Here is a 72,089-nt window from a genome sequence, read left to right as displayed (position 1 = left end):
CAACCCCCTGCCGTGTTTCACTGTAATGAGATCTCAGAGAGGTATAGCTTTGTCCACACACAAAAGAGCACCCAGCAGAAGTTAAGAACATACCCTTTCAGGCTTAGAGTGCCACAAATTGTGCAGAAAAAAATAAAGAAGCAGGGAAACTCTGGGCAGTTCAAGCTTAGGTGGAGAGCAGTTCTTTTATATGGTGCACCCTACAACACCACTGCCACTAAGGGGGAGATTTACTAAGCTTTTCCGCTGTGTTTGCGTTACAAAAGTGACGCAAAATCTTTTTTTTGCAATTTACTTTACAGCGCAAAACTTGTTTAGCGCTGGAAATAACCTAAAAGTAATGCGAAGCAGGGCATTATGCTGCTTCACGTTACTTTTTGCCATGGGGGCGTACCAAGGGTGGTGCATGGGCATTCCCATGCAACCACCCAAGGTTTCTCACTCTAAACCCAATTTACTAAAAACAGTGGTTTCGGTTTAGCGCGTAAAACTGTGCCCTTTTCAACTAGGCGCAAGGAAGGAGAAATGCTTTCATTTCTCCTTCCTTTTCCGACTTTGCATGCGTGCTGCACTGTGCAGCACGCATACAAAGTGGGAAAAGCTTTCCCTTGTGTCGAGCATAGTATTTTGTACAGGAAGGGTACCCTTCTTGTACAAATTCTATGCTGGACTCATGCGCACACACTAGCGCTGCGGCGCTAAGGTGTGTGCATGGCGCACAGCAGCTGTAATCAGCGCCGGCGCAAGGGAAAGGGGAGGAGATATCTTTGAAGATATGGCGCTCTCCTGCTCCCTCCCTGTCGTGTAACGCAGTGCAGGCTCGCGGGGGGCTGCGCTGCGTCACTTTTTTGTAAATCTCCCCCCAAATGTCGTGTGAAATATAGTTCTACCTAAAGAGTTTTGAAGAACACAGTTATCTGCTGTTTTAAGGGCATGCAGCCCAGTTTTACAGGCTCGATGTTGATTTTTCAAGCTGCTAAAACTGAATTTTAAACTGACCAGCAAAATAATTTACGCTGGAGGTCTATGTGCATATTTCTGTGCTGTACCTGGACTATCTGAACACCCTGCAGAGGGACCAGATTGCATCCCAGTTAGGGTCCGCCACCCTAATACACCTTTGCATTCCTCCAGTAAATGTTTGGTGTCTACATTATACAAAAGACGTGTTCAAAGTTTCACAAAACATAACTAGCAAATGGTCAGAGGTCACTTATCACACCCTATGCCAGGGCCAGCTTTGTATCCAAAATCATATTGCCTGTTAGACATCATCAGTCCATAAAATGTTAAAAGTGAAACTACAAGTACCAGAATACTGTGTGTTCAGTTCAAGCCAGGGTAGACTCAATGTGTTATACTTTTATGTGGACTCACACGATGCTGTGAAAAAAGAACAAAAATACCCCTATTGGCTACTTCCCAGATGGCTCATACAAGAGCAAATGATAATTAGGTCTATAGTAGAAACTAGCTGTAGATTCCTCACCTTTTGAATATTCCCCACTGGTCAGACTGGATTTAGACTTTTCTGTAGTACCGTGCATGCCGGTAAGTGGCGCATTTCCACTCTGGAAATGACATGCAGGCCTCTGTAGGCACCACTCCCATGAGCAGACATCAGTTGATTTCTAGAGTGTCTGCTCCCCAGATACAGATCCCCCAAAAGTAAATTGATGTGACCAGTGCAGAGAGTCTTAGACTTGGGAAGTTCAGTCAGGAATCAGTCACATGATGGGAGTAGAGTGTAAGGGCAAGGCGTGTCCCCTGCATGACCCACCTGTCTGAGGTAATGGCTTGTCAACCCGGGAAGAGTTGATGGATCTTGCCTTCTACTAAGTGGCTATGCTCCACTAAGAGGATGCTAAAGAGGTTTTGCAGGGTGGGCAGTGGAGAGTGGCCTGGACCATGGGAGCAATGGGCACCACAGCCCTGAACATAAAAGTACTCAGTCCCAGACGGAGGTTGGCTATACCAGCCACATGAAACTGTCCTTCCAAAGATGCAAAAGGATCGGTATGGTTGGTGCAGCTGGCAGGGCGGATAATCCTAGAGAACGTACTGTGGTGCTGCTTTATTGGAATGGAATCAGCATTGCTCCCAAACAGACGAGCACTATCAAAAGGCATGTTCATAAGGGAGAACTGGACATTACCCGAGAACCCAGTTGATCGCAGTCACGCCTGGCGGCGGATGGCATCACTGGTGCCAGTGGTTTCCCTGATGGAATTGGTGGAGTCCAAGCCACAACAAATTGTGAACTTGGCTGCATCACAACCATCTTGAATGGCCTGTGCAAGAACAGGTCCTATATCTTCAGTGACACCAGGAAGGCCTTGAGCTACTGAGTCACAAAGGGTGTTGAAGTAGTGTCCATGGGGACAGCTGGACTTTACTGAACGGAGAGCCAGGTTGGTGAAAGAGAAAACCCATTTGGACTCCCTATCGCAGGGAGTGGTCGTGAAAGTATTTGGCCCATGGATGCTTGTACCAGTAAACTGTCAAGAGAAGGGTGCTGAGACTGTTATGCAGGGTCACCTGAGGCATGGAGATGGAGCCTCACGATTTGTTGGTGTCATGGGCAGAGCAGGGTTTGGCCTATGCTCCCAACAAGCGGTCGGTTAATTCCTCATTGAATGGCAGAAGGGGCTCAGATATTTACCCTGGCTGGAGGACTTCTATCACCGCATTAGTTTTAACCTCCACAGTGGAGAGCTGGAGGTGCAGTACTTCAGCTGCCCTATGCATGATCATGGTGTAGGAAGCAAATTCTGTGGTTGCCTTGCCTCCTGCAAAACGTACACATGTTGGGCTGAGCAAACTAGTCACATGCTTCATAATCATTTTCCAAGTCGGAAAGATAGTGTAATGTGTGTGTTCTCTATTGTGGAGGCCACAATCCCGAACACACAGTTGGGTGGTGGACTCAACATAATTTGGGCATAGCTTCTATCTAGGCAGTCTTTTTCATGTGACTACTCATTGTTTAGATCTTGCCTGAGACAGCACTTAAGCCTAAAAGGGACATAGAACCCGCCCATTTCTTCCCATTGGTTGGGTTCATCTTCACTTATTTCCTTGCTTCTCATTGGTCAGCATGAGCCAGCTTCTCTTCTTCATGCGTTTGTCCCTTCCCTGGAGCATGGACGAAGTACTGCTTCCTTTTCCCACTCCTTCTCTTGAAGGCACTCCTGTGAAAGATCGTCTTCTTTTGCAATCATCAGGCAAGTCAAATTTCAAAAAGAAAACCAAGAAAAACCATGATTCTTGTCCATGAGCGGTCAAGGTGCCTTTTGGTCTCGATTTCTTACGAGACACAGGCTCTCCAATTTATCCTGATGACGCTTGAATTTCCTGGTCCATCGACATCACAGCAGATCAAGGCTTTTAAACGGGCTGTAATGTGGATCTGCAACACCCTTCCAGCTCCCTCTAGTGCACCTTCAGGCCCCTATGGATCCGAGAAGGCCTGCAGTCAGATTACTGGTAATGGAGACACCCCTTACACAGTCTGTGCATCAACTACACTGCAGGGTGTGCCCCCAGCTATGAGGCAGACACCCATTCCGACTTTAAACAGCACCACGAGCCATGCTGATTTATGCCACGTCACCAGACCTGATGCAAGAGGAAGAACAGATTGTTTTATCAGACTCCAAACCGAATTCAACCCGGTCTGCGTTGCGTCATGTGTCATGCCCTATGCAACTGGTCCAACCGCATTCGAATTCAGATAGGACCCTGTCCATCCTGGGAAGTCACCCACAAGTTCTCCAAAACTTTTTTGGATTAGACTGATCAAAGCCAACTTAACGGAGATGATGCCAAATGAACAAGTTACTTACCTTCGGCAACGATGTATCTGTAAGAAACATTAGTTAGTTAGATTCCTCACCTTAGAATATCCCCAGGCGTCAGACTGGATCCGGAAGATTTTTCGACAGCAATACCCCTTGCGCGTCGCTAGGCGTCGTCTGCGGCTCCGCGTCCGTCGTCGGCGTCGTGCGCCGGAATGACGTCGTCGGAGTACTTAGACGCCGCCCTCGCGCGCTGACGTCAGTTCTTGTACATAGCTTTCCGCGCCAGGAACGCAGAGCCATGCAAAGACCGACACAGGTGCCAAAATTAAAATCTAGGGGCCTGAAAAGGATAACCTTAACCCTAGATGTCAGTTCGCAGAACGGGGAGGATGGGTGGGTCGGTGAGGAATCTAACTAACTAATGTTTCTTACAGATACATCGTTACCGAAGGTAAGTAACTTGTTCATCTGAAAGAAACACGTTAGTTAGATTCCTCACCTTAGAATAGATACCCAAGCAATACCATCCCAGGTGGTCGGTCTGCGAACCAAGATCACACCAGAAAGTCCTGGAGGACAGAACGGCCAAAGAAGCCATCCCTCCGGACTTGGCTGTCAAGGCAATAATGCCTGGCAAACGTGTGTAGCGAAGCCCACGTCGCCGCCTGACAGATGTCCTGCAAAGGGACACCCCGTCCCAAAGCAGTAGTAGCCGCTGTGGCCCGAGTAGAATGGGCGCGCAGCCCAACAGGAGGGTCCTTTTTTGCCAAGGAATAACAAATTTTGATGCACAAAACGACCCACCGAGAGATGGTCCGTTTGTGCACAGCTTTCCCCTTCTTAGCACCCACGTATCCAACGAAAAGTTGGTCGTCCACCCGGAACTGCTTTGTGGGGTCCAAATAAAAGGAGAGCGCACGTTTTGGGTCCAGACGGTGGAGCCTCTCTTCCTCTTTGGAAGGATGCGGAGGCGGAAAGAAGTTGGGCAAGGTGACAGACTGCCCAAGATGAAATGGAGTCACCACTTTCGGAAGAAAGGAGGGACAAGGCCAAAGGACAACCTTGTCCGGATGAACAGAGAGAAAAGGAGGCTTTGATGATAAAGCCTGGAGCTCACTCACCCGTCTAGCCGAGGTGATGGCTACCAGAAAAGCAGTCTTAAGCGTCAGCAGACGAAGAGGACAATTATGAAGAGGCTCAAAGGGAGCGCACATTAGAAATGTGAGAACAAGATTCAAGTCCCACTGAGGCATTACAAAAGGGACAGGAGGGAACGTGTGAGTAATGCCTTTTAGAAAGCGTGTAACTACAGGGGACTTGAAAAGAGAAGGCTGATCAGGAAGCCGCAAGAAGGCAGAGATGGCAGCAAGATAACCTTTCAGGGTGCCCAGGGCAGAGCCCTGCCGGGCCAAAGAAAGAAGAAACAGTAGAACCTCAGAAAGAGGAGCGGAAAGGGGATCCACAGCCTTTGCTGTGCACCATGCCACAAATTTGTTCCACCGGCAGGCGTATACCGTCTTTGTGGAGGGACGCCTGGCTGCCAGAATGATATCACAGACTTCAGGAGGCAAGTCAAATGGCATCAACTGCCGCCGCTCAATCTCCACGCATGGAGGTGGAGGCTGGACAGGTTCGGGTGGAGGACCGTCCCCTGCTGCTGCGACAGAAGATCCTCCCGAAGGGGCAGACGTATCGGAGGATCGGTCAACATACTGAGTAGCTCGGGATACCAGTACCTTCGTGCCCAATCCGGAGCCACCAAGATGACTTGGGCCCGGTCGTGCCTGATCTTCTTCAGCACTCTGGGCAGAAGTGGTATAGGCGGAAAGGCGTACAACAGACCGCAACTCCACTCGTGACGAAAAGCGTCGCCGAGCGAGTGCCGCCTTGGAAATTCCAACGCGCAGAACTGCTGACATTGCGCATTCTCTTCGGTGGCGAATAGATCTAACCAAGGCTCTCCTCACTGCTGAAAGAGACCTTGCACCACTTCGGAGTTCAGACGCCATTCGTGATCCATCATGCACCGGCGGCTGAGTTCGTCTGCTCTGGCGTTCAGAGAGCCCGCCAGATGTTGAACCACTAGGGTGACGCCCTGGTGTTCCAGCCATGTCCAGAGGCGCAGAGCCTCCTGACAAAGGGTCCACGACCCCACCCCGCCCTGTTTGTTGCAATACCACATGGCGGTGGTGTTGTCCGTGAACACCTGCACGACACTTCCCCTGACAGAGGGAAGGAAGGCTTTCAGTGCAAGTCGGATCGCTCTCAACTTCAACAGGTTGATGTGGAGACGAGACTCCGCCGGAGACCAGAGGCCTCTGATCTCCGCCTCTCCCATATGGCCACCCCATCCCAGGAGGGACGCATCCGTCACTACGACATGCTCCGGTTGGGGAAGGGAGAGGCTCTTGCCCTTGACCCAATCGCGGTCCGTGAGCCACCACTGCAACTGCTGTGCAGTGCCCTCCGAGATCAAGACATGGTCGGACAGGTTGCCGTGATGCTGGGCCCACTGAAACTTCAGGTCCCACTGCAGAGCCCGCATGCGCCGCCTGGCGTGATGCACTAGTAGGATGCAGGAGGCCATCAGCCCCAGAAGCCGCAACACTAGCCTGACCGAAACCCAGGATAGAGGCCGAAAGATGGGAATCAGGGCCTGTATATCCCGGACCCGCTGTTCCCGTGGATGGACCCGGAACTGCGCCGAATCGAGAACCGCTCCGATGAAGAGGAGCTTCTGAGAGGGACTCAGGTGTGACTTCGGCACGTTGATGGAAAATCCCAGCAAATGCAGGAGATCCGCCGTAGTCTGGAGGTGGGAGACGACTGTCTGGGGCAAGCCCGCCTTCAACAACCAGTCGTCGAGATAGGGGAAGACTGGAACCCCTGATCTGCGCAGATGAGCTGCGACCACCGCCATCACTTTCGTGAACACCCGAGGGGCACTGGTGAGGCCGAAGGGGAGCACGGTAAACTGAAAGTGCTCTTGGCCCACCGTGAACCGCAGGTAACGCCGGTGGGCCGGCAGGACGGGGATGTGGAAATATGCGTCCTGCAAGTCCAACGCTACCATCCAGTCTCCGGGGTCTAGGGCAGCTAGAACCTGAGCCAAAGTTAACATCTTGAACCTTTCCTTCCGGAGGAAGGCATTGACGTTCCGGAGGTCCAAGATAGGGCGTAGGCCCCCTTTGCCCTTCTTGGGAACCAGAAAGTAGTGGGAATAACAACCACGACCTACTTCTGGGCTCGGAACGCGCTCGACGGCCCCCTTGGCTAAGAGGGCCGAAACTTCCTTGTGGAGAAGATTCAAATGATCCCCCGAGATACGGTGGTGCTGCGGTGGCATGGCTGGAGGGGTCGTCTCGAAGGGGAGGGAGTAGCCCCTTCGGACGATTTGCAGCACCCACCTGTCCGATGTGATGGACAGCCAGTGGAGCAGGTGATGGCGAACTCTGCCGCCCACTGGCGTGGAATGGGCCTGAAAGCTCGGACTAGGAAGGCTTTGAGGCAGATGCTGCCGGGGTGGATGTGGGCTGACCTCGTCGTCCTCCAGAACCACCTCGGCGGAAACCACGTCCGCGCGCAGGTTGGTTCTGCGGCTGGTGGCTAGGCGCACGTGAGGAGGCACCCCTTCCTTGGCCACGAAAGGGGCGAAAGGCGGAAGTGTGCGACCGCGGGGCCGAGAGGCCCAAGGACTTGGCCGTAGCCCGGGAGTCCTTAAAGCAATTCAGCGCACTGTCCGCTTTCTCGCCAAAAAGGCGAGTGCCATCAAAGGGCATGTCCATGAGAGTGCTCTGGACATCGCCCGAAAATGACGTGGACCGCAGCCAGGCGTGACGTCTAAGCGCCACTGTGGTAGAAATGGCCCTACCCAGCGAGTCCGTAGTGTCAAGCCCACATCGGATAGCATGTCGCGCTGCATCCCTCCCATCGGCCAGAGCCTGGGTAAGTCGTGTCCGGACCTCCTCCGGACACAGGGGCAGCACGTCCTCCACCGCATCCCACAGAGAGTGGGAATAACGGTCCAAGAGACAGGCGGTGTTCAAAGACCGCAGGCCCAAACTAAGGGAGGAGAACCGCTTCTTGCCAAACTGTTCCAGTCTCTTGGAATCCCGGTCCGGCGGGGCGGTCGGGAAGGAGGATTGGGAGGTAGAGGCCTGGATAACCAGGCTCTCAGGGGTAGGGTGTTGGGACAGAAAACTGGGGTCGCCCGGAGCAGGGCGGTGGCGCCTGGCGACGTTCCTGTCCACAGGAGGAACTGTGGAGGGCTTGGACCAGGTGCCCTGCAGAACGTCAATGAGGGCCTCATTGAATTGCAGCAGAGGCTCAGTGGAGCTTGCTGCAGACTGAAGCACCTCAGTAAGGACGTTAGTCCTCACAGCTACGGCAGGCAGCTCGAGCCCAAGGGCTGCGGCCGCCTTGCGCAGCACCACAGAGAAAGCAGCGCCCTCCTCCGAAGCCACAGTCGGAGGAGAGACGAATCCAGTGTCCGGAGAGGTATCCAGGCCACTGGCCCTCCCCCAGTTCATCTGCCCAGTCCTGTGACATTTGAGCCTGAAGGGCCATAGGATCCTCGGATCCCTCCCAGTTGTCCCCATCATCCGATTCCTGGTATACAGGAGGAAGGAACGGAGCCGGGCGATAGACATAATGTGTCTCCAGCGGCGCCGAACGCGGCGTCCATCGACGCCGGGCCCGGAGTGGGGCTGAACTGGGGCTCGACGTCGAGCGGAGTCGACGTCGGGGGTGGTACCGGTGTCGACGCCGGCAGAGGAGGCGTTACGAGGTCGACCGGCGTCGGCGGGGACTCGGGAACGGGTCCCTCGGGCGCTTGCGGCGTCGAGGCCGGAGCCGGCAACGGCGCCGGAACCGCCGGCAGGCAAGGCAGCCCAGTCGGGTCCGCGGGGCCCGAAGGCGCGCAGCGGGCGTCGACGGCGGAGCCAGGCTCCTCATGGTCGAGAGGAAGGCACTGACTTCCGCCGGCGTCGCGTCAGTCCCAGGGACCGGTGGGTATGGGGACTTGCGCGGCGCCTGCGGCTCCACCGGAGCCGCGGGGGTGGAACCACCCTGACCCTCGGCCGAGTCGCGCGACCGGCAAGGGGAGTCCGAAGAGCGGTGTCGCCTCTTGGACTTCTTGGAATGCTTCGACTTACCCGAAGACTTGGATCCCGACGACCGATGGTGACGTCGGCTGCGGCTCCGCGACCGATCCTTGGACCTCCTCCTGGACCGGGATGGAGAGGCGCGCGGAGCCGAGTGGCGAATCTCAAGAAGCTTACGGGACCGCTCCAGTCTAGCCTTCGAGGTCAGGGCCTTGCAGTCCGAACACGACTCCGCGTCGTGGTCGAGGCCCAAGCAGTAAAGGCACCGGCGGTGATGGTCCGTAACCGACATCAAGCGGCTACAGTCAGCACAGGCTTTAAAACCAGGCATCCTACCGGCACCGGAGTCGAGACAAGATCAAAAAGGATCAAAAAAGTTAGTCTAAAGGGGTAGCTCTCCCGGATCTGCGCTTACTGGCGCGGAAAAAAGAAGAACTGACGTCAGCGCGCGAGGGCGGCGCCTAAGTACTCCGACGACGTCATTCCGGCGCACGCCGCCGCCGACGGACACGGAGCCGCAGACGACGCCTAGCGACACGCAAGGGGTATTGCTGACGAAAAATCTTCCGGATCCAGTCTGACGCCTGGGGATATTCTAAGGTGAGGAATCTAACTAACGTGTTTCTTTCAGATATCACAGTCTATACATGGATTCATAGGTTAGTGGCTTGGACACCTCATCTGACACTAGGTTGAGATTGCACCCAGTCCCTCAACAGAATAATCAGGATCTTTGGTTGAGGTTTTGCAGCTGAAGCTTTGGACTTACATCTGAAGTCAAGACTAATGTGGTCACAGAAGTTCTGCAACCTGGGCAGGCATCTACGGAACAGCTTCTTTCTTTCAAAGAAGCTCCCAGACATGTCATTGGGCAACTGTGCCAAACCGTGCTCCTGCCTGCTGCTAAGCAGGCCAGTGGTTAAACCCCCCCAGACGACCCTGCTCTCTATACTCAGCATCCTACACCTGAAAGCCTGGTTGCCTAGGAGTCTACAAGCAGGTTAAACCCAAACTAATTTTCGACAACTCTCCTGTACCGGGCAATTCAGAAGTATGGAGGCATTTAGAAAACAAATATCTTTGCAGCGTGAATCTTTTCAGTCTTCACGTGCTGGGGATTATTCTGACATCTAGTGGTTGGGTCTGGAATTTTCCACTCTTGCAGTCCTTCCTTTTTAGGTCGAGCCTGGAGCCAGCACACTTTCTCTGCTGTTAGTAGGGAATAGAAGCCCCGCCCACATTTGCCATTGGCTTGGGTCATTGTCCATCCTAAATGCTGGCTTTTGATTCTTCAATAGGCTTGATAGTCCCTCCTTAGTACCGCCTCCTCTTCATTTGTCACCTCCCATGGCGACTGGCCCCTTTACTTCTGTTGTTCCATGGTACGTGTTATTTAGACTGAGCACTATTTTCTATAATGAGGTTCTATTGCAGGCACGATATACTTTGGGGGCCCTCCGTTGTGCCTTCCTTACACCCCTTGCCCTCCCTCCCGTTGACCTTGCCTTCCCCCCACCCGTTCGTGCCTTCAAGCATCCCCCCCGTTGTCCGTATGCCTACCTATTGCATTGCAACTGCTTGTTTGGTTGTAAGACTCACCTAGGCAGGTCATGCACTGTCCCTTCAAGATAGGGGCTTCAAACAACACCCATCTTTTTCATTGGTTCCTCTTGCTGTATTTTAGATATGCTGGTAGTCCCTCTTTTTGGAATTTTGTATCTTCCCATGAAGACTACCCGCTGCATGCGTTCTTACTCTTCAGGTCATTTATACATTGAGAGCACTCTTTTTGGTTGGCATTCCTCTTTGCTCATTAAGTATTCTGTTTACTTGTGCAATGAAACTTCGGTCCGTTTCATTTGCTTGCCATCCTTTAATCTCCCACAACACTGCTCGCAGGCCCGCTCGTTTTTTGTCATTTGCAGTGGCCTCATTTGAACTATATTTGCCATATTTCTCTAACCATGCTGCAGTACCTTATGAAGCCAAAAGAGGCCCCAAAAACACTTAGTGACAACCTGTGGTACTGCACCCTTTCACTGCTCTGTGCACAGTAGAACAGTAAATGTTACTGTATCCACCATAATGTGCTACATAGTTTTATGGTCCCAGAGGCGAGACAGATTGCATTGCAAAGGCTGTGGGTGTGTTTTTTTTTTTTTTTTGGTTGGTCGTTAAAAGTCCCCTCCCCAATTTGGTGTCCCTTGTGAATATGCATCATTGCAAGTTTATGTAATGTATGGCTCAGTAGGTATAATTTTTTGATTGCAGGTCAATAACTAGAGAATTCTTGGTGTGAATGTGCCATTCCTGAATGGGATTCAGGCCAACACGCACATTAAGAAGATATTGAGTAGAAGCCATAGCACTACTGAAATAGAATATATATAGATCTGCAATTGTGTAAAGTAGAAGGATAACAAATAAAAAACACAGATTGATAAATTGTCTTGTAAAATGCAAATGACAAGTTGTGGTCCAAACTAATTGATTTACTGAATAGTGGTTAAATGAAAAGAGTTTACAAAAGATATGAAAGTACACAAGACCAAGTAGGAGAAACATTCTGATTTGTACTAATCAGTTTTAAATTCAAGATATGGGTGTGCATGCAGTATGAATGATGGTATGCAAGATAAGGAGAATGGGGTTGCAATTGAACACATTTTTTTATATTTTTGTGATATGCAACGATGTACAGGATATTGCCTATGCGTAGTGAAATGGTGGCATTTCTATTTGTTAATAAAAAAAAAGCAATTGTTTTCCTCTCTGGGACATACATTTTCTAAATATGCACATGTACGTGTGAATAGAGATTGAAGTTTCTGGGGTTATTTTTTCACAATTTGCCTTTTTCCCTGCCCAAGGAATTGCATTTAAGCAGGCCTCTCTTTAGAGATATCTACCCTCAGCTAGTCCGTGCGCGACGTTTGGATGTAGGAAGGTGCAGAAGAAATCGAGCTCGGAGTCCCATCACAGTTTACAGATTACAGTTTTAAAACACATGGTTTTTTTTGTTGTTTTTTTAGTGCCTGTTCTGGCACTGTGGTATAACAGTCATGGAGATGTGTACGTTTTTTGGGTTACCAAAGGAAATGGACGGAGTGTTGAACATTGCAAGCACTCACCCCCAGTCAACTGATCTGGGTTTAATCCATCACCGTTCTTTAGCCCACTCTGCCACCCCAGTTCAGACATGGCCATGTGCAAATCAGTCTGACCCTGTGCCTCATGGGAACAGTCCAGCTCGAACTGCCAAGCCATGTCTTCCCTGGACCGGAAACAAGCTTCCTAGGACCGGTTTCTGGCATTTCAGCCGTCTTCAGCCAGGCTTGCTTGAATCCAGTGGCAAAGTGAGCAAGGGACTCACGTCTGAGCATACCCTGCCAACTTATGGCGAACAAAGCAAAACCAAAGGAAATGATGGACGGAGTGTTGAACATTGCAAGCACTCACCCCCAGTCAACTGATCTGGGTTTAATCCATCACCGTTCTTTAGCCCACTCTGCCACCCCAGTTCAGACATGGCCATATGCAAATCAGTCTGACCCTGTGCCTCATGGGAACAGTCCAGCCCGAACTGCCAAGCCATGTCTTCCCTGGACCGTAAACAAGCTTCCTAGGACCGGTTTCTGGCATTTCAGCCGTCTTCAGCCAGGCTTGCTTGAATCCAGTGGCAAAGTGAGCAAGGGACTCACGTCTGAGCATACCCTGCCAACTTATGGCGAACAAAGCAAAACCAAAAGAAATGATGGACGGAGTGTTGAACATTGCAAGCACTCACCCCCAGTCAACTGATCTGGGTTTAATCCATCACCGTTCTTTAGCCCACTCTGCCACCCCATTTTTTGGGTTCACAGATGAGGAATATGCAAATCTGGTAGGGGACCAAACCAATTTTGACCACCAACCTAACATCTCTCTTCGAATGAATTAAACAAATTTCTATTTTAAAAAAAAAAGCTCAAGATTAGAATCACGCAGTGGAGTTTATGCTTCAATAGCTACAAGCAGGCACCATACCACAGGGTTCGAGAGCAAGCAAGGTCTGTGACTATATTTCTAAAAATCTGCATGCTGGACGCTTATAGCACTCAGATGCTCCAGACATTGGAGGATGCTAATTGTGGAAACAGCTACTGAACTAATCCTGAATTTAGTTAATGAAATGTTAGAGTCAGAAGAGACACTAAGAAAGAAAAAAAATGCACTGGAGAAGGCAAAAAGCACTAAAGTGGAGAGTAAACTTACGTCTTTCACAGATTTTCTAATAAAGATACTTTACGAACGAAAAGTCATATCCTTAACTTTCAGGGACAAATTACTACAACCAAGGACAACAACAAGATGATCTGGACAAAGCTGAAATGCTAAAAAAGTAATCACATTCTCAAATACCCTAGACTGGCAACGAAGGAAGCTCTCAATTTGATGAGTAAGGCAGAAGGCTGACGTGAGCAAGGAAGAGGCGTGCATTTTTCAGCCAGACTAGGAGAACGGAGAGGCCCACGGAGGCCATGAATCCAACTGAGATACTGAGGAGGGTATCATGCCAACAACAATGGACGCCAATATCAGGAAACCAGCAACAGTCAGTACTGGAGACAGTAAATCAGATCCAGATTTTAGCCTCTCCCAGACTACAATGGACCCTGCCACAAATTACATATTGACCAAAGGCCTGTCATTTGTTCCCCATGCCAATGTAAATAAATTTCAAGATGTGTTTTCTTTTTTCAGAAAGAAAAAATTCAAAGTTATTTACAGCCAGCGAGCTACCAGATACTAGACAAGTCAACACATCGGTCCTATCTCCTCCTTCCACATTCACCCCCTCATTGGAACTAGGCCCAGAGGTTGCGAGAAGGTGGTCCTCAAATAATTAAAGGAAGCAATTCCTGGGAGCAAGGATCAAATCAATACAGGGAAAGGTATTTCCAAACGAAGAGAGAACACAATCTTAGACAGAAACTCCTCTTTAGCAGGAGGGGCAAGCTCCGACAGGGAGAACTGTGGGGAAATTATTAGGGAAGATGGCAGCATGCATCCCTTTAACCCCATATGCAAGACTTCGAGACCAATACAGGAATGGCTACAGAACCAAAGGTCACAAGCAACATAGTGGGGAAGGTTTAGTGGCTGTCACGTAAAACGTACAAAAGGAGATAGCATGGTGGAACAGGTTTCACAACACAGGGAAGGACATTTGCACAACCAACTCCAACTGTGACAACCACGGGAGCGCACACGGGCTCAAAGTATGTGGAGTTCAGAAGGAACAGGATGGAGTATAACATAACATCCTGGAAATAAAGAGTTTTCCTAGCCTGAAGAGCGTTACAAACGGAGTGATTAGGAAGAATATTAATACAAACAGACAATACAACTACAATGTTTTACATCAACAGACAAGGAGGGACTCAATCCCTGCCCTTATCAAAACTAGCACAAGAACTCTGGAAGTGGATAATACAGAGGAAGATGGAAATCCAAGCAATCCATCTACTGGGGAAAGAATACTGAGGTGGACAGAACGTGCAGACAACTGAACCCCCCCCCCCCCCCCCCGATACCACTGTTACACAGGGTAACCAGCAAATGCAGAATGATACCAATTGCCCTGCAGTGGGCGAGACAAACCTGGTTCTCAGAGCTAATGGGATTAGCACAAGGGAAACTAACAAAACAGCATCTGTTAATGGAAAGGGTACTACACCCAGAACCAGAGGCTTTAAGCCCAGCAGCACGGCTCCTGAGGAGAGTTCAGACATTTAAAGCTGCCATAAAACTCAATGGCTGTTCTAAAATGAGCAAGACAGCCAACAAGAAAGTGTTACATGGCAAAGTGGAAGAGATACTCACTATGGAGTTTTAAAAACGAACTGAAGAAAAAGACATGAGTGCTAAAATACCCAACACTTCATCTAGAATGCAAACCAATGGATCTTTAAAAGCACATTTAGCTGCAATAGTGGCTTACATGAGGTGCCATATTGGAAGAAGCTTTCACATCACCAGTAATAAAGAGGTTCTTGGAAGGAACTGAAAATCCCACCACCAAGAAAGGTACCTGCACCCAAATGGGATCTAAATGTGGTGCTCAGTTAATGAAAACACAGTTCAAGCCTTTACATAAGGCTCATACCGATGCTCACCTTAAAGACGGCATTCCTGGTAGCGATAACTTTCCTACACAGAGCGAGTTGCAAGCAGTCAAGCTACAAGAACCATAATTTCAAGTTCAGAAAGACAGGATTGTCATGACAGACCCACAGATTCTGCCAAATGTAATGTTTGACATGAAGAACAGCATCCAAAATGAGTTTTTAGGTCTCGCCTAGGCAGCGCGCATGCACTACCCTAGGAGGGCCTTTAGCCATTGGTCTTCACTTTTTCAAGCACTGCATTTGTGCTTGCGGCGGCATCCACCTTGCAGGAGCGAGCGGCAGCGCGGCCACATTAATTACAAACATTGCCGCTGCTCGCTCCCGCAAGGTGGATGCCGCCACAAACGCAGTGCTTGAAGTGATGCGGGAGCGCGCAGGTAAACGTCTACAGGCGCAGGGGCCATGTTTTCAGGTCGCCTTGGGCTGTACAAGCAGTGAGTACTCCTCCGGCTGTAGGGCAGTAAGGTGTTTTCCATTAAGCTACAACCATTGTCTTAAACATGGAGACGCTGATCTTCAAACTAAACTGAATTTAACGGAATAAAACGTAATGAGACATGTGCTTACATCCTTTTTTTGCCCTTTGCCACGGCGCACATATAGAAAATTATTGCCTGCAGGGAACTTTTGAATGAAACTACACACAGGGCTGTAGTGTTATCGCCTGCAAGGAGGGACAGTGTTGTCACAATTGTTGGGATACGCGTAGTCACTTTCGCGTCTGGGATATGCTTTTGGGGGGGTAAACACACACGCTGTTTACATGCAGACCCTGTGCTTGTATTTACTTAACTAAAGCACATGCTATATTTCCACCCACACACAGTGCTGCTGTTCACACACATTTTACTAAGCACTTCACCAGTTACAAGCACGCACTTAACCAGGTTCACGCTCCTGGCTTCAGTTTACTCATACCCTGTACATGTATAAAGTTTTAACTAAGCACTAAGAAATTTTATAAGGCAGGACTGTTAGGACTGCATGCATGCTCCTTCGCCGCTATGCTTTTAATACACCTTTGTCGTCATTTACTTATAATGTTTATGCATCAGCACGCAGGGGGCATTTATTTTGTATTTTACTAATTAGCATGGACAGGCTTCTCTTCCACGCAATCGGTCCTCCCGTTTTGCAGGCCATAGTTGCAATAAAACTTATTCTCCTGGCCCTAAAGTCACAATTGTTACCGATGCGCATCTTATCCGCTAACAGGGGAAAGGCTCACTATATGTAACAGCAGTGGGCTGTATAAGCAGTGACTGCAGTGTGTGCTCCTCCGGTTGTATGGTAATAGTGTTTTCAATTTAGCTACAACCACAGTCAAACACCAGAACGCTCATCTTCAAACTCAACTAAATTTAAAAGCATAAAACAGAATGGAACACTTTGTGGTTAAATCCTTCTCTGCCCCCTGCCAATCGTGGTTTAGAAAAACCTGTGAATGAGCGAGCTCCTAGCAGAAATCTTGCGTGACTGACCATGGGTCTGATACTTTGACAGGAAAAAGGGCTGAGGTGACATTTCACTTCTTGTTCCAGGCAGTAAATGGAACACACTGTTCCGAAGTAGCTGCATGCTTAGCACGGATTGTAAACTTCACAGAAAAGAATGTTAATACACCTCTGCTGTGAACAGTCATCGCTCCACAATGGACAGCTCTGAATCACAGTTGGGATGTATCGGCCTTTCATCCTTGAGGTGCGGTTACCAGGGAACTTGATGTCACCAGGGACACAATTTTCCAGTTCTCGTCTTTCCCTTAATAACGTTATGCATTTTGGGAGGTGTAGTCCTTGTGTCATCAACCCATCTGAACAGAATGGTTTCTTTTGTAGGAAAAGCCCAAGCCTGTAACCTAGTGTTCATGATGACATGGACACTTCCCGCCGTGTTCACCATGCTCCCGCATCCCCCTCCCGTTGTCTGCATTTCCTTTCCTCTATCAGCCATCCCACACCGTGACTGATGGCTATTTCTGCAGAGCACCCAGGATATTGTGCAGCATGACTAATCACTTATACAGTCCCAAAGGAGAAACCTATTGGCTATGCCAATGCTTTTTACAAAGACGCAGAAAGAATGTTGCACACATTAGACGTGCCATAATGTACTACATTGAAGAGACAAAAACCAAACAAAGACTATACTATTTCATTAATTTGCAAATAGTTTCCTGGAAAACCAGAAACTAAAAACAAGCACAAGATGGATAGCGCAAACAATTCATTTGTGCCACACATACTGAAGAAAAATGGAGTGCATCACTTTGACCATATGCTACAGGAAAGCAAACCTGGTCTTTCTGGAAAACACACTATTGCAGGAAATCTGTACGGCAGAAACGTGGTTCTGTTCACAAAACTACTGTATTGACAAAAAAAAGCACATGTAGGACAAAAAGGTTTTACATCGGTTTACCAATCAGTGCTCATCTTCAACCCAGCTGCCACAAGATTAAGAAACCACTACTAAACCAATGCACAGCAACATTAATCTTTCCTTGATTCCCATGCAAAATGTATAGTTAGCTTGTATATGTAGTTTTGCAGCTTGAAGAATTTCCTGGATTCCCAAGCGACTGACCCACCTCCACCAAGATGAAGGAAAGAAACACCCCCCCCAAAAAAGAAATCTCAAGATGTCGACCAAACGTGGGATCTTCCAGGGGGAGCAGTAGGACATCACAAGGACACCAAATGGGAGTCTGACACCCACCAACAAAATAAAATGAAGGGCTACAAAAGAGTGGAGAACTCAGTAGATGTTAAGAGTTCACAGCATGTGAATTTAAATAAAAATTCTTCAAACAGCAAAACCATACCTACAGATAGGAAACTATACGTTTGCTCTGCCAGTCTCCTTTTGTACGGTGAGACTGGCAGGTACGGATAAACAAACACCTTGTTCTTTCTTAGGTGTGCTGCCACCACCGCCATGCACTTTGAAAAAGTCCTGGGAGCAGACTTCAGGCCGAACGGAAGTACTGTATATTGATAGTGGTTGGTGCCGACCAGGAAACGCAGGAACTTCCAATGCTTCTGGGCAATGGGGACATGGAAGGACGAGTCCTGCAGATCTATGGCACAGAGCCAGTCTCCTCGATGCAGCGGAGGATAAATCTGGTGCAGGGACAGCATACAGAACTTTTTGCCGCAAATCCAGAATGGGCCTCAACTAGTTTGTCCTTTTTCCGCACAAGAAAAAACCTGGAGTATAGACCCGTTCCTCTTTGAGATGGAGGAACAGGCTTTATCGCCGCTTGGAGTTCGCACAGCAGGTATTGTGCGTGAACTCGTGGAATCGCTGGAGGAGGGCTGCTAAAGCGTAGACTGTATCCATTGCAAACAATATTCAGCACCCACTTCTTCAGAGTAATTTTTCTCCACTCTGCCAGGTAGTTCTGAATGCTTCCCCCCCACCGGAGTGGGTAAAAAAAAGGGGGTGGGGGGGTGGGGGAGTAATCCCCCAGGGTTTAGACGAGCCGGGCCCTTGTTCCCTGATGTGGACTGTTGGTTGCCTCTGCCCCTTTGACGTCTCCGAAAAAGCTGCTGCGGTCCAGCCTGACAACCCTGCCTGTGTTGGCGCTGGGAAGAATAGCATCGTTGGTAGGGGCAGAAAAACGTACGTTGTTCCTTGGGCTTCTCCAAGCCAGCCTTAAGTGTCTCAACTTCTGCCTTCATGCAAGCCATTTCCTCGTCTGCATGGGCACCAAAGAGCGTAGAATCCGAAAAGGGCAGATTAGCAATTTGCTGCTGTGCCTCTGGTTTCAGGGAGGTAAGCCGCAACCAGGCGTGTCGTCTCAAAGTCACACCATGACCGTATTCATGGGCTGCCAGGAGAGAGGTGTCTGCAGCCACACTGATTTGGTTTGACACCATCATGCCCTCATTAAGAATTTCCTGAAAGTCCTCACGCTTGTCCCTAGGGAGGAGTTCAAGAAATATGCTGGAGAGACTCCCATAAGGAGCAGTCATAGCAGCCCAAGAGGGCACTGGCTGCTGTACTGCAGACCTTCCTCCCTGCCAAATCCAGTCCGGGGCTTTTTGTCCGGTGGTACAGTGGACGATGGAGCTGTAGAGTGCTGCTTCTTAGCCGCCACCACTATAACCAAATCCGGAGGAGGATCCGTTCGCAGGAAAGCGGGGTCAGAGTCCAGGGGCCTGTACTTCATTTGAAGCCGTGACGGAGAAGACTTCAGAGGCAGGCATCAGGAATAGCTCCATAGTCTGTTCCTCCAAACCGGGCACTAGAGGAAGCAGAGGACGAGAGAGTTGCTTCTGTTGTAGCGTCTCGAAGAGGACAGGTGGACGGGGCAGGCACAGCCAGTGCGAACCCTTGCTTAGCCGCGCTCCCCTCAACAGCACGTCTTGAAACGTGGCGATGTCATTGACCGGTGGCACCCTCGTAGGAGGAGTCCGACAAGGTCGGAGTGTATCTTCCACCACTAGAAGAGTCTGTGTGTACCTGGAACGTGACCGCTCACAGCGGTGACTATGTCGAGACCTGGTAGATCTGTGCCGCTACTAGAGCGATGTCCCGTCCTGGATCGATATCTCGGCCTTCTGGGCACAGCCGTAATCACCGGCACAGGTGGCTGAGGTGTGTGGAGGAGGCTGAGCCAGAGGAGGTCGTGGAGGCGACAGACTAGAGACCACAGGCTGAGCTGTTTCCAGAGACCTAGATGGTGAATAGGTCCTGGAGTATTCAGAGTCGGAGGTACAAATCACGCTCCTCTTACGGGCAGGTCTTGAAGAGGGTGCTCTGGAGGCAGTATCCCCCGATGGAGAACGCCAGTGCCGCCTTGACCTAGGACTGTCAGATGTGGAGATGCGAACCACCGTGTGACAGGCTCCTCGAAGACTACTTCCTCCTAGACGTCGACTTTACTCGACGTAGACTTCCGTGACGTCGACCTTTCCCTCGACTTGCTTCTCGATGGCGACCTGCACGTCAACGGCAAGCGCCGATGCCTTCGGGACTCAGACGATGTGTTGACGTAGTCTGATGTCCTCGTCCGAGATCTCGATGTCCATCCCCTAGACGCCAAACGTCATTTATACCCAGAGCCCTGGGTCGACGGGGAACATATCGTCGTAGCCATCGACTGGTGCAGTTTCTGGGCCTTCTTGTGGCTGGGGAGCCCTCCAGAGGCCAAAGGCACGTGAAGTGGAAGAGGAAAGGTTCCCTCCATGCCCCAAGGTCCCACCTGCATCCGGATGTCTTCTCTGCTCCAGGCCTTGAAGACGAATCTTCTCCTGGTCATGCAGGGTCCTCCTGGAGAAGGACTTGCAGAGGACACAGGAGTCAGGAACATAAGAGGGAAGACAGAATATGCAAACCCTGTGAGTCTGACTTTGCCTTCTTCCTGCCACACTCTGGGCACTTGTCAAATAAAGTTGGCATTTTGACATAAAGGAAGTGGCTTAACGGGCCAAAAGGACAGCAAATGGAAGATAAAGGCCCCAGACGTCAAATGAAACACAAACTTTCAAAAAAGCTCCAAAAATTGAAGAAATACCAATAAAGGTAGAGCTCAATGCTCCAGGGTCCTGCTAGCAGGAGCCGGAAAAAAGAACTGCAAGTAACTTGCCTTTGGCTGTTCATCACCGAGGGTCTCCAGAGGGTTCCTTAAAGGCACGGTATCCCTTTTCCAGACACAGACAGACAAGCCCCATAGGCTGGCATTCTAACGCTTACTTTATCATGACAAGTTTTGTGAAGGGTAGTTTCTCTTGGTGTGAAACTTAACTAAATGTGTAAATTTATTATTTGGCTATCCTTAGTCACTTCAGGATGAAGTGCTGGCCAGTGTAGCCTTGTTAATGTCAGGCTGCATTATTTATCTTTGATTTTCTCTTAAGTGTCTATGGAGGGCTGCAGAAGATGACACCTTAAGATACTATTTAGATTGCTCTGGGGTCCGTGCACATGGGCAGGACTATACACAGATCCCTTACTACAGAATGGACCCTTGTGAATCCCGGAGAGCTGGGGTATTTCTGCTGATTGGTGTTGGCCAAGAGTAATGACTTCTGTTTTGTAGAAATTATTTTAGCCAAGGAAAGCTGAGATACCATATGACGAGACGGTCCAGGACGATATCATCGAACTGTCAAAAGCAGCTGATCGTCTTAGACCCAACAGCATTTCTTCCCTGGTCTAAAGCAGCTTTGAGGGATTCAGCACTATACAAGAGCAGATTCTGTAGTGCGCTGAGGTCTGAAACCTGATTGATTAGGGTAGAAGAGGTTTGCTCCTTCTAAATAGGTAATAAGTTGAAGATAAACTAGTGTTTTGGTAATTTTGAGACATGGAAGTAGAGAGATGGGTTGAAGATTAGTAAGGGTGGTGGGATCAGAGTTGTTTTTTTAGGGAGCGGGTTGACTGCTGCAATATTCCATTCGTTGAGGACTTCTAATGAAAGGCATTTATTAGGTTATTGATGACTGGGTTAAGGTGGTCTATGACAGCATGTAAAATCAAAGAGGGACATGGGGTCAGAAGGAGATCCGGATTTAACTGAAAGGATAGCCTGACAGGATTGTTCTGGGCTAATAACTTGAAGCTCAAAAGGCCTCGAAGGGACAGTCTATTGTCTAAATCAGCGGTCATTACGGGAGAGGAGACGTGTGCTGAGAAGTCTTTGTAATGACTGGACCTTCTGTTGACAATGCGATCGCAAAGAGACTGAGATGGAAGAATCTCTTGTTGGAAGATTATGGGGTTGGTGAAAGTTTACTATATCAAAGATATTTTTGATCACGGTTGGCCAGTTTAAGCACATCTGTGAAGTAGGATTTTTCAGCTTTGATTAGTTGGTGGTAGTTTAAGAGCCGATTTAAACTTGGTTAGTTCTTCCTGTGTGTAGGAAATTAGAATGTAGATGGCAGAAAAGCTACAGCGCCTGTGTAGTTCTCAGGTTTAGAGAGCCATCGGGCAGAAAGCTTCTTAAACAATCGATTTTTCCAGTGAGGCAGGAACAAAATCACCACTATGTGTGGACATCCACTGGTCAACACATTGGTTATCCACTGATGGATCCCCGACAGCCTGGGCCTGCAGGCCGAAGCTTCTAAACTGAGGTCTGAAGAGACTGCCAATTCATTCCACCAGAGTCTGGTATTTTGAATAGTGGAGGTGTGGCCATTTGGGATTTTCATGTACTTGTGTCTAATTTCCAGCAGTATAAACTTATGATCAGACCAAATTAGAATAACTGGGGCAATAACTAGAAGGGTTGTGAGATTTCAATAAATGCAGTCCAGAGTGACCAGCATTAGGGGTGGGGTAGATATCTACTGATCCAGGCCTAGCATTAACAATTTCCAGGAAATTCATTGCACCAGGTCATCTTGTCCATCTAGGTGGATATTAAAATCCCCTATGAAATTGGAGAATCCAAGTTAATGAACTTCAAATCTCTCCAATGCTTCCCTCAAAAATCTTGTAAGGGCCTGGTGGGCGGTATAGAGGAGTCCTCTAATTTGAAGCCGGAGCAGATACTTTCTGCACCTTTGAGGTCAGATATTTCAAATACTGAGCATTTAATCAGTGTGCTGTGATAATAGTGCTGCCTGGGCAGGGCATTATTTTCATATTCCAGCCCAGCAGTCCCACAGGCGCTCCCTGAGGTTTAGGGTGGGCCAGGAGTATTCAGTTTTCCCTGCTCCCTTTTGGCCTGATCGGTGCCACTCTTCTGTTCATGAAATTGATGGAGGTGGTTGCAGCAGATCTTTGGAGAATGGGTATACCAGTCTTCCCCTACCTCAAAACTGCCTGCTGAAAGTCTGCTCACCAGAGTCAGGTTTGATGTTCTCTGGGGGCGGTCTATGACCAAGATCTTTGGGGTTCTCAATGTGCTGAAGTTACCTCAGACTCCTTTGCAGAGGCTTCCTTTGGTCAGCCATTAATTGATGGGCCTCCCCTACCAACAGTGAGTACAAGGCATTCAGGCGATACAGATGTTCAAGCCTCAGGCCTGGCTCTCCCCAAGGGCGACTCCAAGAATTCTTGGCCACCTTCTTAACTACCAGTTGGCACATACAGACTGCAGTGTGATTGCAGTCTCAGTGGGCTTAATACAAAGGGAAACTGCACGCTATGACACGGGTGTCGGAGGAGACTGCAAAAGATCTGCAATGGTGGCTGCTCGATTGCAAATTAAGCATAACACTCCCCCCCCCCCCTCCCCGTGCACACAATAGTGACCAATTTACTGCTGGGTTGAGGTAGTCATCTGGGAGAGCAGCTCCACATTAACCACTTGGGGGTGTCTCGGTTGCCAAATGGAGGCCCAGTCATACCTCATGGATAACATCACTGCTGTGTGGCCCTGCAACAAGGAATGCAGGTCCTGTCTCAAGTCTGCCTTTAGAACTGGCTGAACATTCTGGGCAGCGCGCTGGTTGTGAACCCTTTCGCAGATTCTTCTAATGCTCCCACACCCCCAAATAAACTGGTGTTGCTGGCTAGGGCAGCATTCCTGCTAAAGGTTGAAACAGCTTTTCAAGTTGGACAATCCATCACTCTTCTGGCATTCTTTGCCCCCCACTTCATCCTTAAAGGAGGGATATCATTTGAACAAAAGATCCGCAAGCTTTTACAATCAATCGTACCAAGGGACATAGCTTGGATGAGCAGCTCTTTGTGGGTTCTCTTAGGTCAAGGATGTTATCTAAATTTATAGCGCGCACGGCTACTCCAAAGAGTGTCCCGGCCCGAGCAAGGGGAAACAAAATAAAGCCTGCCGTTTAAAGAGGAGTTTAACAATTTTTTTTAAAAAAACAGCAATATCTTCCACAGAGCGAAAAGTGCGTTCCAGGCACTGGCCGCAAGAACGGTCACGGAAGCACCCCCCCCCCCTCCCCCAAGCGATGCCGCTGGACCCCAGGGATCTTTGCCAGTTTAAGGGATGAAGAGCGCAGAGGCCTCCCCGGAACTTAAAAAGAGAATAGTTTCTGCAAATAGCCCGGCCCTAGGCTGTGGAGTGCCCGATGGGCAATGGTGAGGGATTTTAAACACCACACGTGCCTTGACCGGAAGCCAGTGCAGGTAACCCCGCACACTCTCCCTGGGCGGGATCTCCCCCCCACCCCCCAGGAGGCAAGCAGCCGCATTCTGGATCACCTGAAGTCTATTAAGGGAGTAGGCTGGAATCCCAACATAGAGCAGAGCGCGTTAGCGTAGTCCAGGCAGGACAAGATGAGCGCATGCACCACGGACTCGCGAGCCGTCTGCAGAAGCGGAAAAAATCTTCAGGACTCTGGGGAGCCGAAAACTGCAACCCGCCAGTCGATTCACCTGGCTGGAGAAGGAAAGATTCCCATCAAACCAAACTCCCAGGTTCTTAGCGATCTGGCTACTGGACAGGGGGGCGGAAACTCAGCTGGCCAGATCAAGTCTGAACCCAGGTGGAAACTCAAACAGCAGAACCTCTGACTTGTCTTCATTGCATTTCAATTGGGCGTTCGCCAACCATTTGAAAACTGCAAAAAGACGATTGCACAGGGGCCACAGCAGCCACGTTCTTATTCCATGTAAACAATAGCTGCGTGTCATCAGCGTAAGCAATCACCTTAGCCCCTAAACCCTAAACCCTACGCCAACAAAACGAGATTGGTATGGTAGATGTTAAACAGAAGGGGGCTAAGGGATGAACCCTGAGGAACCCCGTGCAAACCCGCTGAGGTGAAGCCGCCGGGGGTAGCCAAACTTGCTGAGACCGACACTCCACAAAGGACTTAATCCAGCCCCAGGCTGAGCCAGCCACACCAATCTCTGTCAGTCTGTCCAGCAGTAAGGAATGGGGGACCGTATCAAAAGCGTCCGACAGGTCGAGCAGCACTAAGGCTGCTCTCCCGCCGGCATCGAGACACTCCCGAATAGCTTCAGATACTTCCACCAGAGCACCTTCCGTGCTAAAGGAAGGGAGGCAATACAGAAAGATGACATCAAAGTGGATAATTCAGTACTAAGATCTACTACTACATACTGGCCAAAATGCATGCTACAGAGCTGCTGAGGGCCCATGCGACAAATCAAGACTGCTGCCACTGCATTAGAAAGTGCCTGCACTGAACAGCTGTCGGGCTGTGGGAGTCTGTACACAATCATGAAGTACTACAGCCTTCATAACCAGGTCTGGAGACACATTCTAACCATTTGGCCCTGTAGCACTTTTTGGTCTGAGCCATGCCACAAACTTACCAGGGAGGAACTGCTTTGGAAGCTATTTCAGTGAGGAATCTGAATTTAGAAGTATCGATTTGAAGAAATTACTTTCAATAGTGGGCTTTTTGGTGTATATTCTAGCCAGATTCCTCACAGCCCTCCCACCTCACTGTCTTGTGGCATCACCCATACTCCCAAATCTAAAATGTTCTACTGCTGGTTGTATGCAACTGCATGGGCATTAGACTTTGAAATTCATGGCAACTCATCGATTCTAATAGGACGGCACTAATCAACTTGGTCATGCCCATTCTGTATTGGTGGAAGACCTTGCCTGTTGATTGAATTCAACAAGATTGTAACCATCAAAAATGGAAGCTTGACAGTCTCCTGGACCTCTGGTTTATGGTCTTTTAAGGCAAGTCTGCCCACTCCTGTGGAGTGTTAGTGTTCCTGGCAGCAGTGTCAGATGTTCGGAGATATCAGCAATTTTAAAAGCAAATTGGCATTTACAAAAAATGTGCTCCTTTTGCACAGACTCAACCCACAGGAGTGGCTAGCAGAAAAGATGGGCTTCACATTTAAATTACAGTAAACTGTACAGCCTGCACTAAAGTGCTAACTGCACTTGTAAGAGGAGCTGGGTGGGATTTTACAACTCCAGGTTCTCCTGGAGGCAAAGGTCACACAAGGTGGCTTTCTACTTTAACACAAGGGAAAGTGTGTTATAGGCATGCCTGCTGTCCAATGCCTTCCTTGAATCTGGGGAACTGTGTTAGAGTCTCAGCAATGACGCCAAACAATCTGTGGGCAAATCACTTAATCTCCCCGTGCCCAACAAAAATGAATGTGTCCTTATGTTATGCAACTGGTGCTATGTAAATTGCTCCAATACCAGATTCAGGTAAAGTTTGCGCTACAAAAAAACTCTGTAAAAATTAAAACAATTTAGTTACTGGTCTCACCGAGAGAGGGGGGGGGGGGGGGGGGGGGGGAGGGATGAAGACACCCATGCATAAAGAAAATAAACTAGTCTGGAAATACAAAGGAGAATTACCAACTACACATTCCAACCAACACCTGCCTGGCCCTACCATAGAGAAGCTAAAGGATACAGAGATGCATTTTATTTTTAATCTATTTAATATACAAAAGGTCACTGGCTTAAGCCAGTATTTTCAAAGAGGCACATTTAAAATAACAGATCCAACAGAGTAAGACCAGGATCTCAACATAAAGAGAACATACAGGACAGGCAGAAAGTCTCCAAAACAGCACTGAAATGTAGAGTTCAATAAGTTCTTGATTAGAGGCCGTTTGGAGGTTAGAGTAGGAACCAGCTGTGCATTTGCCTTACAGCTTAAAGTCACACAGAATTGTGCATAATTAAATTTCATCTGACGTGGAGTAGCCAGCGTTAGAAAAAGGACTCACTCCCCACAGTGGCAGGACACCAGTGGAGAGAACGTGTAGCTTCCATTTGTTGTGGCTTTAATCCCGGTATTGTCTGTTCAGGAAAGAATCATACCCCAGATCCAGCAGGTTGCAGAAGTGATCTGGAGTGGGGGTTTACCAGTACATGTTCAAAGTTAGTTGGTGTGTAGCTCAGAACGAGTCAAACTTGGGAGAAGCATACCGCTACCTTTACATGTATAGGGACACATCTGTAATGTCTGACTGGGAGTTGACCCCCACTTAATACGTAAAAATAAAACTATTTATTTTTTTACAAGTGCAAACTGCAGTCACAGATGGGACCAGGTCTAGACAGAAGGCTTTGCACGTGCAGATCCAGATTGTGTATTTTTGAGCTTCTCCACCATGGTACGTGCATATCTCAACCGACTCGCAAGCTCCTTGCAGCAACCATGCTCTTCTATCAAGCTTAGCTTGTAGGTGCGGAAGTCCCGCTTCTCATCAATGAAGGCAACAGCAGCCATCAGGGGACAGAGTATTATCTTGGTGTGATCCTGCAATTATAGGAATCAAATTAGCACCCACCACTGCATAATTTGACAATGCCATTTTGTTCATTTCACAGAAATCGCTGCACCCCTCTCCCAGCCAGGAAGGCATCCCAAGTGGCTGCTATATTTATCTTACTCCACTCCAAGCATACAGGCAGCTGGTTTAGAGGAGATCCACTTTTTGGCAGTAGATATATATCACACTACATATCCACTTACATTACAATTCTTACAACACATCCAAGTCAATTCCCATACCAAACTGTAATGCGGTAGGATGCAACCCATTAGTTCAGCATTTTATTTAAAAAAAACCTCAATGGCGGGTCAAGTTAGCTAACCATGCATGCCCAGGCCCCCTAGCACCAACCCAGTAGTCAACGATAGAGAACATAAAAGTCCAGTTAAGTTGTGGATACTCTGTACCCGTAGATTGGCTTTATATACAAGTCTGACCTGGAAGAAGTTGATTTGCACAGTTCCGTTACTTAAGTGAAGAATGATTGCACTTCGGGTGCGGAACCAGGTTCGGAGGTAGGGCATTCGAGCCAGCTCATCGCCCTCACGTGGTGTGATGTTGGCCCCAGCCTTTAACAAATGCTCACTCATGTAGTTCCTGAAGTACTTCAGCAGTGTGATCTGGGGAGGGAGGAAAAGGTTTGAGATGCAAGGCAAACTTCATCCACGTAACAGAGTGCTGAACCCAGAAAGGAAATACAACTGGAATAAGTCAGACTTCGGCACCCACACTTGTACAAGTACAGCAAAGTAAATAAAACAGGGGTGCAAACACCACTAGGACAAGTAATCTTTCATGAGCCAATACGACTGCTTTGTGCTTTGAGATTGTGAATGGAAGTGTCAAGAGAATTGGGAAATTGGAGATATAGTGCTGAGCAAGCAACCAAGACTCACCTTCTTAGTCAGGACTGTGGGGTAGGATCTGACATTTAGGTAAGACTCTGCGTTATTCCGCTCAATATACTGCAGGGTGTCACCATCGTTGTACATGATCAAGCGGGTGGAATCATTGAACAGTACACCAACGCTATTATCACACAACTGGTAGCCTGCCAGAGAAAGGGAGGAGTTAAGACAGCTCAATCTTTGACAGTTGTAAATCAAGTACCTAGACTTAAATCAAAAGCGAAATCTGCCAGGAGTTATGACAACACTGAAAGAATAATACCACTTGTTCTTCTAGACCAGCCTGCCACGATGAACATGCAGACTTGCTGTGAACCCAGAGTTCATGAAGCCCTGTTCAGGTGTTTGCAGTTACAGCAGATGAAGTTGTTTATACTAGGTCAGAGAGCTCTTCATAAATACCACCTTTCAGCCCAACTTCAGCCCAGAAGGAAATGTTTTTTTGCCATGGATATGCTCAGAATCATTTGATCATAGTAACTCTGGTTAACTTACTTAACTGTCCTTTAGCTGATGGGATTCTTTACAATGTCTCATGTGCTTCTGACAGTCAGAATATTCATTGACATTCAGGGCAAGATAAGAGAATTAAACTATGTGCCCTTTAAGCTGGGAGATGACAGAATTTGACCAGATTACAACGATTATGCTGCACTTGTTAAAGGATCAACATTAAAGAATGGAATTCTGTAGCCCAACTTTCAAGTGGATTGTCCAAACTAGTTGGTTTCATCTGAACAGAAGTCATTTATGGGCAATATGAGAAACTGAAAAAGTCAACCATAAAATTAAGGTAGTCTGTGCCACCCATTACAAAATTTTGGGCACTCGTGTCACTTCAAAGTGAGGGACACCACCTTATCCAGGTCAACCCTCACTGCAAAAATCAGATTTGGGAACAGCACTTTGAAGTAAAACAAAGAGTACCAAGATTAGATTAAAAAGGCAAATGTTCCAGGATGTCAATACTTGTATTCAAGGTTTATGAATATTAAGGAAACCCCATGATGAATTTCCTCCCACTAGGACACTGCTTACGCAAGGCTATGTACCCTTTTGCTTGGCCAACTCTAGTAGCAGCTGTTTTTACATGAAACTACATATCTTGTACTCTGGTTAGGCCTGCCAACAACCATACAAAATACATACCCAATCCATACTTGTCAGAATAGTCGACCCACTTGCTAACCCAGAATATGGGATTGCAGGCCGGATCCTCAGCCTCCTCTGAAAAACAAAGCACATTGATTAACAGGAGAACTGAAGGCTTGGCTACTGCTACTCTAGTGCAATCTCCAGTCTGATCAAAGAATAAGGCACCTGGTCAATTTTCCATTGCACCCCCGGGCTTCCAGTTACTAATGCCAGGTCATAGCGAGATTAGGTGACCAGCATAGGTTACACTAGAAACACTGGATACTATCAGCCTCACCCCCTAAAGATCACAAGTAGTACAATCTTACACCTCAGATGTTACACCGCTTCAGCTCACCTTGCCGGATGATTGGTCGCTCACAAGGCTTGGAGGCATTGACGCTGGTGAGCTGCTGGAACATTTCTGAAAGGTAGCAGTCCAAGGGCTCTGTAATCACCTCATCGTCCTTTTCAGTAACTGCTTGTTTTTCTACCATGGGACTCTCAGGACCTGATAAAGAAAGGATTACATTAATCAACTTCTGTTGAATAAAGGTGTAGTACACTCCCAGAATTTGCTTAGCAATTTAAATACCACCCCCTGAAAACGAAGACAAAAACTATGTAAACCGAGGTAGACTATTTGTTGGTGGCCAAAACATTTTTACTGAGGTCGGACTTAAGTCCACCCACTTAACGTCCTAAATAAAAAACACAAAAACTTAAACGTGCACACATGAAAAAACAAACTATTCCAAAGAGAGGACAAAAAGTCTGTCTGGAGCAGTAGATAAGTGGCCTTTTTAGAAGTCAACTGGATTATAAAATAACAGGAGGCTGAACACAAGGGCAAGAATCAGTGCAGTGCACGAGAACACAACTGTCTGCCATGCTCACTGGATGTTTGAAACAGTTCTGGTTGAATGTAAATTCCCGACCAATCGCTCCCACCAAGATGCCAGTTGAAACTGGGCACTGAGATGCTGTGGAAAGGGGTGAATGTTTTGAAGTGTAGAGTGCAGCAGGCAGTGTTATGCTTACCTTTGTTGAGAGCAGCTAAAGGTTTGCGACTCGTCTCAATACTGGTTGGGGCGATGGAGAACCGAGGAGGCACAGTCAGACAGGTGGCGGGAAGCCGGACTGGAATATATCCAGACGTGAAGAAATCATCTGTTAGCAGCTCGTCAATGGTGGGGCGTGTGTTGGGATCAGACTGCAGCATTTTCGAAATCAGATTAGCAGCTACTGGGTTAATGTGCTGAAGAAAAAAAAAAAAAAAAAAAAAAAAAAAAAAAAAAAAGGGTGAGGTGAAGCCATGATACAGGAAGTAAAATATATTACTCACAAAACAAGCAATTGACTGGAGCCAATCATACAAGAACTTGGAGCCAGATGCATCATAGGGCCCTTCGTGTGAAGCCCCTCCATCCTTATTGGTATCAGCCTAATATTTCACCTTTCATTCAAAGGGTTTTTAGAACCATGTGCCTCACCCCTTCTCAATACCCTTAGAAATTTGAGGGTTCTAGATGAACATGAGCAGCTAGGTCAGACTTTGTGCATTTATGCAAAATTGAGCGCCATGTTAACTAGCCCCAAAAAGTCACAAGACAACGGTCTTCATATTTGATCACGTAAACACCAACTGAGAAGAGACTGCAGCAGTGATAATTCGGTCATGCACTTTACCCATACAATGGATCTGACAGCAAGTTAGTCAAGCCACGCACCATTAACACCAAGGGCCATCAAACGGATTATAACTACACAAGACCAAGCAGAATGAGCTCCCACGTACAACCTCACCTTTGGTATGGTGTACTCATTCCTTTTGATTCGCATATAGGTTTCCTTGAGACAGGATGTTTCAAAGGGCGGCTTTCCAACGAGGAGTGTGTACCTGGAGGACACAGAGCAGAAAAGGACTGGTCATTACCAAACTCAAATAGTCCGAGACCATACTGCCCACAGAAAGTGGGACGACTGAGCTTAAATCACAGCCAGTGCTAATTAATATTTCCACTCTAGTCTCACCTGATCTACTCCACAACATAACATTGTGGCGTTTGTGGGAAGCACACTACATTTTAACAATGCTACTGCAACCGTTGAACATTCATACTTATCCATTGCCACTGTAAAGGATATTCCATAGTACACAAGCCTTTGAAAAAGCACTCCTTCCACACTTCAGTGCAATTCCTTGAGAGGGGGGTGGAGTGGATATTGCCCACAGCAATGCCCAGCAACCAATATTAGCATGCAAGTCATTCAACTATTGCACACAGTTTTAACACAACCAAAAGGGCTACTGAAGCAAAAAAATTAACATCTGGAGGAAAAAATAAATAAAGGAACATCCTTGTATTCTGGACAAAAAGGGTTATGAGCAAGGTCTTAGATGGAGGATTTTGCCTCTAAACAGCATTCAATGAAAGTATTAGATAATGTAATAGCCCGCTGCTGTGTTATGTCACTTATGGAGACAATCCACCTTTAAAAAGCACAATACTGACCGCCTCTTCAAAGCTGTACTTACAAAATGCAGCCAAGGGACCAGATGTCCACCTCAAAACTGTGACCCTTTTTGCCGAGGACTTCAGGAGCGATGTAATTTGGAGTCCCACACAGCGTTTTCTTGCGTTCACCATCAAATTCTATTTTTGTCGCCAAACCAAAGTCACCTAATTAAAGGAAGCACATTTTAGATGCCAGTCAGCAGGAGCACAATTTGAGCAATCCTAGCAATAAAAACTAAATCCTTACACCTCCCCAAACCCAGCCACCTGGGCAAAGTGCCAGCATGGCAGGCAATGGCTATTCATATCAAGAGCATTATACCGATAGGTGACCAAAGTATCTAAATCTATACAACAAAATAGCGACACAAGAACGCTTGCTCCAGTTATGTACATGCGCCCCAATACATCTGAAAGGTAGGAGCCGCAAAACTTCACAAGTCCATCCAGTTACTTTCATACTGAGTAGAGTACAATCTTGACAAATTCTTATTAATGGAAGGCAACGTACCACAGCTACCAGACCACACATGCAGTCTTAGCAGCTACTTTTAGTACAAATAGTAAAGTTAAATTGTCTAGACTTTGGACCATGCCCTGGAGAGCATTGCGTATCCACCCTGCAGACAACAAAACGGGTGTGTCTCAGATGGGCATTTTATCCTGCATCAGAAGACGCAAAGAGACCGCCAGATGCCTGCTCCTGAGGAAAGACCAGCTTTCTGTCAGATGTCACCTGGGAAAAACGTTTTCGTAAACTATGAAAAAAAATGTAAGTTCCCATTCTTTGAAGCATCTTTCAGTAAAACGTGTTGCAGGCTTTTATCCCCCCCCCCCAAAATATCCATAATACAAAATCAGTAACCAGTTTCAACAAAAGCATAGGGAACGAAAAGCATTGACAAAGCCAATCGGTATGACATTGGTCCGCATTTTGTTTTTTCCAACGCCAGTCTTCTTTTGACATGGTTTTTGTAACAGACTAGCTGAAGAAACCCTATAAAAACCATTGACGGTAGGTTTGCACAGACGCAAAAGGGTGTGCCAACAGTGGGGGAACTATGGTTTACTGCTACCTCCAGCACGTAGACTTAAAAGTGGCAAAATAAGGGAATTGCTAGCATTCAAACCCTATGGTCCCATCTCTGATATAATCAGAGGCTATTATAAGAGCTCCTACGAGATTGCTGCCATAATTGGTCACCGCACTACTTGGCACCAAAGGGACAAGTGGATTTTGTAACAGAAGAAGATTTATGAAGCAACCTGTTCCATTGACAAGTAGCTTTATTGAATTAAACACCCCTGATATTATTCATAAGTTAGTAAAAGTTAACTTCAGGGATGCAGGATTACAAAGTAAAAATATTTTTATAGTGTGGTTAACACGTCTTCACAGCATAGTCCATCCTCGCATATACAATTGCACGAAGCCGCTTTAGACTTAGTTTATCGTAATAAACCTAATTCACAATGTAGAGTCGCACCCAACAGTTACTTACCTGTAACAATAGTGGATGCTTAAACTGTTCTATATTCATATACTTTGATAATGCCAGTCTAGCAGCAGGTTTGATGATTCGGAGTCACTTTCCCTTTGACATCTACTCCCAGACAAATATTAGTGACAAAATATGTTAGTGATGGCCAATTAGAGGTGCCAATTGCAGCTAATTTTTCTTCACTTAAGCAGAGTTATCAGCACGCCACCTCTGGCCTCACTTGGGGTTCAATCACGACATGCCCCCAAGTTTGCCTGAAGATCAGTTCAATTAATGACCCTTGGTTAAGCATTGGTTTCCAGTTATGCTTCAAAGATGTAGGATTCAGGCCTACGAATTTTGATGGTTCGGTGTTTATTTTTAAATAAAGGGCAGAGAGCCTGTACACTGCTGCTTTTCCAATTTATTTTCATCATTAGATCTCCTGTAAACTGTAGTAACTATTGTGTACATCCAATACACCAACCAGCGGTGGCCAGAAGACAAGTTTGTAGGCATCATTCAGTGTGATGTTTAGACTCCTAGAAGCCAATAAGTGTTGCAATTACTATTTTGCACCTTAGATTACTCCATCCATGCTACATTTGTACACCACCTGAAATGCTACTCTTAAAATAGGACCCAACCCCAGAGCAAAGGACTGTTTTAGAAAGAAAGAAAAAAAGGAAGCCAAAAGCATCCTGTCTTGAATGATAAGTGAGGCCCATGCAACCAATAAGATTGTGATTTCCCCCAAAAGTGACCGAACCTACTCTCCTTCCATTTACCAAAGTAGCACCTTAAACTAGGTCTGGGACTATAAGGGATGTCACTGTTCACACAATTAAGGGTTAGTTTTACACCTAAAACTTGAACTCAGTTAGGTCGCTAAGGCTTTTAGGTTAGTTATCAGACAAGACCATTTCAGACGCAAGAAATGGTCCATAGCCATTCCACCAAAACCCTAGTTCATTCACAAAAAGGTGTAATCAATTAGCACTCCAAGCAGCTAAGAATACAAAGCCATGTGAGAACTATCCTACAATAGCTACTGGCAACAGATACTCTAAATCAAGGTGGCAATTGGGGCCTTAATAGTGGTCCCCCAATGGCTGCCTTCATTTATCTTGAAACAGCAAAACACCAGAATTTTTGGAAGCTGCCATGGAAGGGAGAGTTCACCCATTGGAAGTTTGGTCATTTATAAAAAAAAAAAAACTGGGGTTACAGCCATTAACACATTGAACATCACCCAGTCATCCTTATGCATACACAACATGCTAAAGTCTTCCAAAACTCCCTTTATGGAACTAGTGATCAGTCTACATCACCGAAAGGAATGATGGTTCGGACCGGTTGATTTATTCCCTTGCAGAAGCCTTAAGATAACTTTCTATAAGTTGTTTAGCACCCCTTCCTCTACTTTTAATGAAAATAGAAATACTTGTGCGAAAATCTACGACTGTACGCCATCTTAGATTGATTTATATTGTTATTTTTCAAAGATGTGCGCTCAATAAAATCCGCTTGCCACCATTATTGGGACAAACAGGCCTTCAATAGTAAGGAACTGCATGTTTTAATGATCTTGGACCATCAGGGCAGGCTTGGTGTCCTGTTCCTTTGTGGGTGCAGGAGGCAAGACCTTTTGAGGTGTAAGTGGGGCTGGGTACAGCTACTCAGTCACCCTGCCAGGTAACTGGTAGGAATACCCAAATGCCAACACTAGGACTCTTCAAAGTAATGTGAACCTGGCCACTGACCAGACAGATGGACGGGACAAGAAAAATCCACCTTTCTAAAAACTAACTCAAAATCAGACTCTTAAAGCCAACAAACAAATTCAGCAAAGCAGGAGGTGTGAAGGCAAAACGTTAGCCCATGCCAAGGAAGGCTGGTCCGATACCTCCTTTACTTGCTTCTGTACATTGTTTAATGCTCAAGTGGAAACAATCGACGCAAGCATAAATGATTACAAATGCAGCCATCCAACTCACTGACTTTAAATACAAACCTCTCACAGGTTTCAATCAGACAATCGCCAACACAATACAACACACCCCGTTTACACAATTTATATTCAATCTAACACCTAAACCGTAAAAACTGCCTAGCTTTAACAGGGATTGTTACATTCCATTGTACTAGAGTCTCACTGGCTGAGCAGAATTTAACACCAACCCCTCCACATTAAAAGAAAATGTCTGGGTTACCTTTCATGCAGTGCTTGACTCCCATTATCTATTGGCGTTTGTGGATTGGTGCCACTGTCCGTTTTTTACTTTCGACAAACATGCTAGGGCAACATGGTTATCTAGTTAGGTAAGACTAACAAGGTCATGCGTGTGCTCCTGAAGATCAGAGCTCAGGCAGCTGATATATAAACAAAATCATCAAAGATGTATGGCAGGCAAGAGCTTTTGTGGAAAGACAACTTCTGTCCAATCAATATATTTACTAGCTCCCAACATTTGGGAGCAACCAAAGCGCCTCTTCTGGGGATTCTCACTTAGTTGTCTGGTGACAGCCGCGCTGTGAAGGCAGACCATATTGACACCATATCTGTAGAGTACACCGAAGCCACAATAAATGGTAAGCTACATGGCTAACATGCAATACTGTGAGAAACTCGCGATTACTGCGTTTTGAACAGCTTTCCCACTGCTATAGTTTAGAGACTCCCACAGATCTGCAGCACCCTAATAAGGGTAGGGTGTGCGGACAGGTATCCAGGTGTTTGAAGGTTGAACTCTTGAGGCTTTCTGGTAATCTGGAGCCCTTTGGCAACACCAGAGGTGAACTGTGCACCAGAGGAAGTTGAGATAGCTGCAATCATGTGAACACGGACCAGGCCAATGTCACAGGAGACAGTAGTTACGTTTTGCTTGTGATTAAGAGGGTCATGTTGAGCCGTTTAAGAGACTTTGACGAGTACGTACTCCCACAGATGTTCCCCAGACTTCCAGTTCCTGCAACATATGCAGTGTTATTGTGTTATGGTTAAATTGTGCCTGTCGCACATTTTCACTCTAGACTAGCGAGACATCTGAGTGCAGAGTTAACCAGACCTGTAATACTACGATCAGGCAATTTTCCCATCTGTTCTTCATGGGTCATGTCAGACTAACCAATTATGTATTCAGATTGGAAGCTACAATGCTAATTGATATTAGGACGTCATGTTCAGACAGAGTCCACTTACCACCAAGCATTAGGAGCACGGTTTTGTTGGTACAAAGGATCCTAATCTATGGCATTGCCATGGCATCTTTGCCATGCCCAACAACAATTTTATTTGCAACAGTAATTCTGTAGCATAGACCTAGTTACAAGGGCTGTAAATTGCTTTACAGATTCATTACAAAATGTGGCTGTAGTAAACACAAAAACTCGCATAAGTGTTACAGGGCTGTAAAGTCTGAAGTACAGTTTCAAATTTTTGGAATACAGATGGTTAGGATTTATTCCAATGTGATCCAGGCTGAAGTTCCACAGTCCGAGCTTGGCAAACAAATGCACAATTACAAGTTGGCCTTTCTGGTTTTAGGGACTTCTACCAATTGTTACTCATCTGATTTGGAGTTTATTCTTCAGTGGAAAAACTGACTATTCCTTTATAGATTATGAAAGCCATCTTTAATTCAACTCTAGCTTAAAATCAGCGACCATGCCTTAATATGGTAGAGCTGCAACAAGCTGGGAAGCTGCATGTATGATAGTCCGAAGAGGTGGGGCAGAACAATGGCAGGCCTACTGGAACAGCCTTTGATCCATCTAAAGGACAGAGTAAAACTACCTGTACTGCAGAGGTAACCTCGGTAACCAATTGAGAGTTAGTGGGCTGACAGAAGGCCAGCGGGCAATATTTAAACAACTTGATTCAGGATGTAGATTCTTCATGTGTCGTGGGCGCACTGTACAATGTCCACTTTGGGACCGGACATTTGGTAGTAAGTATGAATTGGGTCTCTGCAGGGTTTATTTTTAAAAGTGGCGACATCCACTTATTTTAACGAGTAAGAACTCAAGACTGGTCATACTCTGATGTCAGAGGTAAAGTGGAGTTTTAAACCGCATACTAATGGCTGAAGGCAGATTTATCTTCAAGTATTGCAGCCAAGTTGTCAAGAGTATCTATTGAGCAATAGGATTCTGTGCTTTCCCTTCAACACTTTCATTACCAGGGTCTATCATGAACGCCTGTACATTTTATGACAAATACACACCAGAAGGGCAATGCGATGGTTATGTTCATCACTTACAATGCCAACTTTATCTTCCAAATCCTTTTCACAAGTCTTCGATGGTACAGCTTTAACTCTGCTAAAGGAGTGCTCGGAAGAGTCACTTTTCAAGCTTCCATATTAGTGGTAAAGATTATCCTCAGTTACTGACTGGTTATCAAGAAAACAAAGTTGCCCATCTATTGCGACACGAAGCACCCCTCTGGAAGGATAGGGAGGGCTTGTGCGCAGATAAGCTTGTGATCAAATCTCAGGCCCACGCAATGGTAAACAGCTGAAGACCAAATTGACAAGTCTTTGGCTCTAGAAAGTGGTGAACTTCCATGTGCGTCTTAGTGCTGGGGATTACATCTTTATATTTTTTGCCTGTTGGGCTTCATAGTCCATATTAAAATTTCTCAGTACCTGGTATAGTCCTTTGAAAGAGTGCAACACATGTTAAGGATGATCCCTCCCAGGTTGCTGCATGGATTGGCACAACAAAAACAATGAACTATCCAAAAAGTGAATGGGGCAAAACAAATACATATAAAAACGATTTGCTCAGAGCACAAACTAGAAAGCCAACTTCACTGTAGGGTCTATTGGCAGAAACGGAGACACTAGTTAATCCTTCCCTGGTTGCTGCTAAACATAGAAGGAGCTACGAGTTCTTTAGGTAAGCTATTCAGGAACCATATAAGTTTGTTGTGGACAGGGCCATCCAGGGTCGACACCTCTCCCACCTACAAGATGAGTAGGGGAAAGAAAGGTTATTCAGAACTGGAGAGAAGAAGAATTGCAATTACTTCATTATTTGAACAATAGTTGCAGTAAGCTTAACGAAGAGAAAAAAAGTCGGTTAAACAGAAATAAGGACAACTTCAGTCTAACAGCGAAGAGGACCTATTCGAACCATATTAAACTCACAGCCTATACCATCCATAACCAGGGGTCAGCTGAGTGGACAAGCGAGTGAAAGGCATCACTGAGCTCCTCTCCTTCCCAGCACCACCATAAGTCAACTAATTAAGATGTGACACTGGATAACTAGAGCATATGCACCAATGCATAATCACGAGGAGACTGCCTGGTAGGAGAGGCCATGCATCCAGTCTGCATCTGCAGATCAATGAAGCATGACCTTGGAGACAATGCTAACTTTCTCTAGAATAGAAAATCTACTTTAGGATATTGCATACAGGTAGTGATAAAATCCGCCAGCCAGATGCAATCAATGCTTTACAGTACATACAAATCAGGGTTTTAATCCTTCCCCTTCAGCCATAGGCTCTCATGCAGTTTTAAGGCATTGACATTAGTTGGGTTGTACTTAGGACCATCGCCTTTCAAGTAAAGTTACATGGCAGAAAAATGTTCTTCCTGCCTCTGGCCTTCTTGACATCAACCGGTGTAGTTGTACAATTCAGTGTGGGCGGGCTATTTTAACAGTACACCTAGATTGCGTCACTGAACAAAGCTTTACCTATTTTCACCTCCATGTCATCATTGAGGAAGAGGTTACCAAGCTTGAGATCCCGATGGATGACCCGGTTACGGTGTAAATACTGGCACCCCAGGATGGTTTGTCGCATGTAGTATCGGGCCTCTGGTTCAGTCACCGCTTTCCTCCTTTTGTGCAACTCCAGTAGAGACTGCAAGGATAATCAGAGCATGAGAACTGGCATCTCAAATAAGCAACCATTCTTGCTTCAACTCAAGTGAAGATTTCACTCTGGTTCGGTCCATGCATACAAAGAATTTTGTAATGAGTAAAGGTATTACAAAACAAAGCAGATTATGCGGCATTGTCTGACAGGTTTTTTGGAGTCTTTAACAACTAAAAATCAGGATAATGTTGCATCCAAGCATCAACTGTAAAGAAACCCCCCCCCCCATTACACAACCACATCAGGCCCTTTCAGAGAGATTAAGAAACTGTCAAATCTGCAAATTATGCAGCAGATGGCGCATGGTGGCAAACCCATAATGAGGAAAACACAAATGGCATTTCAGTGGAGTCTTCAGTGCTTAAACAGGGGTGTGGAATTTCTATAGCGCGACACCCAGGACATGCTTGGGTCAAGGGCAACAAATTTCCATATTTTTGTCCACCGGACAAGTAGGACATATCCTGTAACCCTACTGCAGAATCCATGCAAAACCATTACTTCCAATATGAAAATGAAGGGCCAGAAGTCAAACGTGCAGCTGCAAATATGGCCGCAATGGTGCAGATTTTCAACTACTGGTTTTGCAGCCATTGTAAAGTGCATGTATGCCAGCGATTCGTGGCGCCAATAACAAATTTGGGGGATTGTGAGCAAAAATGAAGCAACGAATTACAGATTAAAAATGAATGTTTTTAGTAGCCCGCAGACGAACATAGTATTTAATTAGCTAGTCTTAGTTGTGATAGAAATGCTGCGGAGAGGAGAAAGCATTTGACAGTAAAGTGTATTTCAGAATTCAAACAATGCACTTTGTGGAGCCATGAAATCCTGAATGAACAAAACCAAAGCAATCGTGGAAGATCTTGCACACTATGGGTGATTTCGGGTGGCATTTGAAGAATGTCCACCCCCGGGCGGCTTTGGGAATGGTAGTGCCCAGACTGAGTGCGCGCCTGCTGTAGAACGCGGCGGTTTCAAACGCCGCATTCTAATTCGTGCCAGTTGGGGGTCCTAGGTTAAGGTAGGAGGCAGCGTGGCAGTTTGTGCCTCAGAGATTGTTTATTTAAACGAATTGTGATGTTATAAGTGGTTATTGGAGCTTGTTTTAATTTAGTTTTCAATTTGGTGGTAAACTGTAGAGAAATGCAACTGCCATCTAGCGGTTAAAAGCTTTTTTGTGCTAAAATGGTTTAAGTATTTTAGCAGTAATATGAAATGCTTTTCAAATGTCTTTAGATGACCCAATCTTTATTTCTGGGGTTTTGTTTTGATGAGCCGATCAACTTTTCTAGCGGGAAGGTAAAATTGTTATGTCTTGTGTTAATTTGGGGTTTTCCAAGTGCTTGCGAATATATTACGACAGTGATTATACAATTGGCTTTATACCATTTAATTATTTTGTAATTTACATATGGGGTGTAGGGATCATGGCTGAGTTTTTACTGTCGTTGGTAGTTTTGTTTCGAGCTGCTTTGTTACGCAGAGTAGAATGGTTTATTGGTCCAAGGCTTGCTGGGTCAGTTTTTGACACGATGTGTTTTTGGTAGAAAATGGGGTAATGGCGCTACCTGTGGGGGGTTTGACTTATAGCAAATTTGTTGTTGTTCTGGTCACTGCTTTAAGTTCAACTACTAATTAGGATATTCCTATTATTCCCCCCCCCCCCAATCTTTATTACTGCTTTGAAGTTGGCAGCGTAAGTGAATTTTTCAGTTAGGGTTAATGGCGAGCATAAGGGGTAAAGAAAAAAGGAAAATGGATGTGGGTTAACGGGGAGGGACAAGAAAATTGCTATTTCATCCGAGTCTGCAAGTTCTAGCGTCTTGCAGGCCAACCATAATACAAGCCTGCAAAAGTGCATCAGGTGCAGTGATGTGCCTTGAACAGGTATCAAGCGTCCTGTTCGCTTCAGGTATCAAGCGTCCTGTTTGTTTCCCTTCTATGTGTCTGTGAGTGCTAGTGTCTTGCAGGCCAACCATAAGACAAGTCTGCAAAAGGGCATCAGGTGCAACAATACTCTTTTGAATAGGTATCAAGCGTCCTGTTCATCTACTTGTCAGCAAAAGGAAAATCTCGGAGCGGGTTTTTTCTGATGCCTACGTCCACTCACAAAGATGCAGTTCAAAAAGCGGGGATCTGCCGACAATTTGATGGTGGCGTGGGCGATGGAGCTCAACCAGCCTGCAGTGGGGCTCGTCAAGGGGTTTCATGCTATTGGGGAGGATGAATTATCTGATTTGGGAGAGGGTGAGATTGCTAGTGATGATTGTCAAAATAGTATTTTTTCTCTCAAAATAGGGGGGGGGGGGGGGTGAGAGGGAGGGGGGATTTACTAACAAGATTGTTCGAGTAATATTTTGCAGATACAAGAATCTGAAGGGATTTGGAGGAGTTGGAGCCTTTTTCCAAGGCATCTGGTGCGCCAGCAAGAAAAGCTTTCAACATCAATCAAGCCCAGTAAAGCAGGTGAGCCGCTAATGGATATTCATTACTCAAAACGTTTCTAGGAAACGTAAAGCAACCGGAGTTGCTGGGTAAGGCCGCGGAGGCTAGGTTTGTTGCCAAAATGGGGCACCTCCACTGTTACAGAATCTAATTTTGTAAATTTGCTAAGGAGAAGGATGGTAAGGACAAGAGTCATCGGTCTTAAAAGTTATCCATATACAGGGATGTCGATGCTCTTGGGGTCATGTCTTGACAAGCGTACCAAAAGACAAGATTTGGGATGGAGTTTGTGGTGGCGTTTCATGTTACTGCACAGGAAGATTCAATCCAAAGAAGGCTCTAGGGAGGAGGCTGGGGAGCTTCCTTAAAGACCCCAGGGTTCCCATTAATATGGATTTTGGGACCACAAATGTTCTGTTTTTGCAAGTGTTTCACGGTGTAAGATTTCCAGAACGTTCAATCTCAATTTTAAATACTTGGAAACGATTAGAAAGGCTCAGTCAAGATTTGGTTTTTTTTTTGCCCGGCTTCATTGTGACAAGATTGAGCCTGTCTAGCCCTAGTTACAGAGAAGCCATGGGGTGACGTGGATTACAAATAATGGGTGTAATAGATGCATCTCTGAGACCTTTCCCTACGATGCATACTGCTAGTGGGCTTGCTATTGCTCCCCACCCTAAGAGGGGCGGGCACTTCGGCAAAATCTCAAGATTTTGCTACAGGAGCCTGCTGGAATTTTAACAGGTTTTCTGACAGAAGGATCCATGTACATATAGCCATGAATGTTCCAAATGTGGTCAACACCCCTTTTTTGCAATGTTTTTAGTGAACAAAGATCCTGATTCCCTACTAGTCCAAGTAGAGGGATGGGCGCCCCATTACAGCCCCCCCCCCCTTCAGGTGGTATGGTTTCTAGTGGGATGAAGATTAAGATGTTGGTGGGACTCATGTAAGCTAAGCATACGCTGATAACAGAAGGGCTTGTGCGAATTCTCGTGTCATATACGGCTTGTTGCAACAATGATCAAGTAGGCTCTTTACGCAGTAACATCAACATACTGCGTGTTATTCTGAGCAACATTGATAAGAATGTATCCCTTACCACCATTGCGGGGAAGCTTTAAGGCATTTCTCTCTATGGTAAGTACTTTCAGGGTTATGACCCCCCTAGATGATTTTGGAAATAAACATTTTTTCCTAGGTTGGCCTTATATACAGGGATGTGGCACTGTGCTGTGCAAACCTACATATTTTTTTGTTACTGGGAGGCATTTGTACCAACACTGCCTAGACCTTGTTGTTCCACATTGGAAGCTTCATTATTTCAAGTCTGCATGTTAGTTATTCTTTGGAGCTTTTAGGATATCCGAGGTTTCAGAAATTCTGTTTTTTCCTGGGCTAAAATATTCCAATGTATCAACCACACCTAATTTGTTAAATATTTTTGGAATCATCTAAAACAGACATGGGGCTATGGTGGTATTGCGGAAGCTTAGTGGTCCGCTATGCCCATGATCAGCTTGGTTACAATTTGAAAGTTATCCAAATACTAATTTTCTATTTCAGCATCAGGTTGGGTCTGCGTTGACAGGGAGAGAGACAGAGAGACAGAGAGACAGAGAGACAGAGAGACAGAGAGACAGAGAGACAGAGAGACAGAGAGACAGAGAGACAGAGAAAAAACGCCTTTGCAGGCTTTTTCCTGGTGGCAGATTTGGACGGGATTGAGGCAGGCAGGAAGGGTTAGGGCAGGCAGAATAGCTTAGGACAGAGGGAGAACAGAGGAATTAGGCAGGAAGGGGGACAAACTAAGGGGTTGGGGTCGAGGTTCAAGGTGGGGGAAAAATTCATGGGGGATTGATACGGGGAAATTTCAGTGGGGATATTTCATGTGGGGTTACATGCAAATTCATTGATTGTATCGAATTGTTGCTGAAATAAAAGCGACCTTTTAACCCCCATCGGTCTACGATGTGATTCATTGCCCGATGGGGGCGGCATTCTAACAATGTCCACCCCCGGGCGGCTTCGGGCATGGTAGTGCCCAGACCGAGCGCGCGGATGCTTTAGAACGCGGCGGTTTCAAACACCGCATTCTAATTAGTGCCAGTTGGGGGTCCTAGGTTAAGGTAGGAGGCAGCGCGGCAGTTTGTGCCCCTCCAACCCTCCCCTTTTATTCATTTAGTTGCCCATCATTTTGGGTTAGCTTCCCGGGTTATCACTGGGTTTCCTTTACCTATTGGCAGATATGGACGGGATTGAGGCAGGAAGGGTTAGGGCAGGCAGAATAGCTTAGGACAGAGGGAAAACAGGACAGAGGAATGAGGCAGAAGGTAGGACAAACTACGGGGTTGGGGGTCGAGGTTCAAGGTGGGAGAAAATTCATGGGGGATCAATATGGGGACATTTCATGTGGGGTTACATGCAAATTCATTGATTGTATTAAATTGTCGTTGCTGAAATAAAAGCGACCTTTTAACCCCCAACGGTATACGATGTGATTCATTGCCCGAAGATAAGTATGATGTATTCCATGCACCCTATATGTGAAGAAAACTCCGCGTGCAGTTTACTTCTCATTTTGTATACTGCCGATATTCAGATATAGTTCTATAGTACGGGGCCTGCACAAGTACTCTGCTTTAACACATACATAAACAATGTACAACCAGGAAATGCCTACTGGCTCCGATTATGGCCGAGGTACAAACACCTCCCAATACGTAACAGGCCCTGGTGGGCCGCTCCCATCCTTTTTAGCAGGGAGAAATGCCAATGTCAGTAACAGGACGCCAAGAGCTGCTCGTTTTCACAGGCTGGGGGCTGTCCCGTCACCTTGTTTTGTTTTCTCTACCGCAAGGGAGGTCAGCGCAGCTGAGTCAGCAGCTATGTAACTCGAGGGCACTACGCATGCGCGGCCCTTTAAACATGGCCCAGCTACAGGATGGAATGTTGAGACAGTTGGAGCGCGTGGCCCGCGCCATCTCCCGCCTCCATGTTTCCCGGGATACCGAGTGGGAGCGTCAATCGGTCCCTATGGATGCCGAGCTTTCACCCTCGAGCGGAGGTTCCCAGGCAGCGTTACAGACGCTGTGTAATACACCCACAGCCTAGATCACGTATCCTAGCACCCCCGCTCCTCGTACATCTGACAGCCACAGCCCATTACCACCGGTGCCCAGTGTAGTATTGAGGTTTCATCCTTGTGTTCGCTTGCAATTCCTTGTTAGAATTGTTCCGATTCTAAATTCAGAAGAAGTACACCCCATAGACAACAAACGCTCCTTTCTCTTTGACCCCCACACCTCAATCCAAACAGTTAAGTAAATCTACACCACCACCAGACTCGGCTGTCATCCGCCACGAAACTGCAACACTTCGCAAAATTAAATCCATTACGTTATTATAACTCAAGGAAGCAGGTGATACCACGGCAAGATCATAATTACTATGTGCGTTTGCAGACGGTAAAAGTTCTTATTCGCCGATCTCCTTACAATACAAGTTCCTAGCACCGCAACACTCCCTATCGGGAGAAGACCTCTGCATAGAATCGGCGCCTTTCGTAAAACGAGGGGTGACGTTTCAGAAACGGTTCTCATGACAGCGCAGAGTTTTGTCCTATTTGGGGAAAGGTGGCTATAGGGAGTGTACGACTGCTGGGTGGGTTGAGATTTGATGGATGAGGCTCTGCTGCTACAAACACCACACATGGTCATAGTAGGGGTGCATGATCATTCCCCACATGTTAACGGTTAGTTCTACTGCTCACGGCAAGAAATGTGGATGTCTTGATTCCACGACGGTCAGCATAGGCTCTGCTGTAGGGTAGGGCGTGGCAGGTTTTTAAAATGGCGAAAAAAGGCAACATTGCGGTCATCAATGCAGAACCCGACTAGTGTTGTTGAAAGTGTTTAAAACTGGGCGTTGTGATCCGTACTGTGGAGGATAGTTAACCTCAATTTCTGCTAATCCAGGACCACAGAATAGGCGCGATTGAAATCTCTGCAATACACATCCATTCCACTACCATTAGCATCTCCTTAATTGCCTTTATGCAAGTAACCCACTGTCAAGAGGCGCCAACTACTGCATGAAGGCCGCTAGACCCCTCTGGCTGTTAAAGTGATCCTTTCAACATTAAACGTAGCTAGTCAGTAAATTGTGCATAGTGCCTACAAATGCGCTCAGAATTTCGTACACTTACTCCTAAACCTAATGCACCAATACCGATCCATGCAAAGTAGTCCTTTAAGCCTCCCACTAGTGTTACACCCGCACCTCCCCCATAAACTCCTAAATCAATACCAAGTTCAGCCCTGTGGCCTTCAGCTTCCCTCCGCTTACCCTCCGCCGGCACAGCTCCAGCACCACGTACACGAAGTCCTGGTCCTCGAAGAAGCCGCTGAAGCCCACCACGTGCTGGTGGCCCAGGCTGCGGTGGATGGAGATCTCCATGCTCATCTTCTCCTTCTGGTGCGGCTTCAGCAGCAGGCTCTTGGGCACGATCTTTCCAGCCAGCACCTCCTCCGTCTCCATGTCGGAGATCTCGAAACACCTGGCGAAGCCGCCCTTGCCCAGGAAGCGGCCGCGCTTGTAGCGCCGCCGGGTGCGGGGGTCCACTAGTATGTCGGGGATCTCCTTGGGCACCGGGGCCGGAGGCCGCAGCGTCTCGGGCTGCTTCATCGCAGCGACCGGTGCACCTGCCTTCCCGGGGATGGCGGACATAGGGTTGGGGGATTTGGGGGTAGAGATCCACAGGGGGGATGTCGGCGGGAGGCAATGAGCGTCCGCGCTATGAAAACAAATGGAGGACCACAAGGGGACGTGAGGACTTTTTGCGTTGAGTTAGGAGCGTACAGGGGTTGCGGCAAATCCTCTGGCTGAAGTTTCCGACTTCTTCCACCTCTTCGCTCCCTGTACTTCTCACTCTGACTCCGTTTCACTTTCAAACCCACCCGCCGGTTCGTTAAGACTCGCTTGCGCGCAGCTGATTGGTCCTTATGATTTAAAAAGTCGCTGACCCCGCCTCTTCCGTACCGCGCAGCTCCATGGGACGTGGAACTTTAAACGCGAGTACAACAACAACAAGCTTTATTGGCAAGCGGACAACGTTTGGTGTGCCAAACACAAACAAAGGACTACGGCAAAGTAAGAGCTGGTGTGCAGAGGACATTGATAAAAGACTACAACTGTCATATTGAAGTGCGGTATGGAGCAACATGCGGTGAAATACGTGTGAATGAAGTTTGGCGTACGTGAGCGAAGACAAGCCACTGCCTATTTAACCCAAATAGTAGAGCGGTATTACTTGGCTAGTCATTTGGGATCTATCGTTTTTGTCTCGTAAGTTTACTTCTACTTTTAAGATCATGTACTTTCTATCACGTTTCATGAACATTCTTCTTCTCGTTCAGTGTCAACGTGTGGAGTTTTCTACAGGCACATCTTATTTGTGACAGGCTTCACACCAAAAGTATAAGCTGAGCGTATACTTAGCGGGGCACAAGTCCTAAACAAGCTTTTGCAATGCAACATGTCTCGCATTTACGCAAGTTTGAGCTATTGGCATTGTAAATGACAATGCCTTTTATTTATATTTTGGTTTTTGAAACATAAATAAAACGCATTGTCATTTACAATGCCAATAGCTCCAACTCGCGTATATGCGAGACCTATTGCATTGCAAATGCTTGTTTCATACTGGTTTGCTAAGAGAAAGCTATGCATGCATGCAGGCATACAAGGAGGAGTGAAAAAGAAAGGCAGTGCATGAAGGAAAACCAATGCGAACCCCATAGTTGCTTAATGAATTTGTGCGCCTGTCTCATGCCTCTGTGGGTTTGAAATGGATGTCAAGAAGGCAGATCAAGCATTGAGGCAGAGGGTGAGCGGGGTGGATAGCGCGTCGCGAGAGGCTGGCTGGAGATGAATGGCAGACAAGAGCTGACAACAGGGTGCAAGACGAAGAGGGCTTGACAGGGATACATTCAGCGAGCGGCACAATGCCAGGCTGCCACGGGCCCATGAAGGGGGCCCTCCTAAGAGGGCGGCCAGCCTTAGTGCAACAAATGTGGGGGCCCCCACCCAGCGGTTTCTGGCCACTCGCAGCAAGGAGGCACCACCAAAGGTAAGCAGGACACTGGTTGTTAGAGGGGGCATCCTGGGTCCTTCCACCACCCCCTCCCCCTCCCCCTCGGTAGCAAGTTCTTGGTCCACACAGATTTTGCTACCCAATCCCCCCTCACTTCCCACAGGAGGCCAGCACCAGGTAGATGGGGGCACTATTAAGGGCCCTTCGCCAGTCTGTTTGTCAAACTTTTTACCTCTCCTCAGACAGTACCCCCTCACACAGGATAGTCAGTTGCTTCTAACAGGATTTTGCGAGGCTTTCAAAATTCCTTTTGTGGGACCCGAAGGGGCAAGGGAAGCCGATAACCTCAGGTCAGCCAAAGAACTGCCAGAAGTTGTTTGGGCCAAAGTAGAGAAAGAGAGGGCACTTGGGAGAGTGGCAGGCTTTTTCCTGCGACCACCCCTAGAGAAATTTGTGGTTTCCCCTCTGGGGGTGGTGTCCAAGAAGGAGCCTGGGGCTTTCCGCCTAATCCACCACCTCTCTTACCCGGAAGGGGGCTCGGTCAACCATGGGCTGGCCGAAGGCGCTTGTTCTGTCACATATTGTACACTGGACGTGGCTTTGGACCTAGTCAGGAGGGCGGGCAAGGGCGCCTGGTTAGCCAAAGCGGACATTGAATCGGCTTTTCGCTTACTACCAGTGCATCCAAGCAGCCAACACCTGCTAGGCTTCAAGCTAGAAGGCAGGTACTTTTACGACCGGTGCATGCCCATGGGTTGCGCAGTCTCTTGTGCTTACTTTGAAGCTTTCAGTAGCTTCCTTCAGTGGGCTCTTCAGACAGGCTATGAGGTCGTAGGGGTGAATCACTACCTGGAAGATTTCCTATTCAATGGGAGAGAAGGGTCTCAGGACTGCAGCAATGCCCTTAGGGATTTCGAGCGGCTGGCCAGTCATTTGGGGGTCCCTCTTGTGCCAGGGTAGACGGAAGGTCCGGCGCAAGTTTTAACATTTTTAGGGATCGAACTTGACAACTTAGCAGGGGAATCCAGGCTCCCAGTAGACAAGGTCCAGGACCTTGCACGGCATATCCAGTCAGCCATAGGGGAGGGGAAGGTAACTTTGGGCTTCTTGCAGAGCCTTCTGGGCAAGCTCAACTTCGCCGCCAGGATAATCCCAGCGGGGAGGGTTTTTGCACGGAGGATCGCAAGGGCAACTGAGAAGGTCAAAAGGAAGCATCACCCAGTCAGGCTAAGCAAGGGGATGAAGGAAGATCTGAGCATGTGGGCAAGCTTCCTGGAAAGCTTCAATGGCGCAGTCTTATGGAGGGCACCTTGGGTGGGATCTCCGGAACTCGCTTTGTTCACGGATGCGTCTGGCAGGGAGGGCTTTGGGGTCATCCCGGACACAGAGTGGTGCGCGCAGAGATGGCCCAATGTGTGGTGCAGGAAGAAGTTCACAGCCAACATTACGGTACTGGAATTGTTCCCAATAGTGGCCTTCCACCTATGGCCCTCTGTTTTGTCTGCACGTAGGGTCCTTTTCTGGTCCGACAACCTGGCGGTGGTCCAGACCATCAATTCTCAGCCTGCATCCTGCCCGCTTGTCTTGTGTTTACTGAGGGAACTGGTGAGGGTGTGCCTGGTTAACAACATAGAGTTAGGGCGCGACATATCCAGGGGGTGCAGAACATAGCGGCTGATGCTCTCTCTCGTTTTTAGTGGCACAGGTTCCGGGAGACGTGGCCGAGAGCGAGGGAGTAGATGACCCTTTTTCCAGCACATCTATGGTTCCTACTGAAACTGTAAGGCGCTTGAGGGGGATAGGCGAGCTGTCCTTAGCACCTAGGACCGTCAAGCGGTACAGGGCGTGTGTGGAACAATTCTGTACTGTAACTGGCGCATGGGCAGAAGGGAGGTCATCCCTGGAGAGCAGGACTCAGGACTTCATTTTGTGGGCCAAGGACCAAGGGAAGAGCCAACCGTGTATTGGGGGATACCTGTCGGCGATCAGCCACCAGGCTAGATTAAGGGGGCAGCAAGATCCCACAAAGTCTTTCTAGATCCGGGCAGGGCTCTAAGGCTGGGCCAGGAGTGAGCCACGAGCACCTGACAACAGGGCAGCCATAGATTTCGAAACGCTACAAGGGATGCTGGATTGGGTGGGCAGGGCGACCCACTCTGCTTTTGAGGCGGCCCTCTTCGCGGCTACCTTTAGCCTGGCCTTCTTCAGGGCTTTTAGAATGGGGGAACTTGTAGCTAGGTCAAGACAGGACACATCGGGGTGGCGTTGAACAAGCAGGACACTGTGTTGGCAGGCGGGGCCTTCACCGTTAGGCTACGTAGATCCAAAACGGACCAGGCGGGGGTAGGGAGGGTGACCATGCTGAACAAACTAGAGATCGCAAAGTATTGTCCAGTGCGCCCAGTCTCGTCTTATCTGGCGCTGCGCCCCGCGACAGAAGGCTACCTGCTACTGCACGCTGACAGTACTCCCTTGACCAGTATCAGGTACAGCGTATAATGGAGGTGTGTTTAGAGCTGTCAGGTAAAAAGATCCAGGGCACACGTTTCTGCAGCCACTCTTTAAGAATAGGGGCAGCGACCGCGACTTTTCAGGCGGGCTTGCCGGAGGAACGCATCAGACGGGGGGACGTTGGGCGTCCAACTGTTAATAAAAATACATAAGACCATAAGGGGCTCCATGCAAACAGTGATCAAGGAAGTGTAGTAGTTGTGAGAAATAGGGTTGCAACATTATGTCGGTGTTTTACTTTTGGTGTACTTGTGTGCAAGTGTAATTGTGTTTGCTGTGCCATGTTTAATAAATTGATTTTCAAACTTCCACATCTTTATTTGCCAGGAAAGACGGGCTGGGTGATGGGCCATTCGGGAGTCTAGAGGGTATCTCAATGGGTGGATAGCAGAAAATGGCGGCACGGGTTTACAGCCACAAGGATAATGTGGCTTGGGACACCAGACATGCGTTGGAATAGCCTGATGAAGAGAGTCCTTCAGAGATTGGGGAGGGGGGGTGACTCACCTAGGAGGGAATGATCTGGTTCCCCTGGGGAGAAGGGACCTGCTTCACGAGATGAGGGCCACCATGTGTGAGTTGAGCAACAAGCTGGGGACCTGTGAATTATGGTGGTCGGAAATTACACCTAGGCAGGTATGGCTGGACGCGCGGTCCGGGGATGCCTCGAGACCTCACGCAGAAGGGTGAACAGCGCAATGCGGAAGTTCACGCAACAAAGGGGTTTTGGGTTTATCCGGCATGGGTTGCTACACGCTAAATGCACGGGGTGCTTCGAGCCTGATGGGATACACCTGTCCAGAGTGGGTATGGACTTATTCTTGCTGGATCTGGGGGAGACCTTGGAAACAGCAGGGTGTAAGTAAGTAGGGCTATATGATGGGGGGCCCTGGGGTGGCGGGGGCCACACCAAGGCTGTGGCGGAGTTACAGGGCGATCCAAAGGCTGTAAGGTACAGAAGGGTACCCTCTACAGGAGCACAGTCAGCCAATTATCCCCAGGGAGGTCCTCGCGTGCGATCCTGGAGGAGCGACGGCGCCCCGTTAGTCCTACGGGCGGTTGTGCACCTGAGCAACCGGGGGTTGCCTGCAACGCTCCGCCCCGCTAAGCTGGGAGGGGCGTGAGTAAGGGGCGGACTGACTGTCCGCCGGAGGAGGGGCTATCCCCTCCCCCAAAAGGACAAACACCGGTTGGTTACGGCCACCGGGTTTTATGGCTCATCAGGTGGGCAGGCGGCGAGGGGCGGCCTGCCCTGGGATCGCCCGTAAGTTGCGTAGGCTGGTGAATGCAAGAATGAATGAGTAATTTATGGATGCACAAGTGCAAGGATGATTGACAGGGTGCATGTGTGATGACTTATTCGGTGCCTAAACCAATCGGTGACTAAGAAGTAACTTTAAATTAGAAGCAAGACTTCTTGGCAGTGCCAATGCTTGTTAGTTACCTTTAAGTGGTAGCTGATTGACTTGCCTTGTTGCACATCTTATCACTTTTAGTTGTGCACACAAGCAAGAAAAGTGTGCACACCAACATTCTATTGCTGCACATAAGACAGAAAAATTAGAGGGGCCATTAATGGGGTCCCCTACTAAGTTACCTCTCAAAAGGCTACCACTATTTACCTGTCCATCGCAAACCCTAGCATTGCACCTCTTTCAGTTCTAACCACCCCTCTATACAGTACTCACTCCACCCCCGCAAGGCAATAGACCCGCAGCCTTGTCAGATACAGCACCAATCCTGTTGGCCAACAACACATCCAAATATCATTTGAGTACCAAGTTTCATTTCGGTTACTTACCTTAGTTACTTATTGTTTAGATAAGAGAGGGAGGGGGGAAGGTAGGGAGGGGTTTGGGGCTTGCTGAGATAACACCACAAATATGAGCGAAACAGAGACAGTCGAAACGTTACTAAAGCTGTATTTTGCAAAAGCAATGTAAGTTGAAATTAGTGTCCTCATGTTATGAATATATTTCAAGCCTCATTGAAAATTCCACAATAAAAAGAAGTTTGACAAAAACAAGTAATCTGTAAGAAGCATAACATGGACAAACTAACATAAAATGACTAGTGGTTTGACAAGATGTCCCGTCACAGGCGGAGCTTGGCAATGAAGAAAACCGGGATCCTGTAACTGGAAAAGCTCCTAAGAAGAGATCATGTTAGGTCCTAGCCGTGCTAGATAAAATCTGTGTTGCAGGGCTTTAATCCACAAAAGTTAGGGTTTCATGCCGTTACATGTAGCAAGCAAAATATAATGCTGGACTGTTACCATGTTAATTGCTATATCCAGCTTTATATTATCCCTTAATTTCAAGTACTGTGATTTAACCTGCGCCTTGGAGGAGGAATTAATGGCGGCTTGGTTTACCCATAAATTTATCATCCCAAGATCTTCTTTTCATAGTTGAGCCAGGGGATAGATTGTGCACTGTTTAGTTTCAAATAGTCTTCCACTCTGTCGCATGTGAACTTTAACTCTGGTACAGACCGTAGTTCAACCCATAACAAAATAGGTGCCGGTCCCATCAAATCTTCTAAAACCCCTAGCCCTACCTCATTGTGAGTGATGATCCTCGAAGTCTGACCAAAAACTTATTCTTAACTGACTGTAAGTGATTCCCGGAGGCAAAGCCCCATACCCAGCTGCATATGTGGTCATAGACTCGCACTTGCTTCTTTCGAGCATCACAAATTCCCTCGGGGGCTGTGACCCAGTTTGTTTGAAAATCTAAAAACTGTTTCAAATGTTGCTTCCATCTGCTGAGATCTCTGAGTTATGAGTCTGTCCCAGCTCAGGCTTGCAGTAAAAAAGGATACGCAAATAACAAAAATTAGGGATCTTCATGATGGGTATTCCTCCCACCATGAATTTGCTAGAATGAGTGTCTTTGGGACCACTGGTCAAAATATATGATTTTTTATATAATTAACTTTGAGTTTCAAATCAGTCATAAAAAAATGAAAACTGTCCAATAAAATTTGTAAACCATTTGCAGTGCGAGATTACAGCACAGCATTGTCCGCATAAATCAGAACAGGGATAGATCGGTCACCAATTTTGTGTGTATCAGGGGTCAGTGTCTTTAAAAATACATCAAATGTGTTAATATAAAATAAGAATAAAAAAAGAGGCCACCATGCATCCTTGTTTAACCACCCTTGTCACTTGAATGGGGGGCGTCTGATTGCCGTCTTGAGAGTTTCAGACCCTCGTTGTGGTGTTTTGTTGCAACTGTTTCAAAATAATTAATGGGGGGGTCAACACCCGCTTGCTCCATAATGTCCCAAAGGGCACATTAAGCACAGTACTTACCACAATTAGGGAAATGAGGAACAGCGGGGCACCAGGGCCCAACGGGATCCCAGCGGCCATGTTCAAAACAGTGCAAGAATTTTGGCAGACTATACCAACGCCACTCTACAAGTAAGCGTTTGCAACATCAATAATACCGTTGTCCTGGAGAGGCTCAATTCTCTTCCCCATTCACAAAAAGGGAGACCGCTACAGCCCCGCAAACTATAGGCTAATTGCTCTCTTAGATTTAAAAGCAAAAGCCCATGCACACATACTTTTAAAAGAGCTGGAAACATGCGCTGCGGACCAGGGAAACCTCCTGTTGCACCAATCAGGCTTTCGATCAGACACCTCGACAATGGATAACATCTTAGCCCTGGCATATCTCTCCACACAAGCCATTTGGAGAAAGCAACCCCCTCTGTTCGGTTGCTTCGTGGACTATAGCTCCACCTTCGATAAGGTGGACCGGGCAGGCTATGGGGCAAGCTAACCGCCTGGGGAATTTCATCACAGCTTCTCAGGGCGTTCTCATCATTATACCAAGGAACATGGGTCCGGGCAAAAACAAGCTCTACCACAGCTACAACAAGAGTGCCCACTTACAACGGCCTCAAACAGGGCTGCGTGATGGCCCCCCTCCTTTTCAACCTTTACACTGCTGATATGGGATCAGCCCTGGAAGGAGCCAGTTTAGTTTCACCAAGGTTGGGCAGGCTGCGTGTTTCAGTCTTGCAGTATGCGGATGATGCAGCCATAATGGACCACACCTTTATAGAGAGCCCTCCATGCACTCCACTGTTACAACTTAGCGTACAATCTTCACATAAACCAGAAAAAAAAACCAAATCATTGTATTTGGCAAATATCTGTACAAAAAAAATTGCACTGACAGCTGGGAGATCTTCTAATACCGACAACCCGAGCCTACAACTATCTTGAAATATGGCTTTCGGAAAGGGCCAGTTCAGTTGTTCATCTATGGTATCTCAAAACTAAGTGCTCCGCAGTCTTTCACCTGTTAAAGCGTATCAGCAATCCTTTACAAAGCCCAACAGCTGAGCCCATGCTGATTGTATGAGCGCAAAATTGATCCCAGCCCTTAATTATGGCCACATGGCCTTCCCCTGTGCTCTTAATACCTTTCTATCAAACTCCCAGGTTTAGGCCTATATGAGAACTCTACTTGCTCCTCGGCAGGGCAGAGGATCAAGATTAAGATTGGAATTGGGCCTTGGGAGGCCTGACCTCACGGGACAGGGGGACCTAATAAAGTATTATTTCAGGGTCCTGCAGGCCCCCAAGTCCTTGGTCTAATACCACCTGAGAGCAATCTTTGACGAAGCAGGATCCCCGCGGCACTCACAGCTGACAATGGCAATAAGCTCCATGAAGATCAGGACAGACAGCCTGCACATGCAAGACATCCCATTCTCATCCTGTAAAAAAGCTGTGAATAGGCAAGTGCTTTTAACCTCCTTTGAACAAGACATTGGGAGTCTTCGGCACAATCAATTGACAGAGGCAATCCGACAGACCTGGTAAGGCACAGCCATATTTTCAATGTGCGCTCTCTGCCCAGGCCCACAAGAAAATTCTGTACATGAAGCTTATTGCCCTGCCAATTGCCGACTTCAACCTCGCCTGGGCCAACCAAGAGGAAGCAATCTCCTGCAGGCTGTGCAATTATCGCAAAGAATCTTGGCTTCACGTACTGTGTTGTTGCCATAAACTGGCCGAGGAATATCGCCTGCTCCTTCCCTTGTTTCGGTGGAAAGGCGTCAAGTTTTGCAGGGAGGCATCTGATCGGTGCTCTATTGAACCCCCGGACACTGTCGTTCTTAAGCTTAAAGTGTTAAATATCAATTGCCCAGTATTATAGTCATGTTTTAACACCAGTGGAGCTAATTCATTTGCACTCTCTCTTAAAAAATTATAATACCACCCAGGCTATAATATTAATGGTTTTATCTTTATTTTATGCAACGGTTTATACATGTAATGATTTTAATTAATCGAACATGAACACAATTTAGCTGATGTCCCATAGTTTGTCTCTATCCATAAGGTCAAACGTAGAGGAGAGGTCCTTAAAAGCCATATGCATGGCACCTCCTGGCCGTAACATATTTGCCTAGGATAAGAGACAAATTTAGGGCTTGTGCGGTCGTACCCAAGCCTGGGTGAAACCCATATTGAGCCTCTAAAAAGAGGGCTCTTTCTACCGCTCACTCTTTTGTGGGAAAGTGCCATCTTTCTTGCATGGTATGCCCCCACTTTTTGCTGAAATGCTGAATGTACTTTGACTGAGTGTGCCCTGGACTCCTGCCAATCAGGTGCCCAGGGCCTATGTTCCTTCCCTAAACAAAAACCTCAAAACCAAATTGGCAAACCCTGGCCACATGTCAGCCTCTGGTAAATGGTACCCTAGGTACCCAGGGCCTTGTGGCCAGGGAAGGCCTCTAAGGGTTGCAGCACTCATTGTGCCACCCTTAGAAGCCCTGTACCCTAACACCCACCATCTGCCCTGGCAGGCTGAGTGTCTGGGTACAAGACAAAACAGAGTCGACATGGCACACATCCCTGTGTGCCATGTCCACAACCTACACTGCCCTGGCATACATCAGCCACCCCTCTAGCTGGGTGCCCTATGCCAGTGATGTGGGCACAGAGGCAGGCACCCTGTGCGCCTACAGTACCCAGGTCCATTCCTGGGCCCTGTAAGTGCTGTGCTGCCATTTAAGAGTACATGGTGCTGAGAGCTTGTCAAACACATACTCCACAGCACCATAATGGCAGCACTGAAGCCTGAGAAGTTTGGTATCAAACTGCTCAGCACATTAAATCCACACTGATGCCAGTGTGGGCTTTAATGTACCAAGCACCACAGAGGGCATCTTAGAGCGGCCCCCTGAAACCTAACCCACAATCCACGTCTGTTCTGAGGCTGCCACACAGCAGACATGTTGCTGGACCCCTGGGTAGGAGAGCCCCTGCTCTCCTGGGCCTGCAACAATGCACATCCTGGGCGAGGTGCTAAATCTCCTCCCCCAGGATGGGCAGGGGGAAGCTTCAAAGGCATGCCGCCTCCGTAAGCTTCCCCAGGCCACTGCAACCCCCCACTCTGGCGGGAAGCTTGGCCGGAAACCCCAAATAAGGACAGGGGATGTGCCAGCCTGCCAACACCACCCCTCAGGGTGGCGAGGTGAAGCACATCCCTGGGCTCTCGCCATCTTGAAGATGGGAAGCCCTACCCAATCAGGACTAGGCTACTGCCCCCCTCCCACAGGAGAGAGGCAGGATAGGGGGTGCACCCACCCCAGGACAGGGACCCATTTTTCCCTGCCCTTCACCTACCTGTAACGCCCCTAAATCTAGTATTTAGGGGCACCCTGAACCTTCCTTCCCCAGATTCCAGATTCCAAAATCCGAAGAAGAGCTAGAAGAAAGAAGACCTGCCCTGCAGCTGCTAAGAAGAGGAAGACACAAACTGCTTTGGCCCCAGCCCTACCGGCCTGTCGACCCTCGAACCTGCTCCTGCTCCAACCCGGCATCTCTTGTGGCCAGCAACCTCACAAACCCTGGAGGACCTGGCTACCTTTTGACTCTAAACCCCTGGGACTCCCATGAGTAGAGGCTCTACTCAAAACCTACTTCTAATCCCTGGCAGCAGCCTGGAACCACGAACCCAGCACACTCTGCACCAGCCAAGCCTGGCCTGTGCCGGAGTGAACAAAGACCACGAGGATGACCCCACGGCGACTGTGACCTCGAGTCCGGCACCCAAGGACCTCCCTCGACACTCCTGAAGAAGCCTGCAGCCTCAGAACAAGGTGCCCCCCCTACCGCGATCAACAGAGGGTAAGATTTCCCGACACCAAAAGGCACCCCTGCACCCGGCGCCCCACGGCCCCCTGTGCCCAATCCCGGGGTACCTACCTTTAGCCTCCAACTTACCTCTCGAAGTGGTGGTTACACCTGAAACATCTTCGTCCCCGAGCTTGCAGTCTTTTTCTAAACCGGAGATTTCCCATTGAAATCAATTGAGCGCCCGAAGGCTCAAAAGCACCCTGCACCCAGCCGCCCGAGTGGCCCTGGCAGTGCAACCTCTACATCTATCTACTTCCCCACTTGCCCTGAGTAAGTGAGCAGGAGCCCAGCTCCCACAGCCGCGTGACCTGCTAGTCAGCAGCCACCAACCAAGGCCCCCCTATCCCTCATAGGATAACATTGGGCCTAACTCTCTCTGCACCCGGCCGCCCTAGTGCTGCTGGGGGTGAACCAACTGTACCTACCTGACCCTGGGGGACCCCTGAGTCTATACCCAGAACCTCAACTTTGCCAGTCGAGTACGTACCTTTAAACCGATAACTCAATTTTCTTCATTGACTGGATTTTTCCTGAAATTTCTTCTAAGTGTGGACTTTTCAAATCTTAAAATATTCACCAAAAATCAGCCGAGTAACGAAAACGAAAATACTCACCTGCTCTTAGGTGAGCTCCCAGTGCTGGATCTTGGTGCCCAGCACTGACTCTGAAAAATACTTACAACTGTACTTACAAGTAACCCAATCAATTTTCTCCGATAGGAAATCATTGAATTTTTCTGTGAAATTTCTTCTGTGTCAATTTCTGCAAACTTTAAATATTCTTTAAAAATCGTATAACTTCTGAAAACGTAATTGCTTACCTGTTTTGGATAAAGGTCCCAGTACTGAGTCTAGGTACCCAGTACTGGATTACTAAAGTAACGAGAACATACCATACCTGCAACTTGAATTTTCTTCCATAGGGAATCATTGACTGTTTTCTATTAAATATTTTCTAAGTGTCAACTTTTAAAATAGCAAAATATAGTCTAAAAATCATCACAGTAATTAAGTCGACTTTTATCACTTGATTCTAAGTACTGACCCAGGACTGAACCTAGGATCCAGTCCTGGAATTCCAAAAGTAATCCTAAAAGTAATCTGTTGCAAATAACTTGAAACTTCCATTGAACTCAATGCATTATTGTGTTTAAAATAGTGTTGCCTATTGCAACCACTTGTAACTGTTTACAAAAGTCAATTGCATATTGCAAAAATATTTATATAAAGCATCTCATTCTGAGAAAGTATATTTTAATACCAATTGTTGGTTCTAAAATAAAACAAGCATATATTTTTTATATATAAACCATTGGCCTAGAGTTCAGTTATTGAGTGTGTGAGACCATTTGCGGACTGAGTGTGTACAACAAATGCTTTACACTGTCCTCTGATACTGCCTTACTGCTCGACCAAGCTACCACTTTAGAGAGTAAGGTTATTTCTAACTTTAGCCTCTGCCAAACCTCTGGGGACGGTGGACTCTGTACACCCTGTACCTATTTGGGAACAGTATATACAGAGCCACTTTCTCACACTCTTCCAGCCTCCCTACGATCACCCTACCAAAGATCTTTGCAGAGGAGTCGATAAGGGAGATGGGCTGATAGGTTTACAGGTAATTTTTATATATGGGTATAGTCACAGACTTCATCCAGGAATCTGGCAGGCCTGTGATAATTATCACTCTAAATACGTTTGTAATTATAGGTGTCCATAAATCAAGATTATATTTGAAAAACTGTACTGGAACCCTGTCTGGGTCAGCTGCCTTTCCTGAGGCCGAACTACATATGGCTTTCCTCACTTCCCACATTGTTATCGTTTTGCTAAAAGTTGCCAGGTCCTCAAAGTTAAAAGTAAAATGCCTCCTCTCCAAAACAGTTGCGACACTCCCTTCCTCAGTAAAAATCTTCGAGAAATGATAATTTTAGGGCGTTAGAGCCTGACTATACGGCTTTCTTGTGCTGTATGCTTCCTGCTTGACCTAATAGCATCTGTACTTTTCAAGTTACTATAGTAGAGGATAATATTAAATTATACATCTGCCTTTGGCATCATGGATGGGAAATTCTGAAGCGTGCTACCAGCCGAGTGGGATCCGTGTGTGCTACCATACTGTGATGTGAGAGCCGAGGCATGACACCAGAACCCCTCTGTCTTCATTGTTTGGAATTTTCATGAAAAGTGAGTTATTGAACTGTTTTCTGTTGTGAGAAAATGCCCCTTTTTGCTTGATCATTGCTGACGTTTATTGCTGGTTATTGGACTCTGCACCCTGGGACACTGCTGTCCAGTTCCCAGCGTATGTGCCCTGACCCCTAACACATGTAGACATTGGCTAATCCCTAATTGGCATATTTAACTCTCCTCTAAGGCCATAATATATGGTGTAGAAATTGCACACATGGCCTGGGAAGTTAAATGTCCCCTGTAGACTGCAGAACATATTGTGCCATCCACTAATAAGACAAGGAAAAAATAGCTTCAGGCTTACCATTGAAGCCTGACTACTGCAGTTTAAACCTGCAGAGCGAACAGTTAAATAACCCCTTGTAACAAGTAAATATTTCTCTTTTAAATATTCGTAAGTCACCACTATGTAAGCTTTGTTACCCACAAGGTTTGGTGCATGGAATTTAAAAGTGGGATATGTTGAAAATTACTGTTACCATGTCCCTACAGTGACAAGCTAACTGACCTATTTAGAAATCAAAATACTGATTAAAATACTAATACTGTATCTCAGGAATGAGATCACTTAGTTATTAAAATCTAATTCAACGGTGAAGTCATATTTTTAATAAATATAAAGCATAAGTAACCCTTTAGCTGCCTGACCAGTCAGAAGGATAATTAGTATTAGTTTTCACCAGATCCCAGCCTGTGCTCGGTCCAGGGAGACGTTTGAAAGAAGTGTGAAATTCCTTCCAGGAGCACACAATAGGCTGACCTGAAAGTGCAGAGATAACTCTGAGATCAATTGAATATGCAGAGTGTGGGCTGTCCGCGTTCTGCTGATACTGCAGTGCAGATTTCTGGCTGACATGTCTGTTGAGCCACATGTAACACTTGGAAGGGCGAAAACTGCTTGCAAGGATAATTCTTGTGTATACCCTCTCTGGTCGATGAAGGAACCTACTTTTGCCTCTGTGTTTGTTGTCGGTACAGTGCCAGCTTCAAACTAGATATTGGTGTTAGATGTGGGATGACACTGAGATTACCATAGTACATTCCCCATTTACGCTCCCAGACACAAAGTCCAAATTCAGGCCTCAAAAAAATCTACTCGGCCACTCCCTTTGGTGAGTCAAATTTTATCAGGGCGAGCTATTTTTAGGGCTTACTGGCCCGTTTCAGTGAGAGAACGTGACCTGACAAAGAACATGTGTTCTGTTTATTAAGAAAGTGAATGAGCAATAAAGATACCCTTAAATCTTGATTTGATCTTTTTTTTATTTTGTCTAATTTTTAGGTCTTCTTACAAATTGCTATTTATTCATTCATCCTGGATATTGGTGTTTACTTTTCTTGCTTTTACTGCAGAGTTAGAGGATGTTTTAAAGTGAACTGTTTGCCAATTGTGGTGAAATAGGAAGTATGGAATGAGGCTTTAGGATGTCAGATTTTACTTTTACCACACAACGTTTAACTGGCTTTTAAATGAACAAATATTTCAAAATATATCAGTAATTGGAAAAGCATTTTTTTTGTAATCCAGAAGTGTGCAAGAATAAAGATTTAAATAGGATGAAAACAAATCAAAACACTTTACCTTGTGATGTGCAAATGATAAATATTTGATGAAATCGTATTTCCCAAAATTATAGTTTGTACGTGATATAGTTTTATCAGTAAAACAACATGTCAATGGAAACTTTTGTGTCCATTTCAATGGGAAATGTGCCCTCTGTCAATGAAGGTGAACTACACATCATGGCCTGGTCATATATTTATTAAAAGTGAGGGTTTTTTAACATTCACTGAGAAACTTTCCTGGCACCTAATCTGATGACAATCCTGTTAGAGAACTAAGACGCAAGTCTGGGGTCATGTGTTCTCTGTTTGTGGGCACAATTATTATTATAAATGGAGCAAAAGTTTAGTCTATGAAATCAAATAAAAATATTTGTACAGCAGGCATGCTGAACTCACATATTTGAAGATGCTCTCATCTGCGATAATGATATAAAATGTGGCTTGGCGAAATAAAATATTTGCTCAGGATCACACATATAAAGACCAGTTTAAGGGCCAAGACCATTACAGTTAGGTTGAATAGATTATTCAAGTCTCTAGGCCTGCAGGTGGTGGAAGGAGGTGTTTTTTTACTAACAGGTACTAAGATACCTGACAAACAAAAATAGTGCCTTCTGTTCCATTGTCTGGGATCTGAGGTGCAAGAGATCTCTAGAACCTTGCCTAAAGTTGGAGCATTGGAAGGAGACAAGGAGGCTATGATAAGTCTCTAAAATTGCTTCAGACTCACTATAAGTATGTTTGTTGAGAGGAATTATTTTTATATTAGGGGGGATAAGAAAATGTAAACCTTCAATCAATTTTAACTGTCATAAGAGTTTTATCAGCTGCATATAGCTTTGGCGTTCTATTAACAATTGATAAGGGATCAAATAATGATGAACACCAATAGTAAGAGAATCCAAGAACATCTGTGTGTAATTGGAGATCCCACACACCAGGAAGAAGTTAAAACTGCAAAAACAGCAGAATAATCTATGGCTTGGGTGAGAGAAATGAACCACGGTAAGCATGCCAGAAAGGAAATTAAACCTGTAGAGTGAGCAAACAAGAATGGAACACAGGACGGATGACCCTGAAGCAGTGTGTGCTTCCCTGGTTGCATCTTTTAAGGGATACACGTCAATCAGCAAGTGATGCAACATCTGTGGTCAGAGTGGGCACTTTGCAAGTGTTTGTGGCGAAAACAAGCACAATGTTGAGTCGAGAATTGCTCAAGTAAGGAGGATCTTGGTGGAGACCAGAAGGCAGAAACAAATAACATGGGCCAGATGTACAAAGGGTCTCAGCATTCACGAAGCATCTGTAGAGAAAAAGGATGCTGGAAGATGCATTCACCCGGCGCAGTTTATGGTGGAAATGTAGAAGTCTGCTATTTTCGGGCTACAGAGCTAGAACTATAAGATGGCCGCCATGGGTGCACGCTCCTACTCATGGCCAGAGGCTATTGGGGGTGGTTATAAAGGAAAGGACTAGACACAAGCATACGTATACTATTCTGAAGACTTCCGTCTATTTTCACTCGTAAAGAGTGTGTGTTTTACGGGTATAGTTCAGAATTATGCTTTTGATGTCTTTAAACTATTCACTGTGAGAGTTGAAAGACCATTTCATTAATTTCCTTTCTAAGTTTTCTACTGTTTGTATAATACTTAAAAAATCATTTTACCTCCTTAGTAAGCTTTGCGACTTATGGTGTGTCATGGGAATGCCTTCCAGACTAATGTCATGTTTATTTCTGCACTTGTAGAATTTGCAACTTCTATATTCTTTTCAAAACATAATAAATATATTGAACGGAAATACACCTTGTACAACAGGGCTATAAGATGTGCCTAACATTTATAATAGTGGAGCAGATCCTCCTTAAGACTGATCTTTTTACATAATGGCTCAATATTTGTACTTGTAGCGAAATACTTTGACCACTAGTTACAAAAATACTGCTGCGTATTCCAAACATTTCAAAGGACCTACTTTTAAAACTACAAAGCATGGAATTACAACACATTGACATATTACTTATATAGGATGTTATGAGCCTGTATGGAAATATTCCTCACTAGAAGAGATAGATAAGACTTTGCAGGATCTGGCATTCATGAAGCAGATCATGAGTTTTTGTTGACATTGTTTAATTTAATCTTGTTTCACTACTATTTCGAATTTAATGGATTTTTTTCCTTTTAACAACCAGGTTTCTAAAGGACAGTTTCATAGCCTCTACATTATATGTACATTTAGGGAAAAAAACTAATATCGGAAAATGAATCGTGGAAAGACCACATAAAAGCTTGGCGGCATTTAACAATGATATGATGGGAATCTGGCAAGGTTCAAGGCGTGATCTGCAAGAATTCAAGACTCTCTGGAAAATATCATTATTCTACAAAATGGATTGTTAATCAAGGGGTGCCCTAAATAAACTTTTTGAACAAAACAATAGCACCCAAAGGGAATCATGTTGAAACTGATTTGTACATAAAATCTTTTGATCGCAACACCTTAAAAATGTTCATCTACCACAAATAATTGAGAGTCTTCTGTATAGCTAACTGCTCCTAATGAGGAAAATAGTATCAGATTAACATATTTTTTTAGATTACGATAAAGGTTAGAATGTTTTTTTTCAAGAGTAAAAGTTATTTTACAAAATAATCTGGCCAAATTTTCAAATACTTCCCAAAATGACTCACTTGTGATAGAAAAAAACAGAGCTAAGAATCTAGGGACTAGAACGAAATTAATTACACCATTCGGTTGGCCAAACAACAAATTAAACACATCACGTAAAGACAGTTGAATATAGTGGACTCCATACTTGAATTGATTTTCTAAAATAAACTGATAAAGGATCATACGGAAATGGATCTTTAAGGATTTACTAGCTCTAGCTAAGAAAAGCATATCAGAACATTTAACATACACTCAGCTAACACAGGAACGGTACTTATGCATACTTGGAAAATAAACTGCAGACATGCGATCAAGGATCCTATCAATAAACACCCCAAATCTGGAAGAAATATTTCCATAAATCATTTTGGTACATGTAGCCCAAAAATGTGTTGTAGTTATTAAGTTTTAGTTTTTCCTCCTCTTTCCTTAATATGGCGGTGAGCGATAACGAAACAATGGTGGTTTGTTGTGCATTTCCCTCTTTCTCTGTATTTACAAAACAACTATCAACAGAGTGTGACAAGGTTGACCACTCCTCACATAGGATGCAAATAGCAATAGCAAAATAGGTATGTGTGTGATATTCTCGTGAGAAAAATACGTAGTATGAATCACCACGTTTAAGATGCGTGTGTAATAACACATGAAGAGACGCATTAATCAATATTTGCCTCTCCTGATATAGCAATTTTTTCAATTTATAGCGCATGAAACTGTGTCTACATGTTTTCTCCACAGGCTAAGCAAATGAGATTGATTTGACCAATTATTATTATTATTATTATTTAAAGATTTGTAGAGCGCCTGGTGACCCGGAGGCATCCCCGCGCTATAAACCTGTAAGGTTGGCTAAGAGGGGAGAGGGGGAAAAAAACCTTTTTATTTGGGAAAAAGCAGAGTTTTGAGCTGCTTGCGAAAGCGCAGATAGCAGGGTTCCAAACGCAAACTACGGGGGAGCAAATTCCAGTGGGTGGCTGCCTTTACTGAGAAGCGACGACCTCCGGTACGTGCCCTCCTAAACTTGGGGATATTCGCCAGTCGCTCATTGTCCGAGCGCAAAGATCTCAAGGCTTTGTACGGGGTAACCATGTCTCCCAGGATCGAGGGGCCTTGTCCATTGAGGAGCTTGTGCGCGATGCACATAGCCTTGAACTCGATCCTCTCTCGCACTGGCAGCCAGTGAAGTGCCTTAAGTGCCGGTCTGGCGGAGGATCTGGAGGGAAGGCCCATCAGCATCCGAGCAGCTGCATTTTGGGTTTGTTGCAGCTTGCCCAGAGTAGCTTCAGGGGCTCCTAAGTAGACAGCATTGCTGTAATCCAGTTGTGCAAGAACCAGTCCTTGAACCAGGAGTTTTCTAGAAGGAGGGGGGAGCAGAGGAAGGATCTTGCGGACTGACCTCATAAGTCCGAAACAGGTTCCAGCTGTTTTGGTAGCTTGGGTTTTCATGGATAGGTCTGGTTCAAGCCAGACCCCCAGACTCTTAATTTCTTTTCTGGGGGCGGGCACCTCACCCATGGTAGCGGGCCAAACGGATGGTGGAATTGTTGACCATTTCTTGCCCATCAACATAACTTCTGTTTTGGACCCGTTGAATTTGAGTGAAGAATCGCACATCCAGAGGTGGATTTTCTGGAGGCAGTGCAGAAGATTATCTGGGCATTGGTCTAGGTGTGAGAGCGAGACGACCAGTTGCGTGTCATCCGCGTAGCTCACAATCTTAATGCCAAAGGGGGCAACTATATCCTCCAAAGGGGCCATGTAGGCATTAAAAAGGGTTGGACTCAGTGAGGAACCCTGGGGAACCCCACTTGTCAGAGGAAGGGAGTCAGAACGGGAGCTGCCATCCCAAACCTGAAACGAGCGACCCGACAGGAATGACTCTAACCAGGCCAGCGCTGTGCCCCCAAGTCCTGCCCTGGCCAGCCGATGGAGCAGGACACGGTGGTTCACCGTGTCGAAGGCTGCACTAAGGTCCAGGAGGATCACTGCCACTGATCCCCCTGAATCCAAAATGCACCTTGCCTCCTCGATGACAGCGAGGAGGGCGGTGTCCGTGCCTTGGCCAGGGCGAAACCCCGTTTGGGACCGTCGCAGAAGATTATTCGATTCCAGGAACTGGGACAACTGAGTGTTGACCAGTTTTTCAGCAATTTTGCTGATGCCCGGAAGGAGCGAGATCGGTCTATAATTGGCCAGATCGGCGGGGTCCAGTTGGGGTTTTTTAAGAAGGGCTTTGACTACCGCTCCCTTCCAGCTAGGAGGAACGGTGCCTTGGGATAAAGAAGCATTGATCAACTCCATAACTGAAGGAACAATCGCAGGAGCGACTGTTTTAAGAAACCTCATCGGGGCAGGGTCAAGGGGGGAGCCACTTTTCATTTTGGCCAGAGTCTTTTCAACTTCGTCCGATGTAACCGCCCTAAAGGCATTAAGCAGCGGGCGAGGGGCGCCTACTGGACAGGTGTCGGACGTCACATTGTCCCAGCAAGGTAGCTGACTAGGCTGCGGGAGTGAGTCTAGGATGTGGGAGACTTTAGAGTCGAAGAATTTAGCTAATTCTTTGCTCCTGCTTGGAAGGGCCACGGTCAGTGGTGGGGGTTCAGGAACCTTTAGGAGTTCTTTGACGATGAGATAGGATTCTCTTGCGGAGTTAGTGGCATTTTTTATCCTATCGTCATAGTAGGAGGCTTTAGAAATTTGCAGAGCAGATTTGTATGCTCTCACAGTCCTCCGGTATACGTCTTTATTAGAGTGAAGCCAATCCTTCCTCCACAGTCGCTCAGCTTTTTTACATTCCTTGCGGAGGGTTCTGAGTTCAGAGTTGAACCAGGGGGCTGAGCCTGTCTTTCCGCTCTTATCTTCGCGGGTTTTTATGGGTATGATGGAGTCAAGTGAGTCGGAGATCCACTTCCTGAAGTTACTATCAGCTGTAACAGGGTCCCCGGAGGGGGCGGGGGTCATTGATTCTAGAGCATTGGCCCAGTCCTTGATAGAGAGCCTGGACCATCATTACAGTGAATGGAAAACAGCCACTCCAGTGATCGAACATGATTTGTCCTGAAAATGTTCTCTTATCCACATGGACTAGACTGGGAAAGATTCTCAGAAGGTTATTGTAAGTGTGTGGCAAGTCGGTATGAATTTGGAAGTCTCACGCACCTAGTAGGGGCTAGAACTAGTAACAGTATTTTTGTGATGGATCTCAAAAGTCTATGGCCCTAATGAAAGCCACGTGACCCTCACTGTGCACAAGAAGGCAGAAACATGTTGACCAGTTTTTTGATGCAGAGTACATAATGAAACTCGTAGCATCAACATTTTGAATTTAATCTTGTCAGGGGGCCCTGGGAATAAAAAGAACAACACTGGTGGTTGTGGGCACCCAAAGACAATTTTAATCTGTTTAATACTCAATGCTTGATCATTTACAAAATACCATACAAAGAGCTTCCTCAAACAAAATGGTTTTAGCCCACCCAGGTACGGTACTAGCATCTGTGGCGTGGACTCGATGAAGCATGCCACTGAATAAAAACCCAGTGAGAGAGAATCCTTATAAGGAAAATTTACGTTTTTTCTGTGGAAACAGACAATAACTTTTGGTGGCCTCTCCTTTTGATTATGGATGCTCAGACTGGAAGCCGAATGGACCCACTATCATGCTTCTACCTCTCCTGCATGAGTAAGATTGTATTTATTAAAGTGCCCATGTGATAAGGGAGGTGTGGGCCAGAAACCCGGACAGCCCAAAACAAGAATAAATGAATAGACTTTGGTTATTAAAAATCACAGCGAGAAATCCATTGTGGCTTGACACTTTAAAGCAGTGGGCAATACTATATTTGATTTGTGTGAGAGCATACGCTGAGGAGCTATCCAGAAGAAGCTAGAGCCGGTGCATGTATCCATCACAGGCTGCATGTTTGGATAGAATAAACGAGAAACAACATTTAAATAGTTTTCTTTGACATTAAAAGGACTGCAAACAGGACTTGAAAAATGATTGACAGTGGGGCAGGAAAACACCAGAAGCTGCTCAAGAGGGAAATCCATTCAAGCCATAGGGCAAAGGTGTCACAGTGAAATGGGAGTTGTGAGCAACAGAGTAAGGAAAATAGAGCTTAAAAAACTGCAAGTGGCAGGAGTTATTTAATAGATAACGTCACAAAGTCAACATGGTGTGTTTACGCCATGGTTCTTGGTGTTTGAGTCAGGCCATAAACATTTGCAAAATAGTTTTAAGGTATGCATGTAAGTTCACTATTATTTGAAATTTCACAGAAATTGTGAAAAACAATGTTTCCTTTGAATTGAGACGATATAGTTGCAATATTTTTCTTTATAATTTCTTAAGTAATTAAACATTATTAAGATTTGAATTTCTATAAAAGTCTTCCTGATTAACTGATCAATGGATTTCAAAGTGCGTTAAGGAAATGCTTCAAACACTTAAAAAAATATTGCAGAAAGAATGTGTATAGCAATAAAATGTTTAGGATTTTTATAAAAAAAACTCACTAAGACAGATTAAATATCTGTGCTTCACTTATTCAGTTCAGGAAACGGAGAGTTATTATGATTTTTATACATTATGTGAGTGAACAGTCTACCTTTTAAAATGTTACTCCATTAAATAAGAGGTGTGAAAATAAATATATTTAACAAAAATATACCCTAACTGGTTCAAGTTACTGACTTTGTTCTCTTCAGACAATTATAAAGGTTTCTCAAGTATTTTGCACGTTATTGCAACTTCAAAATGCATAGGTATTTTGTGAGAATATTCTTCTGGAATCCTGGCCTGTGTCTGTTTAAATATAAACCCCAAGCCAGGTAGGATACAAGCATATGACATTTTTGTGTTGTCTTCTGTGGGATGTGGCACCTAACTGGAGAGGGCAAATGAAGATCCCAGACGATTAGAGTAATGTGATCTTGGTAAGTCATTCCTGAGACAGCTCCCTTGGCTGCATTCAGAAGTCACTGACCACATTTAACTAGTAGACTCTTCAAATTAGTCAAAAAGTTCTCCAACCCGACAGCCATAGAGAACACCATCCACCTCTCCCAAGAACTCTGTGACACCCTCTCAGACTACTTCCACAGCAAGATCTCCAACAATTTCAACTTCCAACCGGCCAACTTCAACCAACCAACGAACATCAAACCATTTCCACCTGGTCTCCGCTCACCGCCCTGACCACCTCAGCCATCATGTCTTTAATCTCCTCCAGGGTGCCCACCGACCTCTGCCCTCACCACATCTACAACCTTGCCACAAACTGATTCAGTAGCATATCACCACCGTCCTCAACTCTTCCCTCTGCACAGTAACCTTCCTGGACAGATGGGAACATGCAGACGTCAGACTCCTTCTAAAGAAAGCCTCCGCCAACCCCACTTATCTAAAACATTATCCTCCCATCTCCCTGCTTCCCTTCCTGACCAAAGTAATTGAGAAAGCCATCAACCAGCAGCTAACCGAATTCCTGGAACATAACCACCTACTGGACACTGCACAGTCAGGATTCTGTGCCTACCACAGCACTGAGACCACGCTGATTGCACCACAGACGACATCAGAACACTCCTTGACCACAGAGAACCTGTGGCCCTGATTCTATTTGACCTCTCTGCAGCATTCAACACCGTCTCCCACAACACCCTCATCAACAGACTGCAACATAGGCATAAAGCAAGACGCCCTGAAGTGGAACGCCTCCTTCTTTACAGGACACACACACAGAGCATCTGACTGCCTCCCTTCACCTCCACACCAAAAGACATATGTGGCGTATCACAAAGATCATCCCTCAGCCCTACGCTATTCAACATCTACATGACCCTCCTTGCAAACATCAGATCACACAGACTCAACATAATAAACTATGCAGATGACACCCAACTCATCTTCTTGGAATCCCTCCAACGCCAAAACCAACTTCTGCAACGTCTTGACTAACGTAGCCAAATGGATGAGAGACAACTGCTTCCAACTCAACTCCAACAAAACTGAAGTTCTGATCTTCACGAACACCTCCACATGCAGAACTCAGACCTACACCAACAACGACTGCACGCACATGCAACCTCCGCATCATCGTCAGCAGCCAACTGACCATGAAACAGCAAGTCAACCCAATCGCCTCCTCTTGCTTCCACACTTCGCATGCTCTGCAGAATCTTCAGATGTATCCCAATCAACACCAGGAGGACCGACACTCAGGCACTTGTCACCAGCTGCCTCAACTATGGCAATGCCCTCTACGCCAGCATCTCCACTCAGCTCTCAGAAGACTTCAGACCATGCAGTATACTGCAGCCCGACTCATCCTGGACCTCCTCAAACAAACCCACATCGTCACCCACCTGAGAGATCTCTGCTGGCTCCCCATCCCGAAGAGGTGGCAGTTCAATATCCTCACGCATGCTTAGAAAACCCTCCATGACCTAGGACCTTCTGCATCAACCATCGACTGAACTTCCACCAACCTACTAGACATCTGCGCTCCTCTTCACTCGCCCTCGCACACACCCCCTCCACATCCCTCGCAGTAGCTACTCCTCCTTCATCGCTGCCATCACCTGGAATAATTTCCCCTCCAGCTCGGAACAGCCTCCTTCCTGGCAGACTTCAGAAAGAGACTCAAGACCTGGCTCTTCGCCGGAAATACAGTGCCCAGATACCCCTAACATTGACAGTATTGCGCTTTACAAATGCTGTTTGATTGATTGATTGAGTCAGGTGGGCCACAATAAATGTCACTTGTGTAGTCGAGTCTGGATCCAACCAGCACAACAGTGGCATGAATTTTCTGGGCATTCGTCAAAGAAATGAACATTTTCCTTAAAATGAGGAAGGTGGTGTGACGTAAGACATACAGACAGATCGTAGTCAAAAAATTATTGTTTTTTTGACCACAATGTCAGATGTGTGGTGTACTCAGTACATTAGGCCAGATTAAATCTAGGTCCTAGGGAATTCTTTTACCATACCCGCCCTCCAGTAAACACTGTTTTAGATTGACTCATTTAAAAGACGTGTTCATCGGGATGGGTCTGGCTGAGTTAGAGCGAGAACACATTTTATTGCTCTGGCCTGGCTTCTTTCTCTGGATCTCTGTCTTGCTTAAGTAGATAAGTGAGTAGTGCAGTGAGGATACCAGAGCATTTGGAAGACTTTTCTCCCAGTTTTGCTTGCAATTCGTGCTAGAAAAGAACCCACAGAGCAGAGAAGAATGATCTCCCAGAAACTGAAGATGGTGCTAGGAGTGTGTTGAAGCTGCCCTGTTGGGAGCCATGTCCAGGGCATGTCCTGGGCGACAAGATGGCGATCTCAGTGAGACCCTGATGAGGGAATCGGGGGCGTCTCACCAACAGAGGCACCAGGTGTGGGCCTCCACTCTAGGTAGAGGCCTGCAGGTCAACGGGACTGGGGCACAGAGACCAGAAGAGAAGAGAGCCTGTCTGGTCACTGGAGATAGTAGGCTTCTCAGCCAAGTAGGCAGGTGTGCCGGTCATGATGGCTGTGAGATGATGTAGCTGGTTTCGAAGATGGCCGGGGCCGATAAAGTAGAGCCAGCAGATTTCCATCAAGAGGGGCATAGTAGTCGTATTTCTCCATGCCATTGATGAGGCGTGCTGTGGTATGCAGGATGCTTTTAAGGGGGCGGGGGCAGTGTAGAATCTTGGTGGCTGAGGAGCTGGTCTTTTCGCCATCCTGATGCTAGAGTACAAGGGCTTGAACCGCAGTTCAGAAGTCACATTCTGGTAATGATGGCTTTTTAAGTACTTAAGCATAATTAATGTGAATAACTAAGAGTTTGGTTTGGTTAATTCATACCATATATCAACACATATACAGTCCGTTAAAATAGCGTAAAAACTATTGTTAAACCTCTTCCAGAACTAACAAACCAATAATATATTACACTTTGTGTTCAAATTCTTGCAGTTTAAAAAACATTTTTTTTATTAGTGTAGCTAAGATTTTCAAAAACTCACTTACTAAAATATTCACATTGCAGCACCAGATGTGGTGAGTTTCCACCACATTTGCCATACAGAATCCACAATGACACTGCATCTGGGCAACACCAATCACCTTTCAGTCTTTTCGTAAGCGTTCTTGAGGCCTAACCACAGTTTTAAATGCTTTGTTCTCAAGTCTGGAGAAAGCTTTAACAGATAATCAGGAACAGTGGTGGCTCCTCCGCTAAGGTGGAGGAGCGCTGCCCCACTACTCTTTGAGCAGGAGAAATA

General features: G+C 46.5%; 1 protein-coding gene across 1 annotated transcript; it reads right to left on the bottom strand.

Annotated features, from left to right (window-relative positions):
* Positions 1-26,369: 26,369 nt before the first annotated feature.
* PLK1 (polo like kinase 1) lies at positions 26,370-46,600 on the bottom strand. Its single transcript, XM_085629487.1, has 10 exons — positions 45,962-46,600; positions 38,983-39,151; positions 31,813-31,957; positions 31,080-31,173; positions 30,315-30,531; positions 29,632-29,784; positions 29,289-29,366; positions 28,128-28,282; positions 27,669-27,851; positions 26,370-27,215 (listed from the first exon to the last, which is right to left on the bottom strand). Exons 1-10 carry the CDS (start codon positions 46,340-46,342, stop codon positions 27,009-27,011), a joined length of 1,782 nt encoding a protein of 593 aa, XP_085485613.1. The 5' UTR covers positions 46,343-46,600; the 3' UTR covers positions 26,370-27,008.
* Positions 46,601-72,089: the final 25,489 nt, after the last annotated feature.

The sequence above is a fragment of the Triturus cristatus genome, chromosome 10 (genome assembly GCF_964204655.1).
Source record: "Triturus cristatus chromosome 10, aTriCri1.1, whole genome shotgun sequence".
In the NCBI taxonomy this organism is placed as follows: domain Eukaryota; kingdom Metazoa; phylum Chordata; class Amphibia; order Caudata; family Salamandridae; genus Triturus; species Triturus cristatus.
Note: the sequence above shows the minus strand (reverse complement) of the source record. Positions and strands in the feature narration are given on the sequence as shown.

Excerpts from the sequence above, each read along its gene's own strand:
- PLK1 (XM_085629487.1), bottom strand. The coding sequence starts at position 46,342 with ATGTCCGCCATCCCCGGGAAGGCAGGTGCACCGGTCGCTGCGATGAAG. Across the intron at positions 30,532-31,079 it reads ATGAGTACACCATACCAAAG|CACATTAACCCAGTAGCTGC; the intron begins GTGAGGTTGTAC and ends TTTTTTCTTCAG. Across the intron at positions 29,367-29,631 it reads GCGACCAATCATCCGGCAAG|AGGAGGCTGAGGATCCGGCC; the intron begins GTGAGCTGAAGC and ends TTTGTTTTTCAG.